The following is a 66,845-nucleotide window of genomic DNA, read 5'->3' as shown; positions in this document are numbered from 1 at the left end:
TCCTGTATCTGTTCATTCATATATAGACCTCATTAAGGGTCCATCATACTGCAACAATCCAATGACTCAACACTTTTCTTTCCCGCTTGTTTTTCACCTTCAAAACTCTATGATGGTCAAGAAATCTTTCTCTGTCTGCCCGTAATATCGTACGTTTATATATACATCCTAAAGCAAGAACTAGAAAAGTTTACTTTCTCTTCTTGTTTCCAAAGTATTGGACTTATTATGGAAGAAACATTTGTTCCCTTTCGCGGGATAAAGAATGACCTCAAGGGGAGACTTCTGTGCTACAAACAGGATTGGACTGGTGGTTTACGCGCGGGAATCAGGTTCGTGAACGTCGTATTTCTCATTTTTATATCACAAAAACATGATACTTTTATGTTTCTAATGAAAATCATCTGATAAGCATCTCAGCTTAGGACGTTTTTTGTCCAAACAAATTTCATATTGGCACTTCTGTATTGTACCTTACTCAAGTTATTATGACCATTATCTTCTTTTGTGTAGGATCTTGGCGCCAACAACATACATATTCTTTGCTTCAGCAATTCCAGTTATCTCCTTTGGGGAACAGCTCGAAAGAAATACAAGTTGAACAATACCTTTTTATTTTTCCTTCCCTTTTGATTGTCGTGTCCTCTTAGAATTTTTCTTTTGGAGTTAATTTTCTGAAAAGTGCTGTGTTTATGTATATTTACAGATGGAAGCTTGACTGCTGTACAGACTCTTGCATCCACATCACTTTGTGGCATTATCCACTCAATTGTTGGAGGACAGCCCCTGCTTATACTAGGGGTGGCTGAGCCAACGGTATTGATGTATACATTTATGTTCAACTTTGCTAAGGACCAGAAGGATTTGGGGCAGGAACTCTTCTTAGCCTGGACTGGATGGTATCTCTCTAGAACACTCTGGAAATCTTAACATTACAAAGCAATTGATTTTCTGATGAAACTGAACATTTTTTTCCCATGGTATGGGTATCTAGGGTATGTATGTGGACAGCCCTTTTGCTATTCTTGCTGGCGGTTCTGGGTGCGTGCTCTATTATAAATAGGTTTACGCGTGTTGCTGGTGAATTGTTTGGCCTGTTAATTGCAATGCTTTTTATGCAGCAGGCCATAAGGGTGAGTTTTCCTTATAATCCTTTACTATTAATTTATCAATTTTAATGTTGTATACTAGAGTTTTAAACCTTTTGAGATTTAATTATACATGAATTCCAAAAGGATATCTCAATTCAATAATTTCTGGCGTGGTGTTATTTTCGGGAACAAAAAGATTATATTTCCATGATCTCTATACTTCTATGCTCTAGAACTATTCTCTTCATTTTGAATTCAACTTATGAAACCATTCTACAGGGACTTGTGGAGGAATTTGGCATACCCGAGAGGGAAAATCTTAATCAGACTGCACTCCAACCTTCTTGGCGGTTTGGCAATGGAATGTTTGCACTAGTTCTGTCATTTGGCCTGCTTTTAACTGCATTGAGAAGCCGTAAAGCTAGATCCTGGTGTTATGGAACAGGTACGTGGAATTTGCTTTTGAGCTCTAGTAAGAAGTTGAAAGATCAAATCATATTCATTTATAATGCATCTCTATTTCTCTGATGAAAGGTTTAATTGAATCTCTGAGAATGGTCAGTTTTGTATGTCTACTATGTCAACTATATATCTTAGAAACATTCCTGTCTGGCAAATGTTATAGGTTGGCTACGGGGATTAATTACGGATTATGGAGTTCCATTCATGGTGCTTGTTTGGACTGCTGTATCTTACATACCAGTTAATGATGTCCCTAGAGGAATCCCAAGACGATTGTTCAGTCCAAACCCATGGTCTCCTGGTGCATACTCAAACTGGACAGTTATCAAGGTGAGATTGTAGGGATTATTTCCCGAACACTTTGTAAAACACTTCCATGACATCTAAGCCTTATATCTAACTGGATGTTGCCAACTTTGTGCTCTCTTTCCTTTAAATCCCTGCTACGTACTCATGTTGTTTAATTGTGCAGGAGATGATGAATGTACCTCCATTATATATAGTTGGAGCATTTATACCAGCAACTATGATCGCTGTGCTCTACTACTTTGATCACAGTGTTGCATCTCAACTTGCCCAACAGAAGGAATTTAATCTAAAGAAACCGGCTTCATATCATTATGACCTTCTTCTTCTGGGTTTTCTGGTAAGCTGCTTCCAGACAAGCTAAATTGAGATAGAGATTTTACCTACTCATATATCTTGAAAGTTCTCCTTTAAATTCCGATTATTTGCTTCCAGGTCATGTTATGTGGGCTTATTGGCATTCCCCCTTCCAATGGAGTAATCCCACAATCTCCTATGCATACAAAAAGCTTAGCTACTCTAAAACATCAGGTAGTATAGTTTTCTGCGTAGTGATAGTTAGCTTGTCTTTTAAATAGCGGAATTGTTCACTCACAAGATTTTGATAAGCATACAAGCTTGCGTGAATTAGTGTCTTTTGGAGACATTTGATGGGTCAATATATGGATATTAGGACTCTTGATACTTGTTTCTCACCCTGCTACTACTGATTCTCACCGAGAGGACTTCTCTCAGTCATTCTTCTGCTTCCCCTTCGAGTGTCTGTTTATGCAATAGTGAATACTTTATTGTGATTTTAATATGTTAATTAATAGAGTGGATCGGTTCTTTTCTGTGGAATAGCTTTTGCGGAATAAGCTTGCATCAACAGCTCGAAATAGTATACGCAAAAATTCGAGTTTGAGTGATTTATACCAGAGCATGAAAAATACATACAACGGAATGCAGACTCCACTAGCCTACCAACTTCCATCTGCTTTGGTAAATATATCTACTACATTATTCATGATTGATACAAAAGTTTATATCTTTTATCCTTCTGCTTTAAAATTTGTGATTCGAACAGGGACTAAAAGAGCTGAAGGAATCCACAGTCCAATTGGCCTCTAGTGCTGGCTACATTGATGCCCCTGTTGATGAGACTCTTTTTGATGTGGAGAAGGATATTGACGATCTTCTGCCCATTGAAGTAAAAGAGCAACGTCTCAGCAATCTGCTTCAATCATTGATGGCTGGTTGTTGTGTAGCTGCTATGCCTGTTTTGAAGAAAATCCCAACATCAGTTCTTTGGGGTTATTTTGCTTTCATGGCGATCGAAAGCTTGCCTGGAAATCAATTTTGGGAGAGGATATTGTTTCTTTTCACTGCTCCAAGTCGAAGATACAAGTAAGTTGGTGCTTTCCCTTGTAATGTAACAACGATTCTTTCACTAAATACTCTTCCGCATATTGCATATTGGAAATTATACCACATGGTTTGCTTTAGAATTTCTAGATACGGGTGCATGGAAACATGTTTTAGAATCTTAAAATTTAACTTCCTCAGACTTAAATATTACCGTTTTTCTTTATCTAGATCATGACTAGTATTATCTTTGAAAAATCATCAAATGGTAACCATCATCCATCTTGCTAGGGTGCTGGAGAAGAATCATGGAACCTTTCTTGAGATTGTGCCTTTCAAAACAATTGTGGCCTTCACATTGTTCCAGACGGCTTACTTGCTTTTGTGTTTTGGCTTAACATGGATCCCGATTGCTGGGGTGCTATTCCCATTGTTGATCATGCTTCTAGTCCCGGTGCGGCAGTATTTTCTCCCCAAGTTTTTCAAAAGAGCTCACCTTCAAGACCTGGATGCTGCAGAATATGAGGAAGCCCCTTCCATTACTCTCAACCTGTCCCTTGAAGTGAGTTATCGAAATCCTTTCATTCAGTTCATATGTGAAAAAATTGTGAACATCTTGAATTCTATATCACGAAAATAAACCAGAGTTGGACCTTGAGTTTCGATCAGAAGGGGTACAAATCCAAAGTTTGGATCAGATTAGAACATGTGCTATTCAGATTCTATCCTATTAAAGTGCTTATAGAAAGCCTTCATTAGCTTATCTTTTTGAAATTCTTGTGCCGATGCTGATGTTTTCTATGCATGACAGGATCTAGATCTTCAATCAAGAACCACCAACATTGACGGTGGGGAGATGCTTGACGAAATTATCACAAGAAGCCGTGGTGAGATCCGCCATACTCACAGTCCAAAAGCATCAAGTTTGACCCCTACTCCTCCAGAAGGTAGCCCGCGGATGTCACAGGTAGTGTTCAGCCCCCGTTTAAATGGACTGAGAGGAGAAAGAAGCCCCCCGACCGAGCGGACAGGGACTTGAAACAACAGAGTCTTCTGGACGAAGCTCTCATGGTTCTTCAAGCTAAAATTGCGACTCTGGTGAGATTATTTTTGGCAATGGTCTCGAGAGGTTATGTACTAAGTTTATGTGTAACGAAGTGTCATCTTTTTCGGTGTGTTTCTAACTTTTCGTGATAATGTACGACGTTTGTCAATGTTCTTGTCTCTCGATTATCTGGTGGGCAGAGAAGATGAGTACAATAATGCAGGAGCTGTAATAATTTTCTCATTCAAACTAAATGCGAAATATGCAGTCTATCTCAATGTTTCCGAAAGTTCATACCAGCGTTTTCTTTTAATCATTCGGTTTTCAGTTTTCCGAAGTAAAAATCACTGAATCCGTTGTATTCACCAAACCTTACCGCAAAACTCAGGCATCATCTGTCTGAATGCTCGTGACTTGAACCGCTCGTTTGGTGCCTAGGATTGAACTGAATATTCTCGGAATCAGCTTCTATTCTTATCATGCATGCCACTATGATTTTGCAACTCATGTTTACCACTCCAAAACTTTGACTGGTATTTGATGGCGATGAGAAACAGATTGCATAAATACTCGACAGATGATGATGATCTAGGATTTGCATTAACTGGTGGAATATTGCATGCTTACTCTCCACTGGAAATGGTTTGGAGTATCTCCCAAGTGGCCTTTTTGTTTTGTAAGCTTATCTTCCACTCAGTTTTATGGTACGGATTAAGATTGTAACCCACTTTTGGGGACCCAGCAACCCAGCACTCATACCTAACTAAAGTTTCCCATGAAGATGTCACCTTTGTTTAAGGGTCACTTTTAAGCCATTCAAAGCTAATGTAAAACTAGTGACACTTTCAATGTGTAAGCACCTGATTCGAACAAAAAATCTCGTGCGCATGTTGCTTTTTTTCTTTGTCACGTTGAGGAGAATTCAAACATATTCTAGTCCTAATTCGTTACCTCACCTTCTTTCATCACCTTCTTTCATCACCTCAAGAACATTATTACGGGAATGTGAAATCAATCACATCACTTCGTGTGCAATACTAATCAACCCACCCAACACACATTCTTAACGTGGGGCAAGATGCTAGTAGATTATGAAAAACATGAAAGAGATAGAGCGGTATTAGAAATTTAATTAGTACCTTAAGAATTAACAAACAATCACTAAACAAAGGATTACAAGCATAATTCCTTAAAGAACCAAAAGTCTGGAATCCACCAGTTTGATAGAAATTACAGACGGTTGTTTGATTAAATATTGAATTGGTGATTACAATAAACTAGAAATAATATAATTCAAATTCGCATTTGACGAGAATTGAATCTAAAACCTCTTATTTACGAGTGAAAAAGAATGTCATAGGACTGTAATACTAAGTGGCATTTTCTTTATCTTCTTCTACATCACTTTTGTTGGTGCAAATGCACATTGGTATATTCTTGGATGGAAAATGACTAATGGAGCCGTAGAGGGTCCAAGATGCCAAATCTACAAAGAACAATGCTATTATTTGGTCGTGTTAAGAAACGAGTTGTCGTTTTACGTACGAAACACGAGTCTCAACCGTCAACCGAACGAGTCAACAGTAAAAAGCGTAGGAGCAGGGAGGAAGAAGAAGCAAGAGCGATGAGGCCTGAGATCGTCTTGTTCGGAGACTCAATCACCGAACAATCCTTCCAATCAGGTGGCTGGGGCGCTGCTCTAGCCGATTCTTACTCCCGCAAGGTCTCTATCTATCTCTCTCTCTCTCTAACTGTTATGGTGAATCAGTAAATGTTGGTCATTTTTGGTGATGGGGATTGATAGGCCGATGTAAAAGTTCGTGGGTATGGCGGGTACAACACGAGATGGGCTTTGTTCTTGCTGCAGAACCTCTTTCCTCTGGTAAATTCTTTTCTGCATTCTCTGCAATTTTTACTGCATCTTTTTCAAAGGTAAAAGCTTTTCTGGTTTGTTGGCATTGGAATTGCATTTATTGGGTTTTGTTCTATCTAGTTTTTTGTTAATTAAATTGGGTTTTTGTTCGATTTCTTGCTCGTATTGATTTACGTTTCTCATTGTGCATTTGATTTCAGAAAGTCAATGTCTTTGTTTGCTAGTATTTGATAGTATTGCTGGTAAATCAAGTTGTCATGTTGAGATGTTAGATTAGATATGTGATAGTATGCATATAAAAAAGGTCGTACCCAGTGCACAAGGCTCCCGCTTTACGCAGGGTCTGGGAGAGGTGAATGTCGGCTAGTCTTACCCCCATTTTTGGAAGTGTTATGCGAAAATCGTAGAAGTGATGGCCGCGATATGTGATAGAAGGATAGGATTGGATTGATGCGGAAACGTTTATGGAAGTGACCGTATCCCAATGTGAATGTGCAGGATTCTGATAAACCTCCTGCTGCTGCCACAATTTTCTTTGGGGCCAATGACGCGGCTATTTTAGGCAGAACAAGCGAGCGGCAACATGTTCCTCTTGAAGAGTACAAGGAGAATCTCAGAAAATTTGTTCTTCATCTGAAGGTTCAAATTTGTTTACCTTTCTTATGAATATTTTAGTTTTTCCATTTCAGTTTTCATCCTTATTGTCTGATAGATGCTATTTTAAACTTGTATAAGATAAGCTTGTATAAGAACGACATCGTGGGTAATTTACTTTTGGAAGGACCAAAGGAGCTATAACTATCAATGGTATAAGGTTGATAACCCAACTTCTACCACTGCAAGCATCGGCTCATTTATCATCTTTGACTCTCAGTTGTGTTCACATCATCGCCTCTCCAACATAACTGCCCCCGTCTCTTTCTAAATGTTCTGTCAATACTCAATACCATAATCTCGCGTAGAATGTCTTTTCCGATTCCTTGGGCTTGTTTTTGAATCACACATAGAACTGTTAGTTCATTGCATATGATCACTTATTTATTCCCGTGAATTCTGGGTCTTTGGAGTTCCCGATTGTGTTCATGCATGATCTTGAGACTTTCTGAGGGGCAACTATTTTAAGGTCAATTATTTGACCCACATCTCATCGCATATAGGGGTTTTGATTGCAGGAGTGTTCCCCCACCATTTTGATTGTGCTTATTACTCCACCACCTGTTGACGAGGATGGACGTAATGAATATGCACGGTATGATTTATTCTTCTCATTTCAAATTTACTACACACACATAATCGTCTTCTTGTTGCTCTTCGCAACGTTCATGTGATTGGTACCTATAACATTTTGATTATGTAATTGGGTTTCACAGATCTTTATATGGTAAGGATGCTAGGGAACTTCCAGAAAGGACGAATGAAGTGACAGGAGTTTATGCAAAGAAGTGCATTGAGCTAGCTGAAGAAATGGGTCTCCGCTCCATCAATCTTTGGTCCACATTGCAGGAAACAGAGGGTTGGCAGAAGAAATTTCTAAGGTTTGCCATCTTTGAAGCTTCAACTTGTACAGTTTATGAAACAATTTAGCATCAAGTGGTTGCAACCAGATCTTCCCTTGCAAAAGAAGCACTATTTACTGATTAATGCCTTAGATTCTGCCATAATAGTCGGATCAAGATCATCTAAATGAATTTTGTGATCATTAGAATGGGGATCGAAGTTATATGAAGATAAATATTCTCTAATTTAGTCCTAAAACGACTTAATTTACATCTTTGAAGTGTTTGACTGTGTGAGAGATTGAATAATCTGTCTTAATCCATTTTTCTTCCTTTGCAGTGACGGGCTACACCTAACACCAGAAGGCAATGCTGTTGTCCACCAAGAAGTCGTCAAAGTTTTCACCGAAGCATGGTTTTCTGCCACGGAAATGCCTCATGATTTCCCTCACCACTCAGAAATTGACGGGAAGAACCCTGAGAAAGCTTTCCAGCAACGATGCATATAACTAAAATTTTCGATTGCTTCAAGTTTTACAATTTTTCAGAGTCAAATGCTATGTTGGCATTCACACCGAAACACATCGCTTCCTTTGGAGACATGACCTAGAGAAGTGTCATTGTTTTTTTCCCTATCTGCTTGATTAGTATGTACAACAAAATCTCTATGGGAAACCTGAAACTTTTTTCCATTTCTTGTTCATTCAAGATTGTAAGAGTGAAATCTATTTTGTATTCGTAGATTGAGTTGTGGGTTGCTTGGCATTTTGTCTTTGGTACGAGCGATATTGGGGATGATGGATCCGAACAGAGGACCTCGGGTGCAACGTAAATGCTCTTAGGGAAATAATTCTCGCACTCCATTTTTCTTCCCTGCATTATGCTCTCTTGTTCTAAGCCCTTGATTCTCTTTTGATTTATTCAATCTGAGGGGCTTAGAGCAAAAGGGAAGAATGCAGAGAGAGAAAACGGGAGCGCAAGAGGGTATTTCCCTGCTCTTTTATACCTTTTATTAGGTGTGACATTCCTAATTTTAAATTTTAAATTTAATGAGCAACGGTTAAGCAAAAGAGGCAATAAAATGCTTGGCGTTATGCAAACCATTGCAATTAACAGTGGCGATTAAGTCTCTAATAAATTTGACAGCTTCTGAGAGTGAAGTCTTTCTTAACGACTTTTACTAAATTAACTTCATTGATTAGAGTAAAACCGATTTTTTACTCTCAAGTTTGTCCTAATTGACTTTTAATTGACTTTTACTTTCTTTGACCATAAACCAAAATGGGAACAAAATAAAGGCTGATTTGGAAAATTCTTTTAAAATGATGGAAAACACTTTCAATTAGAGTGCTTTTGGAGCCAATCCTTAGTAAAAATTCAAGTGAATCATGGAAAAACACCTAAACTAGTGCTTCTTGCAGGAAGCACTCAAGCACTTTTGGAACTAAAAAACAATTCATAAAAAAACGATTTCAATCATTTTAAAAGCACTTCCAAACAAGCCCTAAACAAGGAAGATGAAATTCACATAACTAATTTTTGCTTCTGCACACCCTTATTATTTTTGTCCATTATTTCTCCATTAAGATAGTGTGTAAGATGAGAAAACGGGGTGCCAAAATCATTTCCGACTGAATAACCTTACATAACGCCATTACAATATTTAAGAACTTTAGTTAATAGATTTAATTACAGTCGGTATAATAACAAATTAAAGAGAAATTTATAGGACCCAAAATTTGAGACCAACAAAGAATCACTTGTGGCAAAAGTATGTAAATTTAGCTGCGGCAACCAACCCTGACCGTTGGATGAAGCAAGATCAACGGTCAGGATCTATCTTTACAATAAATGCATTTCCTCCTCCACCTATTAAGCAAACAAAAGTACAATGGTGACAGCTCCCAAAACAGAAGCTGCCCCATTTTTTCACTACTAAACCCTAACGCATTTTGCTTAGAGCATCTCTAATGGAGCTCAACAAGCTCAGAAAAAAACTCGTCTCCCAAATCCACATTCCATTGTTTGCGTCGGAAAACTATGTCAAACCTTATGCTATGAAAGACGAGTTTCTCTTTGAAACATCTTCGTCTTCAAAGAGAAACTACAATTACCTCCAAGATTTTCACCACCTTGATCATCAATTTCATGTCAATGTCTCCTCTTCAAACCCTATGTTTGGGACCCACACCCCATGTTTTGATCCGTACAGCGACACATCCTACCCCTACGATCAAAATTCATCACATCAAGATGTGAACTTTTACAAATGTAAGCCTCCAAATGTTGCAGAAAACAATGGGGGACATGGCCAAGTTTTGGACAACTTCCAAGGTGGGTCCTACTTGAATTTCCCAACTCATCACAGATCATCAAATCCGTTTGATCATGCGGTGGGAACTTCATCTCATGGGAGTGCAACTAATTTCCTGCCGTTGGATTGCACTCAAGATATTAAACCCATGAATTTTTCGGTGCCGGATGAGGTATCCTGCATAAACAATGCAGACCAAAATGGATACTACAGAAAATTTGGGATGAATGGCAAAAGCAAAGTTACCGGAGTAACAAGGGGGTCAATGGTGAAAGGTCGAAAGAAGTCAAATGTGGTCAAGGGTCAATGGACAACCGAGGAAGATAGGTAAAAACTGAAAGATTTCACCAAAAAAGGGAGTAAAAAACTGAAAGATTAAAACTTAAACTGCATTTTTGGGTAGTTTAAGGTCTCTAATGATGTCAAATTTGTGTTAAACAGGCTCTTAATTCAGCTTGTTGAGCAATTTGGAGTCAGGAAATGGTCTCACATTGCTCAGATGTTGCCTGGGAGAATTGGGAAGCAATGTAGGGAGAGATGGCATAACCACCTAAGGCCTGACATCAAGGTATTCGATAATTGACTGACTTATGCTTGTTTGGGATTGTTTCTGGAAGAGTGAAAAACGCTTTATAACAGCCAAAAGTACTTTAGATTATGTTTGCTGAAAATTTAGAAGTGCTTATGTGTCATAAGATCGAGAAGTACCTACCCCGGAATTACTTCCAAGTGTGTTTTCATGAAGTACTTGGATTTTGAGTAAAAGCACTTATGAGCATAAGTGTTCTATGCAATCCCAAACATGAATGATCATTATAAAACTAGACATGCTAATTACGTGAATTATGCGTTTGGGTTTGCCATTCACTTGACGAGTAACGCTACATGAATCACGCATACATTCATGTATGGTTGTGTAGCGCGACATTACTAATAGTTAGCGACGTAATAACGTTGTGGTACAAATCTGATACAATAAGAAATGATGCAAATGGCTTTATTTGTTTTGCAGAAGGATACATGGAGTGAGGAGGAGGACAAGACACTGATACAAGCTCATGCAGAAATAGGAAACAAGTGGGCAGAAATTGCAAAGAGACTGCCCGGAAGGACTGAAAACTCCATCAAAAACCACTGGAACGCAACGAAAAGGCGACAATATTCCAAGCGAAAATGTCGATCAAAGTACCCTAGAGGCTCCATTTTGCAGGAATACATCAAGAGCTTAAACCTAGACTCGGCAAGCAACAGCACAGGGAGGCAGCGAAGGAACAGTTCAGCTAACAACAACAACGGTGGCAGCACCAGCACTAAAGCAGCTGCAGCTGCAGCTACTTATCAGCAGCCACAAACCAACGTGGGACTTTTGTGCGCAAACGATCTGTTGGTTCCGAGCTACAACGATTTCAATGAGGACCCCGATTTTTGTTTCGACGAGAACATCTTCGAGGAAGGGTGTAGCATCGATTCTTTGCTCGATGACATCCCTTGCGCTGCTGCTGTTGGTGAGAAGAACAGTAACTTTGATGGTTACAATGAGATTGATTATGGTTATGTTGATAAGGGTAATTTTGATGAGAAGGATTTTCAGATGGCCATGCAAGTGGATTTGGAGAGTAATGAAGTGAAGAAGGAGATGGATTTGGTGGAGATGATTTCTCAAGTGAACTAATTAAGCTGAAGTTTCATAGAGTTTTATATATTTAATATAAATTTTGAAGAAAGAGAGGGGGATGCAATCGGCCTTGAAGTCGATCGAGTTTTGGTTACCAGGGTAGTGTAGTAGGGTAGAATTTTGAATGTAACCGTAAGTATATTTCCGTTTTCTCATCGCATGATCATCACATGATGAGAGATAGAGAGAAAGGGGTGTATCATGATTACACGGTTTTATTACAATAACATAATACAGAGGTTAATATATGGTTTATGATTAATGAATAATGGATATGTAAGTTTATTCATAATATACGTACTCTTGCTGATAGCTTATGTATGTGTCAATGTTTTAAAAGGCGAAGGCATGAGTGAAGTGTTTCATGCATAATCCCGTCTAGGCGAAAACTTTGATTTGTGCACGAGACCTAAATTTGTTAATATATTATACAAAACATCTTAAAAAATATGATACTTTGTAAAACAAACATTCATTATCATTCAAAAGTTCACAAGTAAAAAGATGCTTAAATAAAAACTAAACAGGAAGAAAGATAGTAGGGTAATAAATGTCAGCAAAGTGTGCTCAGTTTAAACTTTAAAATAAAAATCTAGATTTCTGCAACTAAAAGAAAAAAGGACGTCAGTCAAACACTTCAGACGCGCCTCGACCACGCCTACCTTAATTGGGCATAAGCGATTTCATGGTTGCCCTCGCCTCCGAAGCCACCTAAGCGCGTCTCAAGGGGCGTTTTTTAAAACACCGGTATATGTAAGGGGTTTTGAATGTATCACCTACGTGTTCTTGCAGTTGCTAATAATGCTTTTACTTATTAATTAAGTAGGGTTTTAAAGTGTTATGGTTGTTTTAGACCAACTTGAACATCGTGCCGACCTAGGCATGCCCGTGACGTGCAAGCATGATTAGGTCACATAAATCCCAAGGTACATTGATTTGTGTTGCCCAAGTCCAGCAGTTATTTGGCGATCGATAATTTGACATATTCCAACACACATTGATTTGGGTAAATGAAAGCTTTTTTAAGAGATTGACTTTGAAGTGTGACGGTCACATTGTCGCAAAACATGTATACATATACTTACTGTTGTCCTACCATCACCACCACCTTCAATGGTTAATCCTTTTTCGAGGTTACGTTCTACACCCAAATGGTGAACCCCTAGAAAAAGTCGATTACAACTTGAAACGAGAAGACAACGGAGGATATGATACTTCTCGTCACATCATGTGGTCCAAAAAAATATGAAATTCTAAAACAAAAACCAAAATACATGAAAATATTAAGAGCCCAACCACTAATTAGGTTCCCCTGCCTGACCTAATTAAATTGCAATTTTTCATCCAACTCCATCAGCAAAGAGCAAAATCTCATCGCGCTACTTCAAGCGCTCTTCGGCTTGGATTTAATACGCTTCACCCTTGAATATAGGAAAACTCCGGCAAGCGCCACTCCAGTGCCTGCATTACATTGAAACAAGATTTTATACTTTCGTACCAAGAAACGTTTCTTGCAACTAAAGTCAGTATCCAGCATACGAAATCAATTTTTACGTCCTTGGGAAATGAAAATCAAGCGGTACAAGTAATATTACCGAGAGCGTTAATAGGTGAAACGGGTGTCCTGAAGAAGAGAACAGAGCTCACGATAACCACCACACGCTTCACGCAATTACCCACAGAATGAGTAACAGGTGATACCCTCTGCAATATCATGTACGAAACCTGCATTGTTCACCAATAGTCAGCAATTTACACGAGTAAGCTGCAGAAAACAAGAGGAAGCACCCTATGTTTAGGAAAATCGAGCATCAAAGAGGAAGGTTCCAAATACAGTTAATACACTTCTAAGTTCTAACTATTCCTCGCATATTTTGCACCCTGAAATTTTTCGATCTGATTTAGTAATTTTACTCATTAAGGTGGTTCCTCAACCCCATCCCATTCCCAGTTTTAGAACCCACAAATGGAAAAACAAAATCAAAATTGAAATTTGCAGTCAGCACAAGCACGATCATGACAGGATTTCAAGATAGTTATAAACAATCATTGATAAAAACATAAAAGGTGAGCAGTTAAGTTTGGGGCATGAACAAGCTAAGAAGAATTTTCTGGTTAATTTGACTTGACAAGAGATTGAAAGTATTGCACATACTATTAAGCGATATTTTATATGTGACTTTCCGTTACCTAAAAATACTTTTTCAGTACTCAAGGACAAGTATGTTGAACATCAACAATGAACTCAATGCTCTAAACAAAAGCTCATGAGAAGCCCAGAAGAATCGATAAATAAACGAAAAGGATATTAAACCACAAAACCAGATAAAAGTCTAACCTGCTGATATGCGTGGAAGCAGAGTGCAGCAATGAAAGACCTAATATATAATTGTTTTACATTCAGACCCTGTAATCGGAGAGAAAGAGTTAATCAGTTTCGAGTATAATCTACAATGACTCTGTCGCAATGCAAGCTTTAGCTCGTAAAAAGATACTCACAGCAGATTGCAGGACTGCTGGAGTAAATTTCACCCCTTCCATGAAGATACCCACAGGAGTTAACAAGAAAAAGGACATGACTGTTATAATTGAGAAGAGTGTAATGTTGTCCATATTTGCCTGCTCAAAACAAACTGCTGGTTACGAATGCCATCGAAGACAAATAAGAAACATAGAATAAGTAAACGTGTATATATTCAGTCCATGAGTCCAGTTCTCAGGTGACTGGATTCATGGTCACCCACCCTTGGATTTGATATCAAGAAATGGGATTAAAACATTAAAAGCACGTCCATTTATTCTTCACCCTTGATGTCAAATCCAAGGGTGAGTAACCGTGAATTCCTTGGTCAATAGGTGATCTGGAGAACATTTCTTTTCAGTTCATTTTCTTACCAATCAGAAATTACCACCTCACTACCACTACAACAATAACCAACACAATAGTACTTCTGACATAAACTATGGAAAACATATATTACCTCTTTCTTAACCATGACCTTTTTGCTAAGGACGTTACGAGATTGGTTTGTCAAGTTGGAAGCCATAGCACTCCAAAATCCAGCCCTGTTCACAAACAAAACGATGATTATATAATGCATGCACAAAATTCTTGATTCATCAATCAAATCTAGATGTTGTGGCTCTTTGTCTCTGTTTTTGGCATCATTTTGAATATACCGTGATTTCTTACCAATTAAACGAGACCTCAGTAATTGATGCCAGTCCCACTCCACCAACGATTGGTATCAATGAAGCAACTACCCATGGAGTGGGTATCTACATAAGCATCAAGACATATAAGATAAATTGGGCAAAGAAATTCGGAATCAATTGAAAAATAGAAGCCATAAATCCTACAATTGGATACATAGTCTTCTGAATTCAAACAAGTTTTGGATCATTTGCACTAAACTAAAAACTGCAGTCAACGTACGCACAATAAAGAATTTTAAAATAGCATATAGACAGATAAAGGGGCAAAGCTATATGAAAATCCTTACCTCCCCAAGAAACATGGCTGAGAGGATAACTGAGAAAAAGGGTTCACTAGCTTTGATCGTGTGAGTAAATGAGACAGCCACTTTCCCAAGACTCATATTAGTAAAAAGGTTACCCAAAGTATGCACAATCGCCAGTGGAAGAATTGCTGCGAGCTGTTGACAAGTTGCTTACAATAAGAATCACTTAAATGGAAATCAATAACCCATATATCTGACCCTCGACTTAATCAAACTAGTATGTACCTGTGCACCGCTAACTCTTGGTTTCTTGTACAGATTCAAACCCCACATAAGCAGAACAAGCACAGTCCCAACAGCAAATTGTATTCCAGTGACAGTTACTGGGTATGGGAACACCTTCAAGACCTGTAAAGAAAAGTTTCCTTAATCAAATGCTCCCTAAATTGCATGTAATCAAACATAATGTACTCCTATCTCGATCTTTATATTTCGGACTGTTCAAATTTTTATTGATTTGGAGTAGATTGCATGAAGCTTTACATTCCCTTTTTATCACCTTAAAATTACATCTCCTTCTATTCAGTAAATGAATAAAATGCACATTTTACGGGTTTGTTTAGAACTCCTTTTAAAATGACTAAAAACGCTTTCAGAAAGAAAAGAAAAAAAAGAATTCTAAAAGCACTCTACTTTGAAAATGATTGATGCATGAAGCAATAAAGTGTTTTTCTAAGATTCACTCACATTTTACTAAGGAGTAAGGATTAGTTCTAAAAATATTTTTCACCAAAAACGCTTTCAACCATTTTAAAAGCACCCTCAAAAGCGCTTTCAACCATTTCAAATTCAAAAAATAAATTCGAGCAGACTTTCCTGTAAAGTAAATTCCGCCAAAGCAAACAGAATCTACCCAAAAAAACTAAAGGATTCTAACAATGCATTTTCACTAAAAGCAGACAAACTCACAGCAATCACTCATTTAGCAAATAAGAACAAAAGAAATACAATAAGTAGAAGCAGAAGCAAAATACGCAAAAACTACCTGCTTGTTGTAGATATTGAACCAGATGTTGAAGAGGAACCAGAGGCCAAACAACGCCCCGAGCTCAAGCGTTTTGAACAAGCTGCTTCCAGACTCAGTGCTCTCGTCGGCGGTCTCCGCAGTGGCCCGAACCTCAAAACGCTTCGTTCCGGCATCGGAATCGACTAACGGCACGGACGTCCACGGCCTGAGCTTGAAATCAGAGGAAGACGATGACAGAGACCAGGATCGGCGCGGCAGAGAAGCGGAGAGCGCATCATTGAAATTGTTCGGCTTCGAGGAGGCCGAAACGCGTATCGGATCGAACCTAGAGTTCACGGCGGGGCTCGCCGACGGCCTCCGAGGCTTCGGAAGGCGGAGGGACGGCGTGAGAGTGAAGGTAGCGCTCTGCATTTTCGATCCTCAGAAATGGAGTCTAAGAGCGAGATGCAGAGAGAGAGAGGGAGAAGGAAGGAAGGCCTCGAGGAGTCCGTCGACGGATCGAGATTTTAGGTTGACGAGGAGCAAATGTGTGTTTTGTAAAACGGAAGGCAACGGAAATGAAAAATTAAAATCTCAATAAATATAATAAATACGGCGGAATCTGTATTATTCCAAAATTTTGAAATCTCGGATATTCCTATGGCCTGGAGCGTCTTCTCTGATATTGTACGGTCAATTTTCATTAAGTATTATTTATATTTAATTTAATATTAAAATATTTAAAATGATTTTTAATCGCATGATGTACGATGAACGAATACGATTTAAGAATCTTCAGGATCCTCATAAAAAGAATTAGGAGAAGATCCTCATTCTTCCTATGCGGCGCTTTGAATTTCCTCTTTTATTATTTTTCTTATTTATTAAGATTTTTTTAATTTCTATGGAAATTCAATTTCTTGGTAGGTGAAGGGCATTGGCTGTTAAATACTTTTATTTTTCTATGTTTTTATTTTCCTTTTATGCAATTTATGTGTTTTTTTATTTTTATGACGTTGGCTTGCTTTAAGAAAAATAAAATTGGCTGGGGCCTAGTAATTGATATTTTGGTGGGGGTGGGCGGCTTGGAAATTAATATTTGATTTTCAGCCTTTTATCGTGGGAAAGTTTTTTGGATCGAAAACTTTTGGGTAGTAATATCTAACACCTTTGTTAATTAAAAACTTTAACGAAAAGCTTATCCTACTGTTTATTTTAACAAAAAATTATATTTTTACACTAAAAAATCAATTATATCACTATTCACTTTATCCTTTATATTGATAGTCCTCTCTCCCCCAAGTTTCCATTTTCCCGTCCACATACATAGTTATACCTCTTTCTCCTTTGTTTCCCGTCCACCCCCTTTGTCGTGATATGATGGTCAACAAGTCTGATTTATCATATTATAGTATTAATATATATAGCATAATAGTGAGAGATTTTTCAGTATGTCGGGCATATGGCTCAGTGGCTGAAGGCTTAAAAAAAATCTCAACCAATTGTATTATAACACTTATACACCAAGCCGTGTTTCTGACATATTGAGAAATTTCTCCATAATATCGATACAATATCATGTAACAGTGTTTCAGTTACACCGAAAACTTTATATTTTCAAACAACCAACAATGCGTAGTGGAGACAAGTGTTTTGATGGGTGGGATTGTTGTGGTGAGAGGAGTGATGATGAGAAGGAAAAGTTTGAGAGTACCACTTGCCAAGTACTTGTCATACCAAACCTTGTTGGTTGGAGACTTTGACTGCCTCCTTTGAGCTTTTGGATTGGTTAATACCAATTTCACTATCATACTAATGTGTCTTGTAGGTAATTCTTTGTTCCAAGTTGAATGAGCAACTTGACATTTTTTATAGGATTTTTATCACAAATGATTTCTAAAATTGATCTACTCCATCAAGATAGTTCATGAAATTGAAAATCAATTAATGTCAACCCTGAATATGAATGTTGCAAATCAATTTCATCCTTCTGTTAGAATTCCGTTAAATTTTCTATTAAGTTGCTGATGTGGCACATTGTGAACCCCTATTCCAATTTTACGATGACAGGTAGATTAGAGAGTTTCTATTTTTTTAAATAAAATAAAAACAAAAAACTATTCATCTTCTTCGTTGAACCCAGACACCATCGTCTTCTTCGAACCCAGCCAGCGTTGTCTTCTTCGAACCCAGCCACCAAACAACAATCGTCATCTTTTTGGCTTAAATCCGGCTCTACAAATCTAATTCCAACTCCAATTCCTGATAGCTATCTCATTGCAATTTTTTCAAATTGGCTTAAATTTCATTACATTTTTATCCTGATTTCAATTATATAGTTTTTTTTTTTTTTGGGAAGTATTAACTTCCATTAAAGGGCAAAAGCCCACCAACATAACCAGAGCAGCAACGAGCTACACAAAAGTTTGTGTTATGGCTTCCAGATTTCATCACCACCACTGGACATGGAACGCGCGGTGAATGCGCCATGAAAGAGAACTAGACAAAAAACACCCCAATCCCCCACGCACCAACACACCCCCGTCAAAATTACTCGCTAAAAATCCCCAGGGCAATTCGTTGTCGCCGTCTGATCTTCCCAGCCCGCGCTCCTCCACGAGGAGAAAGAAATTGTGGGTTTGGCCAGAAAACCCACGAACTTTCACTGCTTAGATTTGAAATTCGAACCTATCAACTTCGAATTTGATGAAGGTCAAGGTTTGGAAGGGTACGAAGATAGGCTTCTAGGAATATCAGTTTTTGAGTCGTTGGTACCGGAGGACAGCGGTGCCGCTTCTCGGCGCTAGGTTGTTGTTGCAGCATTGAAAGGAGAGAGCATACGCGGGGGGGGGGGAAGGAGAGAGAGTAAATGGAGAAAGAAGTATAACAAATTAATTTTGTTTTTTAATCCACATGGCACCATAATAGTGGAGTGGTGGGGCCCAAATGTGCCATGTCAGCACATTAACAAATTTTTTTACAGAATACAGACGGAAAGACGACATTGATATGCAATATCCAAATTCAAGGACGACATTGATTGATTTTCAAATTTAGGGATCATCTTAATGAGGTTTGTTAATTTTAGGGACCATTTGTAATAATAACCTTTTTTTTTTTTAATCAAAAGTTTAGAGGTTTGGTTACTTTCACCATCAACACTAGGGCATACTCACCACTTTGAGTCGAAAGGACTTACGCGTAACACCTAACTATCCATTGTCAATAGTATGAATTTACGTAGGAAATTATAGATTGCGCCCCAACAAAGACTACTAGTAGTGAGACTCGAACCTTAGTGGGGTGTCACACAAGGTAAATATCTTACCAATTGAGCCAACCCTCATTTACTTTATTTGAGTAACATTCCTTGATCATGGATTTATTTGAGTAACATTCCTTGATCATGGACTTGGATCTTCCAACTATTTAGTTCGTTCGAGTCTTCTAACTTTCTCTTTACGTATTTTCTTGTGTAGCATTTGGTTTGAAATCCATGTATAGTAAAGTTCAACACAAACCGTAGAAAACTCAACGGCAATTTTGATCCTATTAGTATGGGAATTTTGAAAGAGTACAATTTATATCATTTGAATGAATGAAAATGTTTGTACCATACTTGACGAATCTCGAAACTACTGAGCAGCAGTTAACGTTATACCGTCAAGGACGCATAAGAGTTTCCCTCCAACCAGGAGGTCAATCACAGTGCGACACATGTCGACATTAGAATCCAATCATAGCGCGACATGTGTCAACATCAGAAGCCAATCATAACACAACACGTGTCAATGTCATAACAATGCTATAATCTCTCTTCTATAAAAAGAGATAATTCTCCCACAATATTTTCTAATATCATTTGTACTAAATCATTCACTAGTACTAACAAAATGAGAGCTTGAACCTATGTACTTGTGTAAACCCTTCACAATTAATGAGAACTTCTCTACTCCGTGAACATAGCCAATATGGGTGAACCACGCACATATTGTGTTTGCTTCCCTGTCCCTATCCATTTACATACTTTTCCACATTAGTGACCGGAGCAATCTAGCGAAGGTCACAAACTTAACACTTTTTGTTGTACCAGAGTCCTAGCCGATTTTGTGCATCAACAGAAAACATTTACCTCAAATTTCATATGAAAGTTCTCGTCATTTTTATTGAAAATATGATTGCAACTCCTTAAACTTAATTTTCTCCATATATAATGTGACATAAAAATTTTACTCAAATAAAATCTTTGTGGAATCCCATGTCCTCATGCTATTGCCTATGTTTTAAGGAAGGGACAAGATGTGGCCTTGTATGTTGATGACTGTTACAAGCAAGCAACATACCTAAGGGCTTATGCACCGGTTATTTCACCATTGCCTGCCCAAGATCAATAGGACAAGCCTAGTAATGAGACCACCAAAATTGATCCTCCCATTTACAAGAAGCAAACTGGAAGACCAAAGAAAAAGAGGACTAAAGATCCTGGTGAAGAACCCCCAATTACAAGTATGAAGGGAAGAAGTTGAAAAGATGGATTTATACCAAGCCATATGCATGTAGGTCATGTGGACAAGAAGGCCATACTTCCATGACATGTGGAAAGCAACAAAATCAAGCATCTACTAGTCAATCCACTCAAGGAGTAACTCAATCTACTAACAATAAGCCTACGTCAACTCAAACAAGATAGGTATGTGTGAAGTTTGAAGAGTATAAATCTTTGTATTTTTTAAAAATTGTAATAAGGTATGTAGAAGATGAGGAAGGTGTGGCCCAATTCGTTTTTATTTTCAATTTTTATAATGTGAAGTTGTGTATTGATATCTTGAGTATGTAGGTGGGAAGGGGCAGCAGAGTGGTTAGGGAAAAGAGCCATGGGAAGAGGTACATGCAAAGAAAGAGGCATGGTTTCAAGCTCACAACCCACCATTCCACCAATTCAACATGTTCAGTCAACCCAAGGATTTGGTGCAAATAGAGGAAAGCCATGGAAGCCTTGAAGGATTAGGTGAAAATTTGGCAGCTTAGTTGTGTTTTTAAAGTCTTTGAAAACTATCTAAATATTTAAGGTTTTTTGTTTTTGCATTCGAAAATATGACATGTTGTTGCTATTTAATGCTTTTGGAATTGAATGGGTATGTTGTTATCAACAATGGTTATTTCTTTTGAAACAATATGCTATTGTGAAATATGCAAATTAATAGATGTTGTATCTTATGTGTTTGAATATATGTCATTTTGAAATGGTATTTTTTTTTTTGAATGATATGCTATTAGCATTTTGTACAAAACCATTTACTACAATGGCTGGGCATTTTTTTTTAGTGGGAAAATGCCTCACTTTAACTTTTTGAAAGGAAACAATCACAAATGTTTGTCGTCGAATTCAGCAAGAAAGGGAAACGGTCGAGTCAACACGTGAGTCGACAAATGTTTGCTGCCGAATTCAACAAGTGAGGTGATTGGACAAAAATGCCATCTCTTAAAGGGTCACATGAGACAGCACGTGCATTTTTAACGGATTATTGACGGAAGGACCATATTAATGTGTGGCATCGAATGTTAGGGGACCAAATTTATTGATTTTGAATTTTAGGGACTAAAATGATGAGTTAAGCCAATGTCAGGGATCATTTGTGATAAAAACCCTTGGAAAGAATTATGAGAAGTGTATAATGAGATTTTTTAAGTGCTAATAGCTGTTAAAAAAACATTAATGTTATAAATTCACCGCCTAATATATAATAATAATAAAACATGAGTAATATATGTAATAATGCATGCTTAATTAATGTGACGAATAGTAATTTTACATATATTTTTATTAAGAAATAGTAATTTTACATATAAATGTACGTAAATTATTTTACACACACATGTATATATTTTTATGACACCTTGTAACTGATGATCCATTGGAGTTTCAAGATTTGAATTTGTAGGTGTGTAGTTTCAAGTAAAAAGTGAAACTTATATGCACCGGATAAATCATTGTGATGATATCTTAAATCAAATACATTATTATAAAAGTTGAAACAAATAACATCACGTTATTCATTTAAAGTATCTCCATATTAGCGTATTATAGAGGTAAATAAGTTTTTAATCTTACAAAAAATGACTTACATGAATATATATAAAAAATTTTGACACAAGACATCGTAGTAAATAACTTACCCGACCCCCTCAACAAGAAGATACAAAAATTCCCAGGAGGATCCTCTTTGGATTCTTTTTGTGAGGATCTTGGAGATCCTCAAATCGTGTTCGTTTATCGTATATCGTACAACCTATTTCCGTCAAGTACTATTCATATTTAATTTTAAATAAAAATATTTAAAATAATTTCTGATCGCACGATGTATGATAAATATACACGATTTGAGAATTCCCATTCCAAAAATTCAAAAGAACACACGTGTAACATTTTCTTCCATAATTAGCCAAAAAAATCCCCAATTTGAGGTCAGACATACTACACCTCACAAATCACAAGTGGCAAAACAAAAACTATCCCCTAATTTCACATTTCCCAAACTGCCCCGCTATGCTGTCCCATCTGCAGCCGTCGGCATTATTTAGTAGGGCTAGTTTAGTAGTTTACAGTCCAAAAATAGAATTATGGATAAAATGAATTATGCTAATATATAAATTAATTAGGATATTAAAGCATATCCCGCAAAACACGTGTGAGCAGTGAAAATGCAAGCACCCCTCCAATTCCTCACATTTCGCTCCAATTCCGAACCCTCCAATCTATAAAAATTTTCCCGAGAAAATCTTTCAAATTTTCCTAGCGAGAAAGAAAGTGAGGGAAAATCGGAGATAGACGATAATAATGCATTCATTAAGCCTCAAGGTCTGCAGTGATTGCTGTCCGGGGACGACGAGAACGTGTTTGCCGGGTCGGCAGAGCTTCAGCGTCGTGAATTCGGAGGTCCGGAACTTGAGAGTCGGTTCGGGGCGTGGGGATTTCAGGAAATCGGGTCGGGTTGTGGCGTGCGCCGCGGAGAGGAGCGGGGGGAATGGGTGGAGGGGAACTCCGAGTTCGAGTCCGAGTTCCGGTGCGGGTCAGAAACCGAGTTCGTTTTTGTCTCGGACTCAGAGCTGGGCTTTGTTGAAGCAGAAAATGGAGGTCGCGGCGAAATCCGAGGTGAGTAAATTGAAAATTTCGAACTTTCTCGCACTTTCCTTCGTTTTCTCGGACGCCAAACAGAGGATTACGGTTTTTGAGCTTGAATTGCAGGATTATGAAGAGGCGGCGAGGATAAGGGACTCGTTGAAGTTGCTGGAAGAAGAAGAGCCGGTTTTGTGGCTCCGAAGAAGGATTAAGGAGGCAATTGCTGAAGAGAGATTTGAGGTAAATTGAGTTAATTTGGAGGGTGTTTATTGCTAATTAGCATTGAGCTGAAAAATACGATGCCAAATTCATTAAAAGTCTTAATCTTGATGTGCTCAGGACGCAGGGAAATATCGAGATGAGTTAAAGGAAATTGCCCCTTACTCTTTCTTGAAATGTTCAAGTGATGCAACAACTTTGGTACGACAATGCTCTATCTCATCATATATTTACATTGCTGTTTTGGTTCAATCTGTTTTTGTTTAAGTTTATAGAAATGTAATAGTCGTGACTGCCCGCGATAATTCAATTGGGGAAATAAGATACTTCTGGAGCGGATAGGGTGAAGTTTGGTAGAATGCGAGCAAAAGAAAAAGAATTTTGATAGAAAAGTGCACATGCTAATTCAATTTGATGAATTGAAGTGAAATCCTTGTTTCTTCAGGGTATTCGTGTTCAAGTTAGGAGCGTGTACATAGAGGGCAGAAGTCAGCCTTTGAAGGGGCAACACTTCTTTGCATATAGAATACGAATTACCAATAACTCAGATCGCCCTGTTCAACTTCTTAGAAGGCATTGGATTATCACGGATGCCAATGGAAAATCCGAAAATGTGTGGTGAGTGTTTTCTTTTCTGCGCTCTGTTCTCTCTTCTGGATATCTTATTTTCAGTTTTGTACTCGCAGTTAATGGTAGATATTTCTTTGTCTTTTACCAAATGTATTGTTTATTACTTTTGCTCATCGCAGGGGGATTGGTGTTATTGGTGAACAGCCAGTTATTCTTCCTCAAACGAGTTTTGAATACTCATCAGCATGTCCATTAAGCACTCCTAATGGCAGAATGGTAAGATGGGACACTTCTCTTTTCTTTTGTTCCTCCATGAAAGCATATTTAACAAGTACATTTTATTGGTTTTGTAAATTAATAAAATCAGGAATAGAAAGGCTCTCTTCGATGTGCTTTAAGCGATTGGATATCCTTCTCAATTACTCATTATGTGTCATATCTAAAGGAGTGATGCTTATTGCTCAACATTATATGAATATCTCAAATAAAGTAGCTCTATAGCCCAAACATTGAGAAACTAAATTGAAAATGTTATTTTCCGAGGTTTTTTCTCAAATTGCTTCCAACAGTGCATACATATGATCATCTTGTTAGAAAGAATTTCGGGATGCTACCTAGGTCCTTATCAATCGCATTATCACATTCCAATTACAGCGCTCACTGATATGCCTATGTTTTGGGCATATGTATGATGGAGTATGAATCCATCCATTCATATTGAGTTACCTATAGGTGTGAACCCCATCAAAAGTCACTTACTTTGGCAATGGTGTGTCGTGCGGCTGTCCCCCGGTTTTTTTGTCATAGTGAAGGTTTTTTTGTTTAAAGTTAGTGGTTATGGACATTTATATGCCCCTATAAGCTCTATATTTGAACGTTTGATGCAGACAAACTTAAATTAAATATACATACATCAATATCCTTTGTTTTAAATCCGCAAACTTAAATGCAACTTTAAAAAATTTGACCCACATTTTGTTTTCATGAAATGCAGGAGGGTGAATTTGAGATGAAACACATCAATAGGGTAAGTTCACAAGCGTTTAACGTGGCTATTGCCCCCTTTTCCCTCTCGATATTAGGAGACGACGTTGACACCTTATTTTGATAAGTGAGTTTTGTGGCATCCCTTTGGAGGGCAGCGGAATTTCATGAAAAATCATTCTGTGTTTTATTCAGTAATCTTAAGCGTAAATGATTAAGTTGTAAAGATGAAAGTTTAGGTTTTGTGACAGTTTTGTGAGGGAATATGTTTGTGTAAGATTCTCAGCAGCCTAGAGGTTGGATGGATGCATGTAGTTTGAAATCCAACCTTAGCTATTTAGTGGGCCTTCTATGGTAGTCGTTCTTCATTGGCATAGTACGCTTGATCTTACTGTTTCGGTTGCATGGTGCATGATGTGAACACGAAAGTGCTGAGGATGTTCGATGAAATGCAGGATGAAGAATCAGATTTGTTCTTTGTGCAATGTCGAATTTAATTGTTCATATGGTGTCACGTATGTGTTAAGTTGTTAATTCTAATCTGTTAATTTGTGTTTGATTTGTAGCGTTGTGTTGAAACTTTCTACTGAACTGAAAATATTCCCCTTCGGTTTCTCTCTAGTCGTAACAAGAAGGATTTTCTTGAGTTCCTCCTTGAACTTACGTAATGTTCTTGTTTAAACAATTGTTTGGGAAGCTCATGTGTCCTTTGGAGTCGAATGATGAGTTTTTACCGTTCATATTTCTAGCTGCACTCTATTTCTTTGTCTATACGTTCCTTTTATTTTGGCATTCAGGTTGAGTAAATCAAACGAAAACGAGGAGTATTGTTATTGGGACAAGGTGGATGGGGGCATGGGGAACAACTTATGCCCACGAGGGTGCATACCTCTCTCTTTTTGTGAGACTCAAGTCACGCGATGAGTGCTGTATTAAGAGAATATACATCTCCAGACAAGAAAGTTTTTCTCGGAGTTTAAGAATATCCCATTTCGGTTGTTAAGAGTAGTGTAGGATATGGAAAGTTCTTAGAAAAGCCGCATATATGGATTTGATTAGCTGGCTTAGGCAATGTGCGTACCCTTTTACACCCAAGTTTGAATCTCTATTTCCATATGCTAAAAACGGTTTAAAATATCTGAAAAGAAAATTACTTTGAAATGTCTAGTGTCTACCAATTAACCTCATTTTTGCTAACCTATTCAAGCTTTCGGCATGAACTAACTGAAGAGTGATCTTCTGTTAGAACAGAAGTATCTATGATGTGTGGAGAAATGATTTTGTTTGCCTCCTAAATCATATTCTTAAACTTCCTTAGCATAATTAACAAATTTTTATTCAATCAGCCTGTGGTGACGACAATGGGTCGTGAGGTGAGGGATCTAATCATTTTTTATAGTCTATAAGTACTTAATTATAATGTTAAGTACTATACTTAGCAGTTATAAAGTAAGTTAATAAAATTAGGGTTCTTCAATTAACAATTGCAAGGTATACCAACATGTCCTCACTCATCCTATTCTCTAACCCCTTTTGTGGGAGACGTTTTTTTGTCCGAAAATCTGACTAGGGGACAATGAGAGAGAGGGTGGTACCAGCGTGGGATAGGCATGAACAGAGCCAATGAAGGTTCACTGGGCCCCTGGGGGCATATCCCCCCACACAAGTAATTCGTTATTGAGCTGCAAACTGCAATCATATGTGTACACTTGTTATATTTGAAGAAGATATAAGTATCTACTATCAAGCATACATTCATATACTTTCAGTGGCGGAGTCAGGATTTTAACCTAGAAAGAGCCCATAATAAGATTTTATTAGTTTTTCCAGTTGTCCCCACTAGAACAAATTTCAAACTCTGACATTGTGGGCCTTATAATTAGGAAATAGGAAGTTAAAGTAGGTACAATTTTTTTGTGTCTCGGCCCCATAATACACGTAATGATGCCAAACCTTACAATTTCTTCTTTTTGTCACTATTTTTTTTTCATCATTATAGAATTAGTATAGTATCCTTTCATAGTAGCCCGAAAACAAAAACAATCGAACTATATATTTCTTTTAGATAAGAACAATGTTTTTTTTCATTATTATGTAATCATCATTTCGTTATTTTACTATGTATCCGTTTAAATTTTAAGAACACGCAGAATAGTTAGAAATAATCCTCCAAATCTTAAAAAATTCATGAACAAAATAAGTATTTCAAATAGGGTGATTCTATTCACACATCTATTTTGACTTTCATTTCTATCGATTTTCAGAAGTCGGATAGAATTAAAAAAGATCAAAGGATAAAAATTAACAAGGGAAATGTGAGATAAAAAAAGAGGTGTGATATCTACATACCTCATTTTACTTCTCACATACCTTTTTAATTTTTGGCCGTCGGATCAGATGAATTGAAGAAGATCAACGGACATAAATTATCAAATGATGTATGAGAAGTAAAATGAGGTGTGTGGATAGCACACCCATAAAAAAATTGCGTGACTAGCACCCACATGATATAATTAATGTGTGTGTTATGTTGATGACGGATTTATAACTGTAACATGTATAATTATACTACGTGAATGTGTTTCGTACAATAATTTTTTTTTGACAAAATATTATTGAAAGCCCCTGATTTATGTTTGCCCATTGTCCAAGCAATTAGTGGCGTCCCTTCTGCCCAGATTTGTGCTTCTTTGGAAATCACGCTTGTCACCGTCCTAACTAACGACTATTTTTTTGACTCCTGCTTTGCGATGCACTTGTCAATTTCCATCCACGTCACAAGTTCATATTATGTAGCAGTGAATCAAAAGCAAAAAAAATATATATAAAATAAAAACTAAAATTTAGAGGTTTCGTGTTCGATGCTCTGAGCTGAGAAGTTTGTAGGTAGAGTGAAACTTTCATAGCCTCTTCGAGTCCAGAAAAATTGGATAACCGTGACTTGCATTTATTGTCTTCTTTTTAAAAAGAAAATAAAATAAAAAGTAACCAAAGAGAAATGCTCTGCAAAACCTTCACCCGTTTTGGGGTGTGGATGTCATATTAATTAATTTAATTAACCACTGTTAATTTTCTAAATTTTATTTATTTTTCTTTTTTATTTTCTTCCTTCGGTGTCTTTTTCTTTTTCGCTTTTGATTTATAACTTATGATGAAAGCTATAAAGCCATTCAGGGCGGTGGTTTTTGGTCCACTTTTATAAAACTGAACAATCCGTCAAATAGTGGACACCACATTCATAGGGCTGCCGTATAGGATAGTCTTAGGGGTCGGTACTAGCCCACATTCATAAGTAGGGCTGCCGTATAGGGTATTCTTACGGGTTAGTACTAGCGTGAGATCAGACGAAATTAAATACGTAGTCCCTCGTAATTTTGTGATGTTGGTCGGAATAGGCAAATTGAAGGAGTGGGATTAGCATGGAGAAAGATAAGATTGAAATGACGAATCTCTCGTACTTGTATAATGTTAGTAGAACTATTCATGTGATTGGATAATTTGATCGATGATTTTTTCGAACCAGTTCTCATCATGAACACTAGATAATATAGAATGCATAACCAAAAGAAAACCGAATCTCTCATATTTCTTTAATGTTAATCATAATATTCACATGATCAGATAATCTGATCAAAGATTTTCTCAAGCTAGTTATTATTACGATTGCGGACACAGAATAATATATAATGCATAACCAAAAGATGATATAAAGTGAATCAAATAGGTGATATGTCTGGTCTAACAGACAAGTAAGTCAAGGTAGGTCACGATCTCTGAGGCTATGAACAGGTACAATCTTATGCTTTAACTGAAAGTTAACACGATCATTGCTCTTTACACATTAGAGACCCCCATATATGTTTACAATAGGCAAGTTTCAGAATTTAATGGGTCCTACTTCCCATTTTCATTATATCTATTCTGATTGAAAAAATCATGACTTCATGTGTCCGTAATCATTGGTCAAAATTAAGTTCTGTCACAAAATCATGGCAACTCGATTACCCAATTACTTTTCCAACACCGCTAGACCACCGTAAGAACCGTTTATATTATAATTACTTTGTAATTTTTTTTTAAATAAATTAAAATTAAGGTTGTTTAATCAATTTATTTTAGTAAATACTGACATTTTGTAATGCTTTTACCAATTCCAAAATCAATTTATTTTGATAGAACTACCCAGTTTCATTTGTTTGCTGGAGAAAGCTGCAATCCTGAAAGGAAGAACGTGAAATTCTTTTTTATTTTCATTTTTTATACAGTTTGATGATTTATTGACTTTAGTTTTAATTGATTTTTTTTCTTTTAGAAACGATTTTTAGGGATTTATAATATGAAAGAGTTTTGATCATAAACATGAAGTTCTATGAATTGTCAACGAACAATTTTGAGTAAGAACTCTTACTACTTACTTTTCACATACATTTTACCAATCCATATATATTAGAGTTGGTTTGGAACTGTTTTTTTTTTTTAGAACACTTATGCTCATATACACTTAAATTAAACATTATCATAAAAATTATTGAAATGTTTATCTCAAATCTAAATGCTTTCTAAAAAAGCACTTCTTCAAAAAGCATTTCTATTACCTAATAACCCTTTTAATTTAGAATACACTGAAATAAATTGATAACACTGCATGAGATCTTGTTACAATTTCACCGCAAAATTACTCAAGAGGGAGAGAGAGAGAGAGAGTTACTTTTTAATGTGTTTTTTTTATAAGGTGCTTTTGAATTGAATGATTTTTTTTATGTGTTTTTTTAATAAGTTACTTTTGAATGGGTTAACTGGCTCAAATCCACCCAAACACAGTTTGCTTTATTCCTTGAGGGTGCTTTTTGAGTACCAAGACTCCTTTTTTTATCAAGCATGAATTCCAATGAAAAAGATTCACAGACAATTGTTCCCTGCCTGGTTTTTTCTAAATATTGGTAACTTAAGAAAGACATAATATTAACTAAAATATGGATATCCAAGAAAGTTGATGAAAGCTTACAATTTATCAGGAATTTAATATTTGCATGGAAATGTGGAGAGAGAGAGAGAGATTGCGACTCCAGAGGACTTTGGTCTTTCTTGCAAGATTTTGCTGAATATATATGTAAAAAAGGGAAGTGGGGAGCCTTATGTCTTCTGCTCAAAGCATCCCATCCTTTTCCTCTGTCTCTGTCTCTCTCTCTCCCCCCCCCCCCACTTTCTCTCTCTAGATTTCTCTCCCTCCATAGCAAAGAAGCAAAGCATCTGTACTCCCTCTCAAACACCACCGCGTCTTCTTTGCTTTCCCTTGTAAGTATCAACCTTTCCCTTGCTTTGAATTTAGCTGCTTCTGCTTCTTTTCGTCCCATTTTTTTTGTATAATTTAGTAATATTTCGAAAAATCCACCTAAAGTTTGGAATCTCTGCGTAATCTCAATCCTTAATGTGTTCATATACGAGTAGGGTTTTGTTTTCCGGTTTTTGGGTTTGCATTTGATCCTACAAAAACCAAGTTCTTCTGCAAATGTAGTTTCTTTGCATTAGTATTATATTATCTGTCTTCTCTCTTCTTCCTCTCTGGATCTGGATTTTCATAAATTTGTTCGTCATTTGGTTGTTCCTTTGAGCATTTCAACTTTAACTTTTTCATCACCTTATTTATTCCTCCATTTTATTCTTTTATTTTATTTTTTTCGATTTTATTTTTTTTTGTGATTTTTTTTAAGCTCTTCGCTTTCGAAAACATATTCTGCCTTTTGGGTTTTCTCAGTTTTCTTAAATAAATCATTATCCACTCCATAAACTTCAATTTTCCAGGCATCCCTAATCATTGTTTGGTGAAAAAACAACCAGATAATTAAGTAAAAAAGTTATAACACCATGGGTTTTATAACAGGAGTTCCAAAAGGTTCTTCTTGGCAGCCAATCATGACTGCGGACACAACAACTTCAAGTTACTGGATCAACTGGAGGGTCTTGCTCTGCACGATATGGATATCGATTGCGATGACTCTTTCGGTGATTCTGGTTTGCAAATACGAAGAAAGACCGCGCAGTTCAAAGCGCGGTAACAGCGGAGAAAACCAGCAACAAACGTCTGCAGGAACATTGTTTGAGGATGAGACTTGGAGACCATGCCTCAAGGGAATTCACCCGGCTTGGCTCCTGGCTTTTCGGGTTTTCGCTTTCATTGTGCTCTTGGTTCTGCTCATCATTACCGCTTCCGTGGATGGAGGCAGCATTTTTCTCTACTACACACAGTAAGTTGTCATCTCTTGAGCCATTTGATGAACTCAATAGCACTTTATAGTCTATCTGTGAAGATATGAGTCCAGCTTTTTTTACAAGTGCTTCTCCTAATCTGTAGTTATTTGGCTTCTTTCTGGACAGGTGGACTTTTACTTTGATCACAATTTATTTTGGGGTAAGTTTTTTTTGTTCTGCTTGAACATTTTTTCTTCTTTTTCTTATTTTTCAGTTGATGCTGATGTCGATTTCCATGTGTAGCTTGGATCGTTGCTCTCCATTCGGGGATGCTACCGCTACCATAAGAAAACTGCCGGCGATAGGGTTGATATTTTTGAGGTGGATACAGAGCAAGGCTCTGCTCATGTGACTCCTTCACATGGAGGTTCTTCCAAAGATTCAATCATAGAGAAACCCTCAGGCCCCCATGTCGAACAACCTCAAGTTCGCCAACTTGCTGGCTTTTCGGGTTATATCTTCCAAATAATTTTCCAGGTAACGAAAACGTCTTAGAACTTGTAACTATAAATTTTAACTTGGCCTTCAAGACTCTGCAGCATTAAGCTTAATGGTTCATAGTCTTGTTTAATTAGCTTAACCGCTACGTGTTTACGTGTAAACAGATGAATGCCGGCGCTGTCCTTCTCACGGATTGTGTCTTCTGGTTCGTACTTGTTCCTTTTCTTACAATCAAAGACTACAACTTGAATTTTGTAAGTGCAATAAGCCATATAATACTCTGCTCATCTTCTCCGTCTGTTTTCGATTTTCTAATCGCATCATAATCTCGTGATTAGTTCATGTATTCAACGATTACGGTATTAGATTTACATGTTTCATCTTTTCCTGACAGCTGATCATAAATATGCACACGATCAACGCAGTTTTCTTGCTCGCTGATACCGCGTTGAATAGCTTGGTAAGTCGAACTTTTCAGCTCAAAATTTTCGACTCACTGTAGGGTTTCCAGTTCATATGAATACTTGACGATTAACATCGATAACTTTTCCGATTTTCAGCCATTTCCCTGGTTCCGAATCGGATATTTCTTCCTGTGGACGATCGTTTATGTAGTTTTCCAGTGGCTCTTCCATGCTTGTGTCAAGCTGTGGTAAAATCGTCGTCTCTTTTGGTTTCCCGTATTCAGAAATGTTATAGTTATATTCAGTTTTCCAAATTCCTACAGAAACCTATTTTCGTGTCATTTCGCTGCACCATAAGCTTCCACTCGTAGTGACGATTTTCGCCTTTCAAATGCAGGTGGCCGTATCCATTTCTAGACTTGTCATCTCCATATGCTCCGCTGTGGTACTTGTCGGTCGGTCTACTGCACATCCCATGCTACAGCATTTTTGTTCTGGTAATGAAGCTCAAATACCATCTGTTTTCGACGCGATACCCTGAATCGTATCAATGCGCGAGGTAGTTCAGGCGTCGAGCTGAAACCAGACATCGTACAGTATCCCGAAAGAAATATACTTTCGAAATTCTTCGTAGAAGGAGAGCAAACAGAAGTCCAGAGACCAGAGTTCAGGGTTATGGAGACAATGCCTTCAACAGGTTAAAGGAAATTGTTTGCTTGGTGATTTAGTTTTGGATGCTCAAAGCATTTCCTTAATCAATGGCATATACTTGTAGGTTGCAACTTGCAACTGCATACACATTAGGCATATCAGAAGGAAGTTGCATTAAATATATTCTACCATTCAATTAATCTACTTTTGTAAATTCCCCACTAATAATTTTTTTTTTTTAGCCAAAATAGTCTTAGAGATTTGACATAATTCCTCGTTCTGGTTCCTGAGGTTTAAAATCAATAGAAGTGACCCTTGAATTTGTCTACCGCCAATCATTCTGGTCTTTCCATGAAGTTGTCCTTGAGTTGGCCAATTGTATATTAAATTGAGAACATTTTTGTTATTCTGATCCCTATTTAACAGAGATTTCTCAATGGAACGACCAAAATGATTAACTGTGGTGTGGACAAACTCAGGAGCCATTTCCATCTATTTCAAACCTCAAGGACCAAATTGAAGAGTTATGCCAATCTCATAAACCATTTTAGTTCAAATGCCTTTATATACTCATTCCAAGAGAATTCCGATGTGAAGTCGGAACCCAATGAAACAATTGAGAAGATCTGCCCTATCACCGTTTGTATATAATTATGTGTCTATCCTGATTGTATACAACCAGTAACACCGAAATATCTGCCCCATATGACAATGATTGACAAGCCGGTTTTACCGCTAACATTACAACAAACAAAAAGTTGAACTATAAATCCAAACATCCTAGATTTACCTGAAATTTACTTGAAACGTGCAATTTACATAACAAAGGACCAGCCAAAAAGAATATATCTTCGTCCAACCTCAAGGATTTAGCTACAACGATGTTTGGCATGTCCGGTTTTGATTATTCAATACCAGGTGCAACGAATACAATTTCCATATTTCAAATCAAGCAAAATGAATCTATGATACCAGGAGTGATTATAAAGAAGTGCTTGGCAACGAACCCATTAAAATGACGTTGTCGCCGTCTTTATGTTCCCTTGGCTTCTCCGGCTTCGCCTTTGAAAACAATCCAGAGAGTAATCCGGAACCCGAACCTCCCCCAAACAAGTCCAGAAAACCACTGATCTCAGGCCCGACCCCAGAGGTTGCCCTTCTAATGAGCTGCGCTGGCTCGTCTTCCCTGAGGTGTGCGCCACAAGTGCATTCCATGATCTTTCTGAAGCAAGGCTTGTGGAATACTGATGCGCAAGATGGACACCTTTCGATCTCATCCTCCTGCCAATAACTTTCACAGTCAGATTATAACATCTAGAATTCATCTTCAATATATGGAATTCAAGGTTTTCCTAGTAAGGAAACAAAAAGTTCAGTTGATTTGAGAAACGAGGAGACATTTGCAATAATATGGAATTCACGGTTTTCCTAGTAAAGGAAACAAAATGTTCAGTTGATTTGAGAAACGAGGAGACATTTGCAAAACCTGATGATTTCAATTGAAAAAGCAGCCTATAAGCTCATACAATATCATGTGTTATGGTCCGGGATTTTAAGTGCTTGATTCTGTTGGTAGAAATGGAAAATTTAAAGGTGAGTAGTGCGGTGCCCATTAACGTGATTTGACAAACGCCCAGAGCTCCAATTCATGAAGTAAAGATTTCAGAGACATATAAGAACATAAATACAGACCAACAAGAATGAAAGTATTAACCACATGAACAGGAACCATAATCATTGTATAATATAAATGCAGATGCCCACCTGAAAAGGGAAAATGAGAGATGAAGGGTCATTGCATGCTTGCCGTGCCCCACAGGGGACTCCCACATCGCAGCATATGAGACACTGCTCCGTTATATGGCCCAGAATTTTCCTTGAGACAGTTTCTACAATCACGGGCAGCACTGCCACAAAGATAGTACGTCAACAAATATATATGTGCACATATACATATCAGATCAGGCTATCAGAGGTAAATTCATAAATCTGTCTTATTTCCGTAATAAGAAAGAAACACACATGCATGATATGAGATAAAGTTGTTATTAGAATCTAACCAGCAAAGGCTCCTTTAGAAAGATCAATGAGGTCTCTCAGTGCAAAAAAATCATTGCCTTCTAGAAGATATCTTCGAGACCCAAGTCCTTTGTTGATTGACCTACGGAATGGACAACGAACATAAGGAAGAATGTTGCCTATTTTCTTCCTCACACCCATAACATGAAGCAAGGCTGGGACTTTCGAGAAAAGGAACGGATTAACTGCACTGACGCAAAGCATGGGCTGCAAAACAAATTATTATACTTAGATTAAGTTGGATGTAAAATGTTAAAAATATGTCAGTATATTGCTTACTCATGCAGTTGTAATTCATTGACATAACATATACATAATTTAATCACAAAGAAAGGTGTGCTAGTTTCCATATTACCTGGTCATGTATAGAATCCAGATAAGATTTAGCATATTGCGAAACTGGATATTTAGTAAAGTCCCAGTTATGCAACACTCTTGCCGGTATGATTGCAATTTCATTTGTATGGCATGAAGAGCAAAATAATTGACCAGTATATTCACAAAGTCGAGGCTTGCCCCATCCAAGTGTCTGTGCAAAATCCCGTATCAAAGTCTTGCCATCATCAAAATGCTTGTGGCACCCAGCACAAGTATAATATTGTGCTTCTAGCATCTGCTTCAAAGATTTGGATTGTCGAATTTCAACAATAAGAGATATGGTCTTTCCCCAAGTGGAAATATTTTGTGTGTCAGCTCTTCTAGTAAGAGACTCAGGTGTGTATGATGATTCCAGGGAGCTAGGAACTGAATCTTGAGCAGACAGAAACCATACGAGTGCACTCGGCGGACTGGAAAAGAACCTGAAATGGAGAACGGACTGTAGACACTCTTGGATGAGAACACTTCTCTCTGCAATAACATCAGGAGACGCATTTCCAAAAATCTTTCTGGATTCCTTTTCTACAGCAGACCAGGGAGAAGGTAGATCCCAGCCGTGGTCAGAAAACACTGTTTTCAATCGACGATAGAGTGTAAAGAAATCACGATAACGACGTTCAACCTCCCAATGATCCTCGCCACTCAACACTCTTATTTGATACACAGTGTATTCTTTCACTCCCACCAGTCTTTCACTAAATGAGACATCTCCCTTCTTCTGCCTTGCACCCACCACTTCGACCCCATCAATTCTTAACGAATGCTGATTGAACAAATGAGCATCATCTGTACCAGAAGTAGAAGCAGTCGACCCACCATCTCTTACTGGTAGAGGTTGCTGTGATTGTAAGTAACTGTTGCCATGAGTGAACCTTGCTCCTGGGGACTCAGCAGAGTCGAGCAGAATTTCCTCCATTTCATTAACAACCTCATCATAGAATTCATTATGCTCAGAATTATCCGTCTGCACCATTGGTAAAACAAAAAAATGAGATACAGACAACTTAACTCAACAGAGTCGCACAAAAATAGTCTTATACGGATAAAATCAGGCTGCCATAGCATATTACTACAAATATCATTTATCAGCAATCACTGGCAAAAGGTGGTGTAACGACTAATATGCACAAATTGCTGATAACAAGCATTGGTAAGCTGCACACACGATTGAATAAGAGCATAACACAAGCAACCATCCGAGTCAAGACTCGAATTTTCTTTGAAGACTAACATAAGCTATATGTTTCCTGAGTATCAAGAATTGGACAGAAAATAAATATAGAGATACTTCTTGGTATCACAACACGCATAATATGCATTAAATATTCACAAACATGAAATTGTATGTGGCTTAGGCCAATCGAATGACAATATAATTAAGTTGAATAATAATAATAATAATCTAGTGCCACTCAAAAGAAAAAGTGTACTGAGCATGACTAACCTTAACTGGCATAGGATATTCTTCAAGGATATCTTCTGAAACAGAACTTTTTGTGGTATTATTTCCAAAAATTGATGGCGATGTACTTGGTTTATGGTCCTCAAGGAAGTCTGTCTCCATATTTCCCGAAGTTCTGGTTGAATGGATGCTAATTTGATTAGTTGATTGATCAGAAAGGGGGTCCAGTTTAACTTTTAAAGTCCCCAACTTTTTCTTTTCTAAATCTTGACCGTGATCAATATCAATGACTTCATCGGTATTCATATACTTATGCACATCAGAAACACCATCATCCAAAATGCTCAAACCCTTTTTGTCAGGACTTTCTTTTGCTTGTGGATCCGGCTGAATATTGAAGACATTGCCAACCAAGGAAGCCTTATTATGTTTTGCTGATTCGTCAGGACCTGGAGCTTGATTCTTGGTGAAAAGCATATCTCTTGAATCTTTTACCTCTGGTTCTTGAACATTTTGAAAAGGGGTCGTAAAAGAACTTTTGGTGAACTCAACCGAATCATCAATAGCTTGAACTTGATAACTGGCCACAGGAATGTCCTTCACATCTACTACTCTATCGGTTTCAAGAAAACTTGGAGAACTAGCTAGCTTCATGGAACTGTTAACATTTTCTACCAATTTATCATCAGCTTGAACTTGTTTGCATCCAGGCTGCACAACATTCACATCATTTCCTTGCTCGGTTTGACATGCATTCTGATCCTCAACTGAAGTGATGGAAGTGGAATTCGAAATTTTCCTTTTGGTTTCAACATTCCGTCCTCTCCTGTCCTCAAATACGTTCCTAGTGAAAGAATCTAAATTACTCCCGCCACTTTCTTGCATGAAATCATCCCAATCATCGGAACCAAAGGCTACGGATGAGTTAATAAGAAACGGATTTTCATTCTGGGGTTTCTCTTGCTGATAATAGTGGACATTCCTCTGCTGACTAAAGCCGCTCTTGCGCTCATCATCCGAACCATAGTTGTACATAGACCCCTCATCCTCTGAATACTCATTTCTAGATGATGTCCCTTCTTCCCTATCCATCTCTCTTCCATCAAATTCTTCAACTTCAGGTACAAACTGGTTCCGAATTCCTTCCCCATTCGAATCATTAGTCTCTTGGGCTGCCACACCTTCAACTCCAATACTATCATTTCCCACAACTCCCCTCCAAACTTCCATACCCTTTTCACTGTCCTCGTCGCTATTATCCGAACCATACTTCACATCCGAAACCCCCCTTAAACCCGACGATCCACTCTCAAGCTTCCAAGACATCAATTCATTTACATCATCAGCTCCACCATCATCCTCATTGCCATACAATTCCAACCCACTAGACCCGTAACTCGCCCTCCTCCGTCCTCCAATATTACCATCCTCCTTCCCAAACTCAATCCTACCACTACTCAAACATCTCCGATCCTCTCGATTTCTCTCAATCCTCCCTCCCAAGCTAAAATTATCCAAACCACCACTCCCCTCCCCAAGTCCCAAACTTTTCAACGACCCAAATTCGGGCTCCGGGAAATCATTGAAAACCGTGATTGTGCTACACATGCTCGGCGTGCCCATGATCGAGTTGGCGCTGCAATAGCGCTCGTACTCGGACTCGCCGAACGAGGAGTAGCGCGACGGAGGCGATCGGGGCGAAACATCGCCATCGCAATCACCACCGTCACCTACGCCGTCCGATTTGGGATCGAACGGGATGGACGGATCGGGAGAGGCAGCCTCGGCAATCTTCTCTCCATTAATCATTGGAAAGTCAATGAATCATAAATTCGAGTTCGAAATTTATGAAATCCAGAGAAAGCGAGAGTTAGAGAGAGAAGAGCGAGGAAGTGACCTGGGAGGAACCGACGGCTGTGATTCGATTGCGAGGTGGAGCTCCGATGGACGTGAGCGCAGTTGATGGAAGCCCAGATTGTGAAGTGAGTTTAGCATCAGCGATTCGGTTGCAGAGGGTTGAAGAAGTGGCGGGAGGAGAGAGAGAGAGAGAGAGAGATTGAATTGAATTGAAGAAGTGGAAAAGTTGTTAATTTTAGTTTTCAGGTGCGGATGAGTGTGTGACTGGTTTAACTTGTGAGATGAGAAATCGTGACGTCGAAAATGTTGTCTCTGTTGTCCCTCTGTGAGTTCTATTGGATTTGGATCCTCTCCGAGCTAATTGGTCGGATCCTCTGATCAATGTTCATGGACCATTAGATTTTCATTCAACGGCTATAAACATGAGGTTTTATAAAAGTTATAATAATTGTAGTCGTTGTATAAAAATTCAACGGTTCACGAACACTGGCCAGAAGGATCCCGACCAGTTGCCTCGGAGATGATCCAAATCCAGTTCTATTACCCTCCATGTCAATGTCAAGTGTCAACTAATGCTACATTTACTACGTAGTTTTATTATTTTTTTTATAGAAATACAGCTCGCAAACACAAATGGATTCTATCTAATACAAATAATGATACAACTAAATTATAAGAGTAACATTTTTGTTATCATAAATATTTTTTTTATAAAAATAATGTTCAATGATTTATTTATCTTTTATTAATACGCCAAAAGAAATTCGAAAATTTATTTTAAACCACATGCTTAAATTTTTTTACTCTACATCCAAAAGTTCTACTCCAAAAATACAAATTAGTCTTAAGTTTTTATTTTTATTTTATATTTTATTGAAAGAAAAAACTAGAACAATTTTGTCGAAGACGGTGTTAAGTTTTTATAGTTGCACTGAATGTTAGAGATGTAGAGTAATTTACAATTCTAGTTTCTCATTTTCTCACCTACCATTCTCACGTCTCATGTCTCTTTCATCGATTGTTTGTTCAATCAATTAAATATGTGATTGAAGTTTCAACATTTCTACAGGGAGAAAAACATGGTATTGTTAACTGATAGTTTGGCTAAGGCCATCTCCAACCGAAGGGTCCAGAGGGCCAGATGGTCGAAAATAGCCTTAAAATCGTCTCCAACTGAGGGCTAGGCCAGAGGGCTCGAGAATCTGGGAGGGCCTCACGGAATTTCAAAGGGCCAAAGGGCCAAAGGGATGGCTGCTTCCGGCCAGCCAGCCCCGGGCTGGCTATTTTTTTTTTATAGTTTTGTTATTCCTGGTTATAACCGACATGATTTTTTTTTTTAAAATTCAAATGAAACGGCTACTAGCCGTTGCATTTGATTTGATTTTTTTTTTACATTATTATTATTATTTTTTATTTACAAAATTTTTCATATAACTTCTATTTTTTCCTATAACTTCTATTTCACAAAATTTGGTTCATATATTTTTTTTAAATTCCATTTATTTCCTATAACTTCTATTTCACAAAATTTGTTTCATATTTTTTTTTCCTATAACTTCTATTTCACAAAATTTATTTCATATTTTTTTTAAATTCCATTTTTTTCCTATAACTTCTATTTCACAAAATTTATTTCATATTGTTTTTTAAATTCCATTTTTTTTCCTATAACTTCTATTTCACAAAATTTGTTTCATATATTTTTTTTAAATTCCATTTTTTTTCCTATAACTTCTATTTGACAAAATTTGTTTCATATTTTTTTTTAAATTCTATTTTTCCTATAACTTCCTAAGCCATTATACAACATTAAATTAAATTAAGTAACATGAAACAACATTAAACAATATGAAACAACATTAAATAACATTAACCAACATAAAAATTATACAATATGAAACTTAAACAACATTTTAGTTGTAATTTTTAAATAATAAATTATGTTTGTCCCTATGACCCTTTGGCCCTAGGTTGGAGACGGTTTTTTGTGATAGGGCTAAAACGAGCCCTTTGGCCCTTTGGCCTTCGGTTGGAGACGGAGACAAATATGACCATGTACTGTTCATTAAAATATTAATATCTTGGAGAATCTTGGAGGGCCAGAGGGTTAAAACGAGCCATCTGGCCAGCCCTCGGTTAGAGATGGCCTTATTCCTCGCCTGATTCTCTTTGTGAGAATCTTCAAATCACATCTGTTCATCGTATATCTTGCGATTATAAATCATTATAATTTTTTTTATTTAAAATTGAATATAAACAGTACTTAACGAAAACTGGCTGCATAATGTATGATAAACGAATATAATTAAAGGATTTCTAAGATCTTTACAAAGAAGATTCGGCGAGAATCCCCTCTCCTCTCTTATGACCTTGGTTGTAACTGATTTGAGCACCCCCCCCCCTTTGTCCACTCGATTTTGGTAGATGACTTTTGTGTTGTATCGAGACAGTGCCATTTGTATAGACCCTCCAGACTAGTTTCTTTTTGCTTTTGTTTTGGGCTGTTTAACAAAAAAAAATGCTACTTAAATACTACTTGGTAAATTTTTTTATTTATTTTTTGGTGAAAGTTGTGAGATAGGTAAGCTTATATATATTTTTTAGTTAGTTGTATGCATCCTTTAATTATTAGGAATTTTAACGAAAAACTTCCGGTATTGTTTACTTTAACAAAAAATTACATTTTTACACTACAAAGTCAAGCATGATATTATTCACTCTACATTTTATTTTGTTTTTATCGTTAAAACTCAAAAGTTTTAAATTATTTCCATTAATTTTCTTTTAATTATAGTTGGACTTGGAACTCCACACAAGAGAAGGCAAATCATCATGCAAACGTAATAACTTTGCTTTATTAACGAGTTATAAGATTCACTTGCATCGATGGTCGTAAATGACTCATTGCATCGTAAGGAAGTCACTCACTTGTGTGTGAGTGATTGGTTGTGCATATTCCTTCTCAAAAGAACAACTTTAAAATCTCATTTTGACACTAATAACAGCAATACTACTAAATATTGGAAGTTAAATTTGTGGTAAAAAAAGGCTAAAATATCTTGTGAGTCTTTCAGGTCCTTAGAAGGGGTGGATAACCGTGACTTATCATAAGTTGTTCTCAATTTTTTTTTTATATTATTTATATCCTTTTTTTATTGTTGTATTTCAGTATACTAACATAAAAAGAAATTTATCACAAATAATGGCGAATTAAATAGCGACACGTAGACAATAGCTGCTCCCTCCCGAACCATCTAAAACCCTAAACCCCGAACCGGTTGTCAGAAACAGAACACAAATCCTAAAGCTCTCCAACCATGGCGATCAATAGCGATGCCCTGAATTCCCTGAAAGCCACAGAACCGACGCAGCTACTTGCGCCGAACCCGGCCCTCTCTCAAACGGCTCGAGCCGCCCTGCAGGGCATCTTCTCCTCCCTCAGGCCCTTCACGCCCAAGTCGCCGTTCGACCAGCTCCTGGTCGACGGATTCGACGCAGAGCAGATATGGCAGCAAATCGACCTCCAATCTCAGCCCCTCATCTCGACCCTCCGCCGCGATTTGAAGCGGTTTGAGAAGAACCCGGAGGAGATTAAGACGCTGAAGGTGGTCGTGGAAGGGGAGGAGAAGGTTCTGGAAGCTCAGAGCCAGGGTTTGAAGGCTGAAATTGGGGGCTTTGACGAGGAATTGGATGGATTTGACGACGACATTGACGAGGAGGAGGAGGAGGAAGAAGGTGAAGGGAGTGAGAGTGAGGAGAGAGATGGAGAGGAAGAAGAGGAGAGAGAGGAAAGTGAAAGTGAAAGTGAAGGGGAAGATAATAATGCGATAGAGGACGGGTTTTTCAAGATAAAGGATTTGAAGAAGTCTTTGGAGGAAAGTGAAGCAAGGGAATATGGGCTAGATAAGACTGATAAGAAGAAAAAGAAGAGAAGGGATGACGACGACGACGAGGAGGAGGATGAAGAAGATGAGGGGGTGAGGATGTGCTCGAATTTTTATGTTGGATAGTTTGTATGGTTTTTGGTCTGAGAATTTTGCTGATTTTGAAAGCTTTTGTCTTTTTTTTTTCGGTTTCTAACTCGATTCATTTCGTCATTTTAGCTTGGAGACTTAGACATTGACGATGATGAGGATGACAAAGACAAGTTTGCAAGGTGCTACATTTATCATTTGTCGAATTGCTTCGTTTTCGTTTCCATGTTTATTGTACAATTGTTGATTATATGACTATGGATCAATCAGTAATTGATTGCAAATTTAGGGTTCATCTGCATTTGTTTCTCCGGTATACCGTATATGGTGTATATTTCTTTTTAATCAGTTGTCTGTGCATCCATTATATGTGATTCATCTGTGGATATGTATTGTGGGAGTGCATGTATCCATTAGTATATGCTTAAGCTTAACTTTTGCTTGTGTGCGACAGATATGAAGACTTCTATGGAGGAAAAAAGGAAAAGCGTTCTACACGAAGATCAAAATTGATTGATGAATCAGAAGATTTGGGGACAAACGACGGAGAAGAAGATGAACAAGACGAGGAGGAAGATGATCAAGATGAAGATGATCAAGAAGAAGGAGATGAAGATGAACAAGAAGATGAGAAGGTACTTGCAAACCATGTAGTGTAACGGAATTTGAGAGCATGGTCTTGCAGTTGTAGATTCTCCATATTTTCAAAAGGAGTTTCATCTCATTTGTTTTCATATTTTTAATATAGAAGCAAACAACTCTTTCGACCCATGAAAAAAAGCTTAAGAAGCTTCAATCCCAAATAGAAGAGATGGAAAAAGCAAATTTGGAGCCAAAAAGCTGGATCATGCAGGGAGAGGTAACTTTTCTGTTTCTGAAGTTCTTCTTTTGCTGGACAATAGTCTTGTTAGTTATGTCATGATACCATGTAACTTTAAGTGGATTACATATAACAATTGTGGCTTTGGGAAACAGGTAACTGCAGCGACAAGGCCAAAGAACAGTGCGCTAGAAGTTGATCTGGATTTTGAGCACAATGTTAGACCTCCCCCTGTAATCACAGAGGAGGTTACAGCATCAATTGAGGATATAATCAAGAAAAGGATTGAGGAGGTAAACAACATCTTGCGTGAATACATTCCGAGGATTTGTTTGTTTATCATATTTTCTTATCTAAAATGTTCAGTTCAAAGTTAGCTATATTTTATGAACCGCATTTTGATCGATTACCTCTATTGGAAACTTTTTCGACAGTTTATATTGATCCCTATAAGTCAGAAAAGAAATTTAATTCTCATGTTTTATTCGCAGGCAATTTTTATTCCTTCTGTCACCATTTGATTTATATTGTTGCTTGTTTCTTCTAAATATGTGTGTGTGTGTGTAGAATACAACCTGTTCTAAATTTGCACTTAATGTCTTTTATAGGGGCGGTTTGATGATGTTCAAAAAGCTCCTACTTTACCCTCTAAAGCACCAAGAGAACTTAAAGAGTTGGTAAGCATTATTTTTTGCTATATTTGCATTCTAATTTCGACCCATTGTTTCTTAAATGAAGCAACTTGGTCAATTTGTCTGATCTAGTATTGCTGGCTTTTCGTTAAAACTCCCTTTTGTTTAATGTATAGGACGAGAACAAGAGCAAGAAGGGTCTAGCTGATGTCTATGAGGTATGGTTCTCCTGATGCAAAATGCATCACTTAATAAGCTGCCAACATTCTTCCAAAATTTGATCTCCTTAAGCTGGATTTCCGTCCATCTTATCATCTAATTGAGATACATTACAATCTTTTGTTTGTCAATTTTCTGCAGGAAGAGTATGTTCAAAAGACAAATTTGGCTTCTGCTCCGTTTTCATTAACAGACAAACAGAAGGACGAGGTGCATGCTTTTATCTTTGTTCTTCTATCTTTTGCTGTTTCATTTGTGTTAATAGTCGAAAATTAATTTCCTTGTATGCACACGTGTGTATACTAATATATGTATGTGTTTGTGTGAGTATATTTTGAGATTTTGTTCTATGTTCCTAAAGGTGCTAATTCACTAACCTTGTGGTCATTATCTTTTATCAGGCAAGCAAGCTGTTCAAGAAACTTTGCTTGAAGTTGGATGCTCTCTCTCATTTCCACTTCAGTCCAAAACCTGTATGCTTCTGAGTCATACAATTTATATATTTATATGCATGCATTGTATACTTTTGTAGTTTGTTAATTGCCAGGTTTGATATACGTTATGTGGCATAGGTTATCGAGGATATGTCGGTACAAGCCAATGTCCCTGCTCTAGCAATGGAAGAGGTAATGTGAACTCTACAGTTTCTTTATAAAAAAAAAAGTTCTCATGAATCCTTTGAAAATACTACTTTTTCTACTCTAAAGTTGACAATCATAACTGAAGTGTGTGATGTCTCTTCACTGGGCAGATTGCACCTGTGGCCGTGTCCGATGCAGCAATGCTAGCTCCTGAGGAAGTGTTTTCCGGCAAAGGTGACATCAAAGAAGAAGCAGAGCTTACACAGGCAGAGAGAAAGCGGAGGAGAGCTAACAAGAAAAGGAAATTTAAAGGTAAGCTTGACAGCAAAAGTTAGATTACCCTCTCCCTTTTCTTTTCTTCTTCTGTTTTATGGGGAGTAAAAGGGGTGATAGGTAAGAGTTATGGCCTTACAGGAGCTCAAACCTAGGCATGCCCCACAAAAGGGGTAGTTCGGAACCACTAGCGTCCCCATGCATATCCTGGGGGTACTAGTGGTTAGGAACATCCGACTCTTTAGGCCAGATGATAGCTTAGTTCCACACAAACTGAATAATCATCTGGTCAAGTGACTTACTGTGGGAAATTGTGTCTAGGATTGTTTTCCAGTTGGACGTGTTGCAGCAATTGTTTTACTCTTGTAATGTATATCTTCTTTGTTCATCCCACTTTTGTTACCAATATTCACCTTTAATTGTGGACAATATTACAGCTAGGGAAGTAAAGAGGGCGATGAAGAAGCCCCGGGGCAGCCTAGAGGATGTGAAATAAGCCGTTATACAGCAAGGTGCTCTCAACAAACGAATGAAATTGCTTTTGTAGTTTTCTTGTTGCTTTTTCAGCTCTAACCGTTCTGTACATTGCAGCCAAGGAAGGATAAGGGAAATGTTGGTTAACTCAACCCAGGCCGTGATCGCGACTCATTGATTGATTAGAGAAGAGAAGAAAGAAGAAAAGGGTTAGGGGGAGTGAGCAAAAACGGTGCCATGAGTCCCCTGGTTGTAACGACTACCCATCTGCTAAACAATTTCTAAGTTGTCGAATTTGGATTGCGTGAATATTGCAAACGATGAATAAGACCGACGGACGTTGGAGTTTCGGTTTCAGTGCAAACGATCAATAAGACCGGGGAGTGTGATTTTTAGGATGGTTTGTGATTTTGTTTGTACCTTCTTTAGCTTAAGACTGGTAGAAATAGTTCTTTGTTTTCACATTTTCACTTGTTTGGTACTGGGATGGAACGGAACGTAGTGGGACGGAATGCGCATGTCCAACATTTGGTGCGCCAAAGGTAATGGAACGCGTTATCTCACTGAATGAAATTTGGTTGAATTTTTGTTTCATCTCATCCCTTGTAACGACTCGTTCTATCTTTGTGGGACACAAAATTATAAAATTTTAAGACAAAAATATCTTTTATCTTTTTTAGTATTTACACCATCCAAATTATAAAGAACTAGGATTCTCTTTCATCTTCTTTTCATTCCCTTTTATTCATTTATCTTACATTTTTTATTTTATCTTTTTTTTATATAAAATTAATATAAAATGTTAATATAGTTTAATCGTGACCGTTCAAATAGGATAGAGGGAATGGATAGGATGAAGAAAAAAGGGAAAAAGGATCCTACTCCAATCATAAAACAAACCCTAATCCCCATCTTCTCTGCCGCTGCCTTTCTTTACCCGTAGCCTTCCTCCTCATCCTCTACTCATCCTCCTCTCCCGTAGCCGCCGACTGCACCCAGCCAGCAGGCAGCAGCAGGGAGCCACTTCTGTCGCGCTGCAGATTTACCCAGATTTACCCAGGTATATCAAATTTTTGTTCTGCTCGTTTTGTTTCATTGTTTTGCGTTTCGGTTGAAGGTTTTCTGGGTTTCTGCTATATCTAGGAACCGGCGATTCAAGGTCTAGTTAGTATCCCCCCACTAGGACCAGACAAAAACCCACCTCCCAACTCTGAACCATCCATCTTGATCTTCTCACACTCAATCACAATGCCCTAATATCCAAGTTAGTTTTTAACAAAAAGCAAGAGAAAATCGGAAACTAAAAGCTTCGATCCTGAAAATCAACTCAAACCCCATTTACAGACAGTTGGCACATCTCAGCTGTCGACTAAGAACAGATTAGAGAACAAAAAATTCCCGTAACCAAGTCTGATGCAACTTGTTGGTTTACCAGAGAGGCTTTTTCCACCACTAGCACCCAAAACAATCTCGCAGTTTCTTTCACACTCCTCCATTTTCTCACCAACCAAACAGATGGTATCTCGAGATACCCATAATGCCCAATAGACCAACTAATGCCAATCACTCGATGCCTATTCAGGGATATGTCTCGAAACCCAAAACTTGTGACTGAATGTAGGCCGAACCCAGAAACTCCAAAAAGATCCAATCTTGATGTTTACCAAGTTGTGGAAATTTTCCTAGAAAGTTGAACAAGGAGTCATAACACTAATTGATCCAAAGTCCAAACGTGAAGAGTAGATTAATCCAAATTCCAATATAGACTCCATATCAAAGAAAAAGCATAGATTTTTGGAAGCACATATACCTTTTCAAGATCGAACATGAGCACTTCAACCAATCAATGAAGAGAGCTTGAACTGAGGTTTGAGAGAGGTTTCAGCGATGAGTTAAAAGTGGTGACCGGTTTTAGACTGTTTTGAGTTTGAATCTAACGAGTTAAAAGTAGACTGTATGAAGAACTCACCACTGTTTATTACATTGACTGTCTGTATCAAGTAGAATTTACTTGATACGAGTTGTATCCTATATCTTTTTTACTCTCTTTCATCTAGTCTTGTGTTCATCTCTCTGTAATCTTCACTCAAAAGAAACATGAATTTTTCCTACCTCCTTTTTGCCGCGTCCTCTTATTACATGAATGTTGAATGCCATCGTCAATATCTAAGTATCATCGTATAAGAAAATAAAAAGATTTACTGCATTTTAGATCCTCAATTTGAGAAAATTTCAAAATTGACCACGAAGTTTTTATTTATTTTTCATTAATTTCCGTTTCCTAATTGCTCTAGGGTTGGAAATTCCTAAATATTTCCTGATTGCTCTAGGATCTTATAATTCCTAATTGCTCTAGGGTTTGGAAATTCCTAAATATTTCCTGATTGCTCTAGGAGTTTAGTATTATAAATCAATCTCCAAAATTGCCATTGGGTCTAGGTCGCTCAACATTTTGCTCAAAATTCACAGGTTCATTAAAATTGCGAAGAAGATGACGGTGCAGGAGAAGGAAAACAATGAGGGTTGGTTTTTGTTTATGCAGATGGATTTGGAGCTACTTGCTGCAAGGTCGGTTACAGTGAGGCCTGAGTTTCAAGTCGTGAACAAGTATCGACTCCCAGATGGCAATACAACAGCCCCAATGGATCTGGCCTATACGGGGTGGATGACTGTTTGTACATGTTATGCGGTAAATGGTTCGAGGGTAGTAGCTGGAACGATAAAACCCCTGGGAAGCAACAGCAGTGGGGTAACCTCCAAGTTTATGAGTGTGAGCACGAGGTTGGTGATGGTTTGGAGACCAATCCTGTCCTCGTTTGCAAAAGAAGCGACATTCCGAGTATGATGGGTCACAAAATCAACCTTATTGTGATAAACATTGACTGCAAAATCTATGTCTTGGCCAGAACTTTTATCGGAGTCGTGGAAGAACACTAACCACCTCTTTTCAAGGTTTTTGATCCCGACACTAGGTCGTGGTGGGTTATGCCAAACATTCCCTCCATTGGCTGTCATTTAAATGTTACCTATATCTATAAACATTTTTCTTGGGCCAACAAGATTGTTGTAACATCCATGTCTCATGACCGTGTCTGAATAGGCATGGTCACGAGAGACGGATATTACAACGATCTTGTTGCCCCAAGAAAAGTGTTTATAGATATTGATAGTGTTTAAAGGACCGTCAATGAGGGGAATGTTCGGTAGAACCCTTCACGACCCATTGTCGGGATCAAAAACCTTGAAAAGAGGCGGCCAGTGTTCTTTCACGACTCCGGTAAACATCCTGGCCAAGACATAGATTTTGCGATCAATGTTTATCAAAATAGGGTTGATTTTGTGACCCATCATACTCGGAATGTCGCTTTTCTTGAAAACGAGGATATGATCGATCTTCGAACTATCACCAATCTCGAGCTCATACTAATAAATTTGGAGGTTACCCTACTGCTGCTTACCAGTGCTTTTACCGTTCCAGTTGCTACCCTCGAACCATTTACCGCCTAGCATGTATAAACGGTCATCCACCGTCGTATAGGCTAGATCCATTGGCGCTGTTATACTGCCATCTGGGAGTCGATATTTGTTCACGACTTGAAACTTGGGCCTCGCCGTAACCGGCCTTCCAGGAATACGAGCAATAATCTCCTGATATCGAGATGCAGTAGCTCCGAATCCATTTGCATAAACAAAAACCAGCCATTGTTCTTTACAGACGGTCTTTTCTCGAGAATAAGGGTCTCACAAAAGAAGAGATTGATGAAGCATTTTGGTGTGATTCTTGGTGTTCCAAGCTAATTGTCATTGTTTGTTTGCAAATTTCAGGACCCACCTTCAGGTATGCAAGCAACTACTGGAAATCAATGTAACGCCGTAAAAAAATCCTGGTATTTTGGTTTTGAACTGAGTTTGTCAAGTTGTTGGTTTTATAATGGAACATTAAGAATATAAATCAAAATTCTCACAAAATAACTAATAATTTATAACTAAGAATAAGGTAAAATATAAAGTATAAAAGGTAAAATATATAGTATAATATCGACTCATCAGTGGTTCGCTTGCTACGGATTGTAGTCAAACCGCGGAGAGAAAAAAAAGAAGGTGGCCACCGGTATTAATAGGAGGGTGGAGATGGTGTTTATCGGCAGTCGCTATGAGGAAGGAGCTGGGCAAGGAGGACAAGGAAGAGAGGGGAAGGGGGATGGTGTTTAATTATTTATACTTATCCAACAAGAAAAATTGTATCTAAACCTTTTTTATTTGTTTTTAATCTACATGTGGCAAAGTTGGGATCCACGCCTTCATCGCCTAACGATTAATTTATCAGATTTTCTTATGGATGCATGACATTGCAACTAAATCGTAAGTTTGTTTATGAGGTTGCAACGTTTTAAAGATGATGCATCGGTTTGTAATTGCCCTTAAACTTGAGAGTGCCAAATATAATTTACCTTTTGAAATATAACAAACCAACACCTTAAAGGTAGTTTATGAAGAAAGCTGAAGTTCCACTATAATTTACCCACCATTCGAAACTGCAATGCTCCAGCAGGAGTTCCGCCAACTAAAGCATGTGCCGCCATAGCCTACAATCGCAGCACTAGTAAAAGAACACTAGTAACAAAGAAAACTTGATGTTGAAGCAATTGAAGCAAAGTATGAAAATAACTTGGATAAGCTAAGCCTTTATATTCTTGGTGATGTTATTCATACACCCATTTTTACCTTTCACACGCATCTCAATTTTCGATAGTCATCAACTAAATTGAAGATTAATAGACAAAAATTAACAAGGGTATATACGGGGAGTGCAATATCTAACGTAAGTATCATCGAATAAAAAAATAAAAATACTTATTGCATTTTAGACCCTCAATTTGAGAAAGTTTCAAAATTGACCATGAAGTTTTTATTTTTCCCCATTAATTTTCGTTTCCTAATTGCTCTGGGGTTTGGAAATAAGGAGAAGAAATCTCATCCCTCTCAATCCTAGAAATTGAGGGATTCCTAAATATTTCCTGATTGCTCTAGGGCTTTAGTATTATAAATTGATCTCCACACTGCCGCTGGGTCTAGGTTTAGGTCGCTCAACATATTGATCAGAATTCATAGGGTCATTAAAATTGCGAAGAAGATGGGGGTGTAGGAGAAGGAGAACAATAAGGGTTGGTTTTTGTTTATGCAGATGGATTTGGAGCTACATCATCACGATATGAGGAGATTATTGCCCGTCATTCCTGCAAGGCCAGCTATGGCGAGGCCCGAGTTTCAAGTCGTGAACAAGTATCGACTCCCAGATGGCAGTATAAAAGTGCCAATGGATCTGGCCTATACGATGGTGGATGACCGTTTATACATGCTAGGCGATAAATGGTTCGAGGGTGGTAGCTGGAACAGTAAAAGCACTGGAAGCAGCAACATCAGTGGGGTAACCTCCAAGTTTATGAGTGTGAGCTTGAGGTCGGTGATGGTCCAGAGACCGATTTTGTCCTCATTTGCAAGAAAATCAACATTCCAAGTATGACGGGTCACAAAATCAACCTTAAGGTGATCAACATTGACCGCAAAATCTATGTCTTGGCCAAGACATTTAACGGAGTCGTGGAAGAACACTGGTCACCTCTTTTCGAGGTTTTTTATCCTGACATTGGGACGTGGAGGGTTCTGCCGAACATTCCCTCCATTGGTGGTCCTTTAAATGCTACCTATATCTATAAACATTTTTCTTGAGGCAACATGATCGTTGTAACATCCATGTCTCGTGACCATGCATGTTTAGCCCATTTCTTTTACTTTTTCGACACGATCCAGGAGAACTGGGAGGATGCAAGTGCGATCGGAGTCTGAGGTTTTCCTAATTATCCTGTTTCTGATTTTTCTTATCATGACACCTTTTTTATTGCCAAGCGTTCGTTAAGCTCAGAGGTTGTTGCATATCAGTTGGACTCCGATGGTGTCCCGAGGGAGGTTCGGGTGTTAGATGAGCTCTGAGGCATATTTTGTCCTCGTTTTGAGGCTGTACAAGACTCCCTCGTGACTCATTTCACGGCCTTATGTGCCTGGTATACCATGGCTTAGGTCCCAAGGAAGAATCGTATACCTCAGAAGACGAAGACACTGATGGCGACGATGGTGCAGGGGGCCGCCCAGAGTCTGCCAGCCCTGTGATGTCTGTACGGGTGGTGTCGTTTTTACTGTCCGTCTCAGATAATCTTGTCCTCTTTGCTAGTGTGGAGGTGGTGGAAACATATGAGCTCAAACAACACAATTGTCCAAGAATGTGCTCGCCTGTTATCAAGCGTGGTGATTTGGCCAAGCATGGGAGGGGGTTTGGAGATCGCGGATGTTTATGAATTCAATACGTATGAATTCAATAGGTTTTTTCTGTTTGAGTTTCACTGTATTCCTTTAATGCAAAGAGGATCAATAAACTTAATTAATTCTTCTTGAGCATAGTAGCAAAATCGAGAGCAATAATGTTTTAGAATTCATACAACCGGCCCCACTTAGTGGGGTTAGGCTTTGTTGTTGAGCATAGTTGCAAATGAAACCAAAACAAACATAAGTCGACGATTCAAATCCATGATTACGTTCACAATTATGATATCATTACGGATTCTAAGATAATTATGATGTGCGTTTTCCTAACGAAGAAAAAAAATGTTCTGCTCTAGAAATTGTAACATTTATACCGAAAACACCTTCAAAAGATTCACCAAGTGTTGTTATTTCTCAATAAACGCAACAACGAATACTGCATAGTTCTTAGCTCACCTTACTAGTTTTTCTCGAATTTTTCATCCTTCTCATTTTGCGCCGGACAACGGGGAGGTCTTGCCTTACAGAAATTTATGTTCTACTTATTCAAGGTTTCTTCCAGCCTCTCAATTGCAGCACCAACACCACTCGTTGCTTCTCTTTGATCTGAATGAGGATGTGCAGCTAGATTCCCTTCATTTGCCTTCTCTACCAGCTTCAAATGTGCCCACCCTGCCACGACATGCATCAACCCATGTAAGCGACATAAGATTGATTAAACTTACATTTGGAAAATTACACGGTTGACTGTATTACCTAGTGGAAAACCTAACACTGCTCCTAGGGTAGCACCTAGCATCACGTTTCTTGCTCGCCAAGCCAATGATCCAGGCACTGATTAAAGTAGAAACCAAATGTTATATAGCGAGAAAACATTGCATTTCATGAATTACTTTGAACATTCTGAAAGGGCCATAAGCATCACTTCAGAAGTCGATGCTTCCGCACATGCCCAATGACTGACAACCACAGTTTACGAAAAGAAACCCGAAGATCAGATATGACTCATACTTATTAGAGCAAATGTAGCAGCAGTGGCTGAACCGGCTCCAACAACATTGAAAACATCATGCTTGCCCCTTTTCTCAGCAAGCAGATTCTGTATACCACAAAAAGTAGCAGTAAACAATCCAAGGCGCACTCCACCAACTATTGAGCCCCGAGTGACACGAATGAACCTTTTCTCCATTGCATCTCTCATGAGACGATATTGTTCACGCTTGTCTGGCGTGCTCCCTAGCTTCAACATTACTTCTGCATCTTTGCTCTGCCAAAACAAAGGCAGAAAGTCCTCACAAGTTTCAATTTTTAAGAAGATTGCGTACGATAATAATCAAACACCTCAGTTCGGAACGTTGTTATTTAAGATACAAACTTACAACTGATGCAGCTGCTTCCTTGCTACCACCATAGAACAAACCTGCAAACACTCCGATGACAGTTGCCGTGCCCCAGTTGACAGTTCCTGCTAGTTTCGGAGAATGCTAGTCCAAAGAAAACAATGCCATATCACTCTAACAGGAATTTCATCAAACATATGGTGGGCAATTTATAATAAAACCAAGTTCCAGAAACGCATAACAAATCATACCCAAGTTCCAAAAACATATAACAAATCAAACCCAAGTTCCAAAAACGTATAACAAATCAAACCCAAATTTCAATTTCTCCAAATTTAAACAAGTGACACTAAATTCATAAACTTACCCAGAAATGAAGGAAATATAAACTAAAAATTAATTGGGCAGGCGTATTTAATTCCAAATTATTCAGTTTTAGAGAATTATCATATAAGAATAGAAAAAATGTTGGAAATTCTGAAGGTCCTCTTTACGTTTGAGACAGTGTCTTCGGATTCCTCCGGAGCTCCCATTTATCAAATAGTATGATCTTCACACGAACCACCCAAAGAGGACCTTCTATGACACTGAGGCGTTTGGTTTCCGAGAAAATTAGAGTTCTTCCTGTCTCCTTGGAGGAGAGAACGGCTGAATACAGTTAAAGTTACTGTTTTTTTTCTGGGCAGCCAAACGGAAAGGTGGGAGGCAACGCGGACGGTGGTACTGATCGCCACCGCCAGATTCTCACTTCCCGCTCAGTCAGGTGGCACGTGGAAAACGATCGACATATATACGACATGTCGTTTGAAATTATACCCTACCATGGCTACGACTTGTCATTCCTTTGGCAAACACTTGGTCTGTGCGTACGACATGTCATTTTTTCGCCAAACACTTGACATGTGTACGATATGTCGGTATTTTACCTATCATTCGTTATGGATTTGACCTGTTGTTTAATAATTCAATTGGACCATACTTTGTTGTTTTATTTTTGTTGCAAAATCAGACTTGTTAGACCATAACGAGCGGACATTTTTGGTTGGCTAAATACTACCCATATTTTCAACATTTGTAAAACATGAATTACGGCAAGTGGTTCAATGAAAATGCGGTAAAATTCTAAGTCAGATTGTTATTTGGTGTTGCATTTGAGACACGGTGCTCACAAAAAAAAACATGAGTGATTCTCTAACTGAAAACTTTGAATAAATGTATTATTTGACTGTCAGTCAGATGCTTGCTTCTTACTTAGTGAAATAGTTGAATATTAGAGTGCGCAACAAACGAGACTAACAAAATAATAGTATTATTAAATGAACGAGAATGCCGAAACGGCTACAAAACTCAAAGATGTTACATTGTGAATGACTTGTTTTTCTACGAGCTACCAAGCATCATATATATAGAGAACTAACCTAACCCTAATAAACAAGAAAATGAAATCCTAATACTAACGGGCTAAACCCAAATTCAAATAACAAAATAATTCTAAATTCCAACACATCCCGTCAAACTCATGGCGGTACACGTCATGAGTTTGCCAACAAGCAGATGCAGATGCAAGCTCCGTTAGGTGAACAAGATAAGACAAGCTCCGTTAAGCGGACCGTCAAACTCATGGCGGTACACGTCATGAGTTTGCCAACAAGCAGATGCAGATGCAAGCTCCGTTAGGCGAACAAGACAAGGCAAGCTCCGTTATGCGGACACGACAAGGCAAGCTCCGTTAGGCGGACACGACAAGGCAAGCGATTCAAGCTAGCAAACGAACAATACAAGTGAACAGGCGAGTGAGTGAGCGAACAAGCAATTCCAACAATCAACAAATTCTGGCAACCAAATGTTGGGAGTGTGGACTCTATCACTAAACGAACTAGATTCCTATATCCCAACTGCAGCAACGAACGAATAAAAAACAAAACTTATCACTTGGGTGGTCACAAGTTCAAGCACTTGAGTGATTGGCAAACAAATTTCATTCTGAATCCAAATCAACCAAGACAAGCCCAACGACAACTTCAATCAACAAGGACCAAAGCTTCAACTCCATTCTCTCTTTCTTCGGTTCATGTTAGCAAACTGGGTGCAAAACAAGTGCAGACCAACATTCTGAACTCAGACTCCAAAATGTGGTTGCAGCCTTTTCAAGTGAGGAAGCAAAAGACAGCAGCGGGGTGGAGGGTTGGTTCAACAAATCTAGTCAGGATGGTTTAGTCCACATAACAACAAATGTGCAGCAGTAGGTCAAGGAACGAATCATCTGGAGGCAGGGATGGCAGCAGGTACAGCAGTGGTGCGAGACAGAGGTGTAGCAGTAGTGTGGTGGATAGGTTAGATCGGCGGGTCGGGTTGGGGTTACAGGCAGCAGTCTGGTGCGGGTTGAAGGCAGTGCGTTGGTGGTGACCTGATGCGGGCAGCTGTGAGTGGCGCAGGTCTGATGCAGGTGCAATATGGGGTGGTGAGTTCATCTTTGCGGATGGAACAGGAACAAACACAACGGTGGGTGACAGCAAGGGCAGCGGCTGGTGGCTCGGTGCGACTCCAGCTTTAAACTTTAACAGATTCTTTTTTCTTTCTTTTTGTAACGACAACGAAATGGTAACTCAAACCAGAAAACGAAAAAAGTTTCACGGATCGAAACTGGACAAAAGCATAGACAAACTGATATGAACAAACAAAAGTAGATTAGATCCAATATAATCAAACCTGTTCTGATACCAAGTTGAATATCAGAGTGCTCAACGAACGAGACTAACAAAATAATAGTATTATTAAATAAACAAGAATGCCGAAACGGCTACAAAACTCCAAGAGACTACATTATGAATGACTTGTTTTTCTACGAGCTTCAAAGTATCATATATATATAGAACTAACCTAACCCTAATAAGCAAGAAAACGAAACTCTAATACTAACGGGCTAAGCCCAAATTCAAATAACAAAACAATCCTAAATTTCAACAGAAATGACACGTGAAAACTACGAAATCAATAATAAGAAATTTGAAAAATGACGTGTCTTTGAATCAAACTTTTATCTATGTCAGTAAAACACGATACCTCTTGCATAAGTGAAAAGCACTAATATAATACTACCATTAGGGAAAACGCCTTCTTTGTCATGGTAATGGACAAGCAAAGACGATGGAACATAAAGCCAACCCCATCGGAATCATTTCGTGCAATTTTATTGCCGTCCCAAGACCCAAAAGCAAACTAAAGCTTCTGCAGGATTTCAATTTTTCAAAAGCATACACTAAAGTTTTAAAAACAAATAATTCTCCAACCGAAAAGAGCAGCAAAACCCATTAGCCATTCACCAAAAGATATTCTGAATACAAATCATCCAAGCAAGGTATCAATATCATCTGCATTTTCCACTAAGTCCCTCATATTACAAACCACAAACCACACAGCTCACTCAAACTCTCTCTCTCTCTCTCTCTCTCTCTCTCTCTCTCTCTCTCTCTCACTTGCATCCATGAGTAGCTATAGTACTACTACTATGCTCATAATTCCCAGCTTCCTCCTCTGTGTTTTATTTTCTTCGTTTTTTCCATCAGGTTCGGCCAACACATGCAGATCGTATTGCGGAAACCTCACCGTAGATTACCCGTTCGCCGTCCGCTCCGGCTGCGGGCACCCGGGTTTTCGAGATCTCTTATACTGCATCAACGATGTGCTCATGTTTCACGTAAGCTCGGGATCTTACAGGGTCTTGGACATAGACTACGCTTACCAAGCCCTCACGTTGCATGAACCTCACATGTCAACATGTGACAGCATAGTACTAGGTGCCAAGGGCAATGGCTTCTCCGTCGAGCAATGGCGGGCTCCGTACATGAACCCGACGGCCGACAACGTGTTCATGCTGATCGGCTGCTCGGCTCAGTCGCCGCTCTTTCAAGGCTTTCCGGGGAAGCACTTGCCATGCAGAAACGTTTCGGGAATGAGTTGCGAGGAATACTATGATTGTCCAGCGTGGGATATGTTGGGCCATAGGAGGGTGGGTTCCATGTTTGGTTCGGGTCCACCTGAGTGTTGTGCGGTGCCGTTTGAGGCCATCAAGGCCGTTAATCTCACCAAGCTTCAGTGTGAAGGGTATAGCAGTGCTTACAATCTGGCCCCGCTGAAGCTGGATGGGGCCCATGGGTGGTCGTATGGTATCCGAGTGAAGTACTCTGCTCAAGAAAACGATGAGTTTTGTAGAGCGTGCGAGGCTACCAGTGGCACGTGCGGGTACGGTGCTGATGGCATTAGGCAATTGTGTATGTGTGGGAGCTTCAATTCCACGTCAAATTGTGATTCTGGTTAGACATCCCCATGATTATTCTCCTTTCTATAACTTCTGTATCAAATTTTCACTAGCTAATTTTAACCAAGCGATGTGTATATTTTAAACGAGTCTAATTTACGAGCAGGAGTATTCGTACTCGAGTTCAAGAGACGGTCAAGTCATCCTAGCATGCTCATCCAACCATTTATTAGTGTGCAACTTAATTGATGATCTTTCTGTCTGATGTGCAGTAAAATCAGCATCAACAAGAACATACTCTACGGCAGAAAGTTACACATTCAGAGGTACTTCCTTCCGCTCATTGTTACAGTACAACAACTCGTGTCAAATTTACCAATTTACCGACCTTATAAAGGCGCAAATTAGTTTCGAATGATCTAACTTTGGTGTCTAATCATTTGGGAATTTCTTTTTGCAGGATTACTGGTGTGTCTACTAGCTTATATTACAAAGAAACATTATTGAAATGGATACAGAATTTAGCATATGTATGCAGAGAGAGAGAGAGAGAGAGAGAGAGATGTAAACATATTTTTGAAACTTCTTTGCTTCCATTGTTTCACATATTTATAAAACTACACTTGGTTTTCGAGTTGACAGACGAAGAAAAGTGTTGGAATTCTTTTCAATTCTAGTTAATTTTTCTCTGAAGTATACATGAATTCTAAACAGAAGATTGAAAACAATTCAACATACAACCCTTTGCCTTATTTTGCTCTCTCAACAGCGTCGGCTCAATAGCTCTGACGTCCTCAGTAAATAACCACATCTTTAATCATTGTCTGCAATCGTTAAGCAAAACGAATTAAAGAAAATGATACTTTCAATCACAAACTGAAGATATCAAATGTATGGCCTAACCACTTACATTGGAGAGTGCTACCCATTGATCAAGGATCCTAATAGCTTTCCCTGAAAGTTGTGTTTCCCGAGCCAAAGAAATTCCTTCAGCTAAGGTGTTCACCCGGCCGCTGACCAAGAGAGCTGCTGCAGCGTTTAAGATCTGCCCAATAGTTTTGGTAATGAACAGATTTGTCAAACATAGGAAGAAAGTAACAAAATTGACGCTTTATTGTAACGATTAAGGAACCTTACAAATGCATCTGCAATGGCACCCTTCTCCCCTGACAATACACGCTTTAGTGCATCGGCATTATACTCTGGGCCTCCGCCTCGCAAATCATCAAGGGTGCAGCGAGGAATTCCAAAATCCACTGTATATAATAAAAATTATGAATTGATGAGAACACTGAGTTGAATGAAAAATCATCCAACAAAATATAAGCACAAGAATCAACAGTTGAAAACTAGAGACAAGATTTTCACATGGATCAAAAGAGAACTCCTCGATCTTATTGGGAGTCACATCAAGGATATGCCCGGGTCCTATATTGAAATCAATCACGCGTAAGTGAGGCTTTATGTTAAACTAGAAGCAAAATAATGATGATATTGTATTAGCTCCTACATGATCTTAAAATCAGGGGAGGAATTTTACCAAGTGGGCTCATTTCGTCCAAGCCCTCAGAGTGAACGACTAGTGCTCTCTTCATTCCAAAGCTTTGCAAAGCATTGGCCATCTTTAAGACCTATATAGATAAGAAAATTATAAACCACATGCACATGCAGCTCAATAGTTATAAGGTAAAATCCAAACTTCTCCAAGCTATCACTAAAATTCTAAGAATAAACGATCACCAAGTCATCCTTGTATACACCAACAACAGCGAACGGTACTCTAGCTGGATTCAACATAGGTCCCAATATGTTAAACACAGTCTTCACTTTCAGTTTTTTTCTGACAGGGCGGATAATATGCATTGCTGGATGATATTTGGGTGCCATCATAAAGCCAATGCCTGCTTCGTTCACACATCTAGTTACCCCCTGTTTCAAGAAGAATTCCAACCTGAATGAGCATTTATCTGGCTATATTTGATATCACTACTGCACATTTTATTTACCATATTCGAAATAAAATATTTAGTGCACCAACCTCAGGGTCCAAATCGATTATTATTCCCAAAGCTTCTAATACATCAGCACTTCCACATGCAGAGGAACTTGAACGGTTTCCTTGCTGAGATACAAACAATTGTTTGATAGTATTTACTTTGATAAAAGAAACACGGCACATAAATATCACAATATCAATATAGATGGATGTTACCTTTGCAACTTTTGCACCACAAGCTGCAGCAAGTATTGCAGCCCCTGTGGAAATGTTTACTGTGTTTGCGCCATCACCACCAGTTCCAACAATGTCCACTGCATTGTCTAAGCCTTCTATCTTCAAACTGTGCTTCAGCATCGCCTTTGCTAATCCGACAATCTGTTTAATAATAATAACTAGTAAAAAAAATTATCCAGGAAATAAGCTATATCATGGTATGCTTGACCTACAAAACAACAGGATCAGATCAGAAAAACAATAGAAACACCCCCAAAAAAAAAGCCATCACAAATGCAGAACAAAAGACCAACAAAACAAGACCAAAAGAAAAACTAGAACCCAAGTGCTACTCGGAACAGAAAAAAAAAATCCCAGTTATCAGCTTATCACACGGACACTTATTATTAGGAAAATCATTCATATTTTTCCCAGACGAGGCTCTGTTACTCACACATTCAATGACCAGCTCACTGATTTCTACTTTTGTTCCAAATACGCATTTCTAACGTACTCATTCCAGCCAAAAGTATTGCATTGTAAGCAATTCTCAAATTAACGAGGGAAGCCTTTTCAATCAGCTGCAACCATCCACCAAGAATCAGATTTTGTGAACCAGATTGGTTAGTGATCTTAGATGTTGGTTCTTGTAAGAATATCAAACCAGAGTCTTTCGCGGAGATTGACTGACAACAAAAAGTAAGTGGAGCATGCTTCCTAGAATCGAGGAGCTCAGAAGAAGACTGACCTATACAATCCATTGAAAGAATCCTTCTGTACCTTTAGATACCGAAATTTCACTCACCCTTAGGAAGGCTAACTTAATATGCAAATTTGAACTGATTGATGCAAGTATGAAAAGTGGCCTTTCCAACAATAACTGTCAATATAGATTACATAGTCCACAAATTTGGTGATATAAGAATAAATCACAAACAAAAGTTCACAGTTTCTCTAATGGTAGCATTATTATTCAAAATAAAATCGATTTCCGCACGGATTCTGGATTATAATATGTCGACGACGAAAACACGAGTAAAAGAATGGTCAATGCATGTGAGAATGGATGGATTCACATAGAATTGCAATCACATAATTTGACCTACTAAAAATTCAAATTTTCTGTTTTCAATAAAAAATACTTACTTCTCCATATGTCTCTCCTTTGGCTCTCAACAACACAAGAAAAGCACTGATCAAAGCCTCATTGGCATCAGCCAGCAAGAACTCCAACGACGCTTCAGCTTCCTCCTCCGTCAAATCCACCCGACTAATCAAAGACTCGATCAACTGCACAAACCACACCAAAATCTCACATACCCAATTCATGTTTCTCCACCAAAACAAAAACCCAAATCATAAAATCCAGAGAAAATTTATTAAAATTCAAAGAACCCCAATTGGCACCTCACTGAAAGAAGCTATCTGTGGCTTCGAATTCGAGCTCTCACAGGTCGCGGCGGACAGCACGGCATTGACACGGGTAGCTGAGCTTCTCTGCTTTGTGCTGGAAACTGAAGGAATGCAGCAGCTGCTTCGGAATTCGAGCTTAGTACGGTGAGTCAACGAAGCAAGACTAGTCAGAGATTGGTGCTGCGTTGAAACTGCCATGGCAGCAAAACCTCTGAGATTTTCAAACTGAAAAGAGTCCTACAATCAATGGCTAGGACGAAATCCCCACTGCCCAGAAAAAATTCGAGGGAAATTTGGGCGCTTCGAAGATTTTCAAAGAGTTTTGCCCTCCAAAGGCTCAGTCTTCGGAGTCACGGGTGTCAGAAAAGCTTGGCGGAAAGTGCCTCTCCCTTGTTCCTTGTTGTACCTAATCCTCTTCATCATATAATCTAAATCTTTGAAATTTAATCTAACGTTTAAAATTATTATAATTTTTAAAATGAACCTGTGTTTTTACCCGTTGAATCAAATTTCAAGTACCAGATTGTTTAATGAAGAGGATTAGGTGAAATAGATCCGGAAATGATCTCTTTCCGTGGTTTATATATTGTTAAACCATTTATAGTGTCCTAAAATAGATATACTATTCGTTTGGTTGTGCTTTTAAAATGACTGAAAGTGTTTTTGGTGAAAATGTTTTTGGACCTAATCATTAATAAAAATACAAGTAAATCATAATAAAGCACTTAAAATACTTTTGAAATCCAAAAACACTTTTTCTAAAAACGATTTCAATCATTTTAAAATGACATCTAAACGAGCCCATACACAATTCCCATTTGGTCCTCATTAACTTCCATAGGTCAATGTAAAAACCAAAGATGGGCTGCGGGTCATGCACCTTTTGATCCGTATTGCAAAGATTTTCCTTGAAGTGCTTGTTTGTTCTCCTCCATAAATTCTAAATTGGTAATTTTATTAGGAGCTATGCTATAGATATTTTACCAAACATAAAATCTTATAGATATAGAAATAAATATCAAGCCTTGGGATCAAATGGTTGTACTGGCAATCACGTTTTATTGCAGTGTCAAAAATAAATAATATTTGTGTATCTTAGTGAGAGTTCGAACCTTACCGACTCCTCTCCCTCAACAAATAACTATCTAACTTACTAACGTCATCGCTCTACTAAAAAACAAATTTAATTGTACGATTTTCATTTGTTCATAAATTTTAGTTAATGTATTAAAAACTTATCATGACACATTTTTTATCTCGAACATGAGTATGATATTCATTCTTACCTAGAATAGTCAACCCAAGTCCTCCAGAGTTTATCTTTAACATATAAGACTTTACATTGTATCATTTGGTAAATAGTGTCTTCAAATTGTTGGTAATTAGTGTCTCAATTAACATGTGATTATAAAAACAAATCAAATTGTTGGTAATTAGTGTCTCGTTTAGTATGTGATTATAAAAAAAACAAATCGAAGGGTCCTCCGTAATCCTTTGCCAAATTTGTGCATCCCAGCTACCTTAGATTTCACGAATCCTTGGGCTAATATAACCAAAACGTATTCATGTGTGCACATGCATGATTAGTGGGGGATCAAGCATTTCATTAATTGGGATTGTCTTGGCTGGCCACATATAGAGGAAACCATTACTTTGAGAATCTTAATTTGATTTTGATCACCTACCTTTCATGACAGAAAGCAACTTCCTTCTTCTTCGAATTCCAGGTGGAATTTCACACGGCACGTATGAGGTTCGATTTTTGGTTTTGATGAATCACACGATGATAGTTAGGGGAACGTTGAAATGCCTTTTTTAATCTTTCCAGCTCTCAAAAAAATGGATTGCTGTCAAAGAACCACCAATTAATCCTTTAAAAAAAATAAAAAATAAAAACAACTTCCTCGCCTATTTGGTTTTGAGACCGCAATTTTTGTTAGAGGCTCTCTTAACAATGTTTATTCTTGTTAGAGGCTCTCTTACTGTCACTTAATTAGTCCTACAGTCTTGTGGTATTTGTAAGTAAGAAATTTAGATTCGAATCTTATAGATAGCAAGCCAAGTCTTGAAGCGTCTCAAAACAAGATCAAACAAGCCCAGATGGGCTTGAGGACCAGCCCATCCACAAATGACAGGCCCGTTTTCCAATCATTGGATTGGTCGTCAAATTATCGACATTTCTATTATGGATCACTTTTCAGTCAACTGAGGCCCATGACTTTAATCTAAATATGGAAGGGGCACAATATGCCAACTTTAGTAAGCAGCCCAAAATTGTTATGCGATTCTTATTCCTTACCAACTATTTTTACAAACAAACAAAAAAACGGTTTCCAAATTGTTGTTTGACCTTTCCATATAAAACTTTGGAATTTAAAGACAAACAATTTCGTTTAAAAATAATGAAGTAATTCAAATGTTACATCGCATGTGTCATGTATGTAGGTATGTATGGTATGTATGCTGGAACATCCAAAGAGATCCTGCAGAAATCGCATATAACCTCTTACAGAAGCAAACAGCTAACTGAAGCACACACAAAAGGAGCACTCAATTTTTTCAATCAATCTGTGCAAAACATGGCCGCTCTGCCCATCATTTGTTGCATGCGGATGGAAGATTTTGGCACGTAAACTAAACCCTTCTATAACACACACACACACATACATAAAATCAAGAACACCACAAACTTAACTAGCAAGTTGCTGCTAGAGAGGGATGGTTTGATAACTATTTCACTTATCAGAATACTTTTGAACTTTGATCGTCTCGTGGTGAGAGAAACAGATGAGCAACCATCATTAAGCTAAACATATTCTCCAGACGAAACAAAAGATAAACCCTAAACCCTAATGGCATGTATACAGGAGAAAAAGGACAAAGGAGGGAGGAGGAAGACGAAGGAGGAGGCTATGAAAATGAAATGAAGAGTTCTATGCTTTGGTTTGGTTTATATAGAGGATCTGAGAGGGTCTTCTAGGGCAACCGGTGAGGGGGTTTGGGCAGCGGGCAGGTTGGTGGCATGGAAGGAAGGGTTTCGGGCAGCGGTGTCTGAGCTGCCCAAATAATAAACAAATGTGCAAGTTGGATGCTTATCTCTTCTTATAGTAGTAGGGTCGGAAGGAAGGGTTTTGGGCAGGTGTCTGAGCTGCCCAAATACTAAATAAATGCGCAAGTTGGATGCTCATCTCTTCTTATGGTAGGTGATGAAGCTCACGAAGCCGCAAAGAATAGGAAGGGAAATAATAATCCGCAAGCTAACTCAATGAAAATTTCTATTCAAATTTGGTTACTCATCGTCTCAACTCAAGTACATCTTATTTAAACTCGAAAATGACACATAAAATAGTAAATAAGAATTAAAGGAAGAGCTAATATTCTAGACACAATTCACCAACAAATTCCCAACATTATTTAGTACAATAATCTTCAAACTTGATGAGTATTTTACTCTCCCTCTTCGGAAGCTCTTCGGAATTATCAGGTTTTCGTTTACAAACAATTCATAGTTGAGACCCAAGGGTGGCTCCTTGGCATTGGCATTGGAAATTCAAGTAATAAAGGCATTTTACTTGAATTGCATAAAGCTTGATAAGTCGCATTAGAGATTGTTGATGCACAAAACCGGAGGGTCTTGGAACAACGTAAATTCGACCATGAATCTGCATAAATGTAAAGAACACAAGATGTATTATGGTTCACCCCAATGTTTGGGCTACGTCCACACTGATGTTAATTGTATTTCTCTGTAACTGTATGTATGAATTACAAGTGTGAGGGGGAGTCCCTCAGAGAAAGAGAGAGTTTGAGAGAGCTTTGCTCTGAATATGAGAGCCTCTGTTTGGGGATGTGAGGCTTGAGGATTGTGAGGATGAGGAGTCCCTTTTATAGACTAAGGGCTCCTCCCCTTTTACATAGATCATGGGCTCAATGTCTGGAAGCCCAAGTAACGAGGCTCAATATAATATGATACTAACAGTAGTCCCCCAAGTCTTCAGTCAAGAGAGTCTTTTGGCTGGAGACTTGAAATTCAGTCCATGTGTGGGCCGAAGTAACTAGATGTCGTCTAGAATTGATACTCGATATGAGGTGGTGCCCAATCTGAAATGATGCTCAACTAGAAGTAGCACATATTGCGAGGTTGACTCGGCTTGTGGCGTTGAAGGTGAGGGAGTCCCTTTTATAGAACAAGGGTTCGCTCCTCAATGCATAAATGATGGGCTAGACTTGATGCTCGCGGCGAGGCGGTTGCTCAGCAGGCGGCGATGCTTTCTAATGATGGTGAGGGAGTCCCTTTTATAGAATAAGGGTTCGCTCCTCAATACATAAGTGATGGGTTAGGAGTGATGCTCGTGGCGAGACGGTTGCTCAGCTGGCGGCGATGCTCTCTAATGAAGGTGAGGGAGTCCCTTTTATACAATAAGGGTTCACTCCTCAATACATAAGTGATGGGCTAAGAGTTTCTCTCTAATGAAGATGAGGGAGTCCCTTTTATAAAATAAGGGTTCGCTCCTCAATACATGAATAATAAGTGCTCTCTAATGAAAGTGTGGGAGTCCCTTTTATAGAATAAGGGTTCGCTCATCAGTACATAAATAATGGGCTAAGTCCCCCAAGTATTTTTCATGAGGCCCAATTGCGGAAGCCCAATATATGTTACATAGTGTAGTCCCCCAAGTATTCAGTCAATAGGGACTGTTGGCTGGAGATTTCAAATTCAATCCATGTATGAGCTGAAGTGGCGGTTGTTCGGAGATGGTCTTTGTATACCATGCACTAAAGCTTTGTAGGTGATGCTTTGAAGTCGGAGCTTTGTAGGTGAAGCTTTCAAAGCTAGAGCTTTTGTAAATGAAGATTTTGAAGCTAGAGCTCTGTAAATGAAGCTTTTGAAGCTGGAGCTCTATAAATGAAGCTTTCGAAGCTGGAGCTCTGTAAATGAAGCTTTCGAAGCTGATTGACATGAGTGATGCTCATGAATATTTATGTTGATTGACATGAGTGATGCTCATGGATGTTGACATGAGTGATGCTCATGAATGTTGTGAAGAGGGATGCTTATGTATGATTGACATAAGTGATGCTCATGAATGTTTATGTATGATTGACATGAGTGATGCTTATGTATGATTTTTTTGAGTACTAGACGTACTTTTGATCATCTAGTTGGTGATAATAGCGGCAGGCTGCCGAATAATTTTGGAGTACTGGATGTACTTTTGATCACCTGGTTGGTGATAATAGAGGGTGAACTTTAAGTTGAGGGATGAAGGTTGGAGTTTGAATCCATAAGGCCCGGCTCTTTGGGGCATATGGGCCTTCGCCCTCCACATAACATTCTAGCCCATTATATTGGTCTTGCCATTTTTTTTTCTTTCTTTTTTTGCATGCTGTCTTTTTTCTTTATTTATGATTACCCTCTGTTGGGGTTATACAGATGTCTCCAAAAAATAAGAAAAGTAAATCACATCATTCAAAACAAAGGTTTCGACACAAAAGCTTCGACAGTTACAGATCGTTGGTGCGTATTGCACCTACTGCGTACTAGGTTGTTGCAAATTTTTTCCATGTGCGTATTGCGCCTACTTAATGTTTTACCTTTTCCTTTCTCTTTATTTTTCTTTCTTTTGGCAGATGACAAACAAGGGAATAATGTCATTTCCTTGTTTTTGCAGAGGCAGATCAGGAGAGATGAGGATGAGATATTCTTCTTTCCTTCTTTTTCCCTTTTTTTTTTCTACTTTTGCTTTCTGATTTTCCTTTTGTTTCCCACTCCATTTCCAGACATCCTTTTGCTTTTCTTTTCTCTTTCCACTGCGCCTCTCTCTCTGTCTCTATCTCTGCGCTGCTGTCCATTTGTAAAAAACATCTTTGGAGGTCATCACTCATGAGCTCCACAACCATTTC

At 38.3% G+C, this 66,845-nt stretch overlaps 10 protein-coding genes, 1 long non-coding RNA gene and 1 pseudogene across 14 annotated transcripts; 8 read left to right on the top strand and 4 right to left on the bottom strand.

Annotated features, from left to right (window-relative positions):
- Positions 1-4,537, top strand: part of LOC103437708 (probable boron transporter 2) — a 10,076-nt pseudogene extending 5,539 nt beyond the window's left edge.
- A 1,123-nt stretch (positions 4,538-5,660) lies between these two features.
- On the top strand, positions 5,661-8,358 carry LOC103437709 (GDSL esterase/lipase At5g62930-like). The gene is made up of 6 exons (XM_008376205.4): positions 5,661-5,971; positions 6,053-6,130; positions 6,620-6,760; positions 7,294-7,370; positions 7,492-7,656; positions 7,958-8,358. Exons 1-6 carry the CDS (start codon positions 5,726-5,728, stop codon positions 8,124-8,126), a joined length of 876 nt encoding a protein of 291 aa, XP_008374427.1. The 5' UTR covers positions 5,661-5,725; the 3' UTR covers positions 8,127-8,358.
- Positions 8,359-9,587: 1,229 nt separating this feature from the next.
- Positions 9,588-11,603, top strand: LOC103438125 (transcription factor MYB98-like). The gene is made up of 3 exons (XM_008376667.1): positions 9,588-10,258; positions 10,373-10,499; positions 10,944-11,603. The coding sequence occupies exons 1-3, from the start codon at positions 9,588-9,590 to the stop codon at positions 11,601-11,603; spliced, it is 1,458 nt and encodes a 485-aa protein (XP_008374889.1).
- Positions 11,604-12,607: 1,004 nt separating this feature from the next.
- On the bottom strand, positions 12,608-16,767 carry LOC103437710 (triose phosphate/phosphate translocator, non-green plastid, chloroplastic-like). The gene is made up of 9 exons (XM_008376206.4): positions 16,113-16,767; positions 15,353-15,475; positions 15,110-15,262; positions 14,800-14,885; positions 14,588-14,672; positions 14,106-14,225; positions 13,945-14,013; positions 13,202-13,331; positions 12,608-13,067 (listed from the first exon to the last, which is right to left on the bottom strand). The coding sequence occupies exons 1-9, from the start codon at positions 16,503-16,505 to the stop codon at positions 12,991-12,993; spliced, it is 1,236 nt and encodes a 411-aa protein (XP_008374428.1). The 5' UTR covers positions 16,506-16,767; the 3' UTR covers positions 12,608-12,990.
- Positions 16,768-22,746: 5,979 nt separating this feature from the next.
- On the top strand, positions 22,747-25,581 carry LOC103437712 (uncharacterized). Its single transcript, XM_008376207.4, has 6 exons — positions 22,747-23,226; positions 23,320-23,433; positions 23,533-23,613; positions 23,858-24,030; positions 24,162-24,258; positions 24,977-25,581. Exons 1-6 carry the CDS (start codon positions 22,912-22,914, stop codon positions 25,088-25,090), a joined length of 894 nt encoding a protein of 297 aa, XP_008374429.1. The 5' UTR covers positions 22,747-22,911; the 3' UTR covers positions 25,091-25,581.
- A 4,520-nt stretch (positions 25,582-30,101) lies between these two features.
- Positions 30,102-32,911, top strand: LOC103437700 (uncharacterized). Of its 2 annotated transcripts, XM_008376194.4 has the most exons (8): positions 30,102-30,261; positions 30,848-31,211; positions 31,342-31,375; positions 31,459-31,692; positions 31,821-31,910; positions 32,051-32,116; positions 32,217-32,308; positions 32,458-32,911. In XM_008376194.4, the coding sequence occupies exons 2-8, from the start codon at positions 30,880-30,882 to the stop codon at positions 32,621-32,623; spliced, it is 1,014 nt and encodes a 337-aa protein (XP_008374416.1). In that variant the 5' UTR covers positions 30,102-30,261; positions 30,848-30,879; the 3' UTR covers positions 32,624-32,911. The 2 variants fall into 2 exon arrangements, with proteins under 2 accessions (XP_008374416.1, XP_008374415.1); XM_008376193.4 differs by lacking the exon at positions 30,102-30,261 and having other exon boundaries at positions 30,703-31,211.
- A 558-nt stretch (positions 32,912-33,469) lies between these two features.
- LOC103437702 (uncharacterized) lies at positions 33,470-38,735 on the bottom strand. The gene is made up of 5 exons (XM_008376195.4): positions 36,613-38,735; positions 35,146-36,132; positions 34,772-34,997; positions 34,476-34,618; positions 33,470-33,992 (listed from the first exon to the last, which is right to left on the bottom strand). Exons 1-5 carry the CDS (start codon positions 38,377-38,379, stop codon positions 33,693-33,695), a joined length of 3,423 nt encoding a protein of 1,140 aa, XP_008374417.1. The 5' UTR covers positions 38,380-38,735; the 3' UTR covers positions 33,470-33,692.
- Positions 38,736-41,693: 2,958 nt separating this feature from the next.
- Positions 41,694-46,082, top strand: LOC103437703 (M phase phosphoprotein 10). Of its 3 annotated transcripts, none has more exons than XM_008376198.4 (13): positions 41,694-42,404; positions 42,531-42,583; positions 42,856-43,036; positions 43,153-43,260; positions 43,377-43,514; positions 43,830-43,898; positions 44,030-44,071; positions 44,214-44,282; positions 44,474-44,545; positions 44,645-44,698; positions 44,824-44,965; positions 45,364-45,438; positions 45,518-46,082. In XM_008376198.4, exons 1-12 carry the CDS (start codon positions 41,745-41,747, stop codon positions 45,420-45,422), a joined length of 1,647 nt encoding a protein of 548 aa, XP_008374420.1. In that variant the 5' UTR covers positions 41,694-41,744; the 3' UTR covers positions 45,423-45,438; positions 45,518-46,082. The 3 variants fall into 3 exon arrangements, with proteins under 3 accessions (XP_008374420.1, XP_008374419.1, XP_008374418.1); XM_008376197.4 differs by having other exon boundaries at positions 43,150-43,260; positions 45,511-45,607; XM_008376196.4 differs by having other exon boundaries at positions 41,695-42,404; positions 43,150-43,260.
- A 48-nt stretch (positions 46,083-46,130) lies between these two features.
- LOC103438124 (uncharacterized) lies at positions 46,131-49,696 on the top strand. Its single transcript, XR_011582247.1, has 3 exons — positions 46,131-46,460; positions 49,226-49,287; positions 49,475-49,696. It is a non-coding gene; the product is annotated as an uncharacterized lncRNA (long non-coding RNA).
- Positions 49,697-52,063: 2,367 nt separating this feature from the next.
- On the bottom strand, positions 52,064-53,844 carry LOC103437704 (uncharacterized). The gene is made up of 5 exons (XM_008376200.4): positions 53,553-53,844; positions 53,098-53,202; positions 52,730-52,985; positions 52,475-52,552; positions 52,064-52,390 (listed from the first exon to the last, which is right to left on the bottom strand). Exons 1-5 carry the CDS (start codon positions 53,589-53,591, stop codon positions 52,257-52,259), a joined length of 612 nt encoding a protein of 203 aa, XP_008374422.1. The 5' UTR covers positions 53,592-53,844; the 3' UTR covers positions 52,064-52,256.
- A 2,547-nt stretch (positions 53,845-56,391) lies between these two features.
- On the top strand, positions 56,392-57,987 carry LOC103437706 (uncharacterized). Its single transcript, XM_008376202.4, has 3 exons — positions 56,392-57,371; positions 57,589-57,642; positions 57,777-57,987. The coding sequence occupies exons 1-3, from the start codon at positions 56,543-56,545 to the stop codon at positions 57,821-57,823; spliced, it is 930 nt and encodes a 309-aa protein (XP_008374424.1). The 5' UTR covers positions 56,392-56,542; the 3' UTR covers positions 57,824-57,987.
- Positions 57,888-61,379, bottom strand: LOC103437705 (anthranilate phosphoribosyltransferase, chloroplastic). Its single transcript, XM_008376201.3, has 10 exons — positions 60,936-61,379; positions 60,675-60,818; positions 59,529-59,690; positions 59,355-59,438; positions 59,057-59,245; positions 58,857-58,947; positions 58,685-58,744; positions 58,454-58,572; positions 58,227-58,361; positions 57,888-58,140 (listed from the first exon to the last, which is right to left on the bottom strand). The coding sequence occupies exons 1-10, from the start codon at positions 61,137-61,139 to the stop codon at positions 58,111-58,113; spliced, it is 1,218 nt and encodes a 405-aa protein (XP_008374423.1). The 5' UTR covers positions 61,140-61,379; the 3' UTR covers positions 57,888-58,110.
- Between the last annotated feature and the right edge of the window lie 5,466 nt (positions 61,380-66,845).

This window comes from Malus domestica, chromosome 06 (genome assembly GCF_042453785.1).
Source record: "Malus domestica chromosome 06, GDT2T_hap1".
Taxonomy (NCBI): domain Eukaryota; kingdom Viridiplantae; phylum Streptophyta; class Magnoliopsida; order Rosales; family Rosaceae; genus Malus; species Malus domestica.
Note: the sequence above shows the minus strand (reverse complement) of the source record. Positions and strands in the feature narration are given on the sequence as shown.

What these genes read in the sequence shown, in the direction of transcription:
- LOC103437712 (XM_008376207.4), top strand. Translation starts at nt 22,912, where the DNA reads ATGCATTCATTAAGCCTCAAGGTCTGCAGTGATTGCTGTCCGGGGACG. An exon ending in TTGCTGAAGAGAGATTTGAG is followed by an intron (nt 23,434 to 23,532) that starts GTAAATTGAGTT and finishes TGATGTGCTCAG; the next exon opens with GACGCAGGGAAATATCGAGA. An exon ending in CAAGTGATGCAACAACTTTG is followed by an intron (nt 23,614 to 23,857) that starts GTACGACAATGC and finishes TTGTTTCTTCAG; the next exon opens with GGTATTCGTGTTCAAGTTAG.
- LOC103437710 (XM_008376206.4), bottom strand. Translation starts at nt 16,505, where the DNA reads ATGCAGAGCGCTACCTTCACTCTCACGCCGTCCCTCCGCCTTCCGAAG. An exon ending in TCAATATCTACAACAAGCAG is followed by an intron (nt 15,476 to 16,112) that starts GTAGTTTTTGCG and finishes TTTTCTTTACAG; the next exon opens with GTCTTGAAGGTGTTCCCATA. An exon ending in CAGCCATGTTTCTTGGGGAG is followed by an intron (nt 14,886 to 15,109) that starts GTAAGGATTTTC and finishes ATGCTTATGTAG; the next exon opens with ATACCCACTCCATGGGTAGT.
- LOC103437702 (XM_008376195.4), bottom strand. Translation starts at nt 38,379, where the DNA reads ATGATTAATGGAGAGAAGATTGCCGAGGCTGCCTCTCCCGATCCGTCC. An exon ending in AATATCCTATGCCAGTTAAG is followed by an intron (nt 36,133 to 36,612) that starts GTTAGTCATGCT and finishes CCAATGGTGCAG; the next exon opens with ACGGATAATTCTGAGCATAA. An exon ending in CTCTCATTTTCCCTTTTCAG is followed by an intron (nt 33,993 to 34,475) that starts GTGGGCATCTGC and finishes AGTTATTGGCAG; the next exon opens with GAGGATGAGATCGAAAGGTG.
- LOC103438125 (XM_008376667.1), top strand. Translation starts at nt 9,588, where the DNA reads ATGGAGCTCAACAAGCTCAGAAAAAAACTCGTCTCCCAAATCCACATT. An exon ending in TGGACAACCGAGGAAGATAG is followed by an intron (nt 10,259 to 10,372) that starts GTAAAAACTGAA and finishes TGTGTTAAACAG; the next exon opens with GCTCTTAATTCAGCTTGTTG. An exon ending in ACCTAAGGCCTGACATCAAG is followed by an intron (nt 10,500 to 10,943) that starts GTATTCGATAAT and finishes TTTGTTTTGCAG; the next exon opens with AAGGATACATGGAGTGAGGA.
- LOC103437704 (XM_008376200.4), bottom strand. Translation starts at nt 53,591, where the DNA reads ATGGGAGCTCCGGAGGAATCCGAAGACACTGTCTCAAAC. An exon ending in CCGAAGACACTGTCTCAAAC is followed by an intron (nt 53,203 to 53,552) that starts GTAAAGAGGACC and finishes TCTTTGGACTAG; the next exon opens with CATTCTCCGAAACTAGCAGG. An exon ending in TGCTACATTTGCTCTAATAA is followed by an intron (nt 52,553 to 52,729) that starts GTATGAGTCATA and finishes TACTTTAATCAG; the next exon opens with TGCCTGGATCATTGGCTTGG.
- LOC103437700 (XM_008376193.4), top strand. Translation starts at nt 30,832, where the DNA reads ATGGGTTTTATAACAGGAGTTCCAAAAGGTTCTTCTTGGCAGCCAATC. An exon ending in TGATCACAATTTATTTTGGG is followed by an intron (nt 31,376 to 31,458) that starts GTAAGTTTTTTT and finishes TTCCATGTGTAG; the next exon opens with CTTGGATCGTTGCTCTCCAT. An exon ending in TCTTCCAAATAATTTTCCAG is followed by an intron (nt 31,693 to 31,820) that starts GTAACGAAAACG and finishes ACGTGTAAACAG; the next exon opens with ATGAATGCCGGCGCTGTCCT.
- LOC103437706 (XM_008376202.4), top strand. Translation starts at nt 56,543, where the DNA reads ATGAGTAGCTATAGTACTACTACTATGCTCATAATTCCCAGCTTCCTC. An exon ending in CACGTCAAATTGTGATTCTG is followed by an intron (nt 57,372 to 57,588) that starts GTTAGACATCCC and finishes TCTGATGTGCAG; the next exon opens with TAAAATCAGCATCAACAAGA. An exon ending in AGAAAGTTACACATTCAGAG is followed by an intron (nt 57,643 to 57,776) that starts GTACTTCCTTCC and finishes TTCTTTTTGCAG; the next exon opens with GATTACTGGTGTGTCTACTA.
- LOC103437709 (XM_008376205.4), top strand. Translation starts at nt 5,726, where the DNA reads ATGCCAAATCTACAAAGAACAATGCTATTATTTGGTCGTGTTAAGAAA. An exon ending in AATTTGTTCTTCATCTGAAG is followed by an intron (nt 6,761 to 7,293) that starts GTTCAAATTTGT and finishes TTTTGATTGCAG; the next exon opens with GAGTGTTCCCCCACCATTTT. An exon ending in TGGCAGAAGAAATTTCTAAG is followed by an intron (nt 7,657 to 7,957) that starts GTTTGCCATCTT and finishes CTTCCTTTGCAG; the next exon opens with TGACGGGCTACACCTAACAC.
- LOC103437703 (XM_008376196.4), top strand. Translation starts at nt 41,745, where the DNA reads ATGGCGATCAATAGCGATGCCCTGAATTCCCTGAAAGCCACAGAACCG. An exon ending in ATGAACAAGAAGATGAGAAG is followed by an intron (nt 43,037 to 43,149) that starts GTACTTGCAAAC and finishes TTTTTAATATAG; the next exon opens with AAGCAAACAACTCTTTCGAC. An exon ending in CAAGAGAACTTAAAGAGTTG is followed by an intron (nt 43,899 to 44,029) that starts GTAAGCATTATT and finishes TTTAATGTATAG; the next exon opens with GACGAGAACAAGAGCAAGAA.
- LOC103437705 (XM_008376201.3), bottom strand. Translation starts at nt 61,139, where the DNA reads ATGGCAGTTTCAACGCAGCACCAATCTCTGACTAGTCTTGCTTCGTTG. An exon ending in AGATAGCTTCTTTCAGTGAG is followed by an intron (nt 60,819 to 60,935) that starts GTGCCAATTGGG and finishes TGGTTTGTGCAG; the next exon opens with TTGATCGAGTCTTTGATTAG. An exon ending in GTGTATACAAGGATGACTTG is followed by an intron (nt 58,948 to 59,056) that starts GTGATCGTTTAT and finishes TTATCTATATAG; the next exon opens with GTCTTAAAGATGGCCAATGC.